This window comes from Physella acuta, unplaced genomic scaffold (genome assembly GCF_028476545.2).
Source record: "Physella acuta isolate Inbredline_101_S28 unplaced genomic scaffold, ASM2847654v3 ptg000634l, whole genome shotgun sequence".
Taxonomy (NCBI): domain Eukaryota; kingdom Metazoa; phylum Mollusca; class Gastropoda; family Physidae; genus Physella; species Physella acuta.
The window spans coordinates 99,295-160,242 of NW_026732153.1; the positions used below are offsets into that span (position 1 = coordinate 99,295).

The 60,948-nt window shown below is 33.9% G+C and overlaps 5 protein-coding genes across 8 annotated transcripts in view; all 5 read right to left on the reverse strand.

The window, feature by feature from the left end:
- LOC131948249 (ficolin-1-like) overlaps positions 1-917 on the reverse strand; it is a 12,125-nt gene extending 11,208 nt beyond the window's left edge. For both annotated transcript variants that reach the window (XM_059309781.1, XM_059309780.1), the window contains exon 1: positions 748-917. In XM_059309781.1, coding sequence (XP_059165764.1) covers positions 748-826 — 79 coding nt within the window. In that variant the 5' untranslated portion in view covers positions 827-917. The remainder of the gene's footprint in view (positions 1-747) is intronic.
- Positions 918-3,272: 2,355 nt separating this feature from the next.
- LOC131948248 (ficolin-1-like) lies at positions 3,273-10,623 on the reverse strand. The gene is made up of 5 exons (XM_059309778.1): positions 10,445-10,623; positions 8,426-8,508; positions 6,496-6,624; positions 5,023-5,142; positions 3,273-3,679 (listed from the first exon to the last, which is right to left on the reverse strand). Exons 1-5 carry the CDS (start codon positions 10,521-10,523, stop codon positions 3,308-3,310), a joined length of 783 nt encoding a protein of 260 aa, XP_059165761.1. The 5' UTR covers positions 10,524-10,623; the 3' UTR covers positions 3,273-3,307.
- A 5,468-nt stretch (positions 10,624-16,091) lies between these two features.
- Positions 16,092-22,821, reverse strand: LOC131948261 (tenascin-R-like). Of its 2 annotated transcripts, XM_059309799.1 has the most exons (5): positions 22,664-22,821; positions 21,121-21,203; positions 19,121-19,249; positions 18,109-18,228; positions 16,092-16,518 (listed from the first exon to the last, which is right to left on the reverse strand). In XM_059309799.1, exons 1-5 carry the CDS (start codon positions 22,740-22,742, stop codon positions 16,150-16,152), a joined length of 780 nt encoding a protein of 259 aa, XP_059165782.1. In that variant the 5' UTR covers positions 22,743-22,821; the 3' UTR covers positions 16,092-16,149. The 2 variants fall into 2 exon arrangements, with proteins under 2 accessions (XP_059165782.1, XP_059165783.1); XM_059309800.1 differs by lacking the exon at positions 18,109-18,228.
- A 6,258-nt stretch (positions 22,822-29,079) lies between these two features.
- Positions 29,080-41,228, reverse strand: LOC131948255 (ficolin-1-like). 2 transcript variants are annotated; one of them, XM_059309788.1, is made up of 5 exons: positions 41,059-41,228; positions 33,357-33,439; positions 31,352-31,480; positions 30,576-30,695; positions 29,080-29,517 (listed from the first exon to the last, which is right to left on the reverse strand). In XM_059309788.1, the coding sequence occupies exons 1-5, from the start codon at positions 41,135-41,137 to the stop codon at positions 29,146-29,148; spliced, it is 783 nt and encodes a 260-aa protein (XP_059165771.1). In that variant the 5' UTR covers positions 41,138-41,228; the 3' UTR covers positions 29,080-29,145. The 2 variants fall into 2 exon arrangements, with proteins under 2 accessions (XP_059165771.1, XP_059165772.1); XM_059309789.1 differs by lacking the exon at positions 31,352-31,480.
- Positions 41,229-43,584: 2,356 nt separating this feature from the next.
- LOC131948253 (ficolin-1-like) lies at positions 43,585-60,523 on the reverse strand. The gene is made up of 5 exons (XM_059309787.1): positions 60,351-60,523; positions 49,583-49,665; positions 46,811-46,939; positions 45,337-45,456; positions 43,585-43,989 (listed from the first exon to the last, which is right to left on the reverse strand). The coding sequence occupies exons 1-5, from the start codon at positions 60,427-60,429 to the stop codon at positions 43,618-43,620; spliced, it is 783 nt and encodes a 260-aa protein (XP_059165770.1). The 5' UTR covers positions 60,430-60,523; the 3' UTR covers positions 43,585-43,617.
- Positions 60,524-60,948: the final 425 nt, after the last annotated feature.

Genomic DNA, 60,948 nt, shown 5'->3' on the forward strand with positions numbered 1-60,948 from the left:
AGCCGCATGTATGATAGGCACAAAAAGATTTAAAAAATCAACACCAAGTTCTAAAATCAAGTGTTTGTTTATGAGATTGGCTTTACCTATTGTGCCTCTTTGTTTGATTAAAGTTTTACAACGTTTCAAAATTTATTTCCAAAAAAAGAAAAAGGGTATAGTACATAGTGTAAGTACCGTATATTGTATATAGCGTATAGTACATATTGTATGGTGTATACATCATGTTTAATAATCTATAGCTCTTGGTCTGTTGTGTAATGTAGACTATGTTTGGTGACGTATACTATATGATGTAATTCATATAGTGCATGGTGTATAGAACATGTTGTATCGCCCATAAAATTTAAATATGACGTATAGTATATCATTTATATATATATATATATATATATATATATATATATATATATATATATATATATATATATATATATATATATATACATATATGTATTCATATAAAGCAGGGGTCTCCAAACTACGGCCCGCGGAGATCTTTTTGTCTAAGTCAGGGGTCTCTAAACTACGGCCCGCGGGCCGGTTGCGGCCCGCGATGTCCTCTCATCCGGCCCGCGGAAATCTTTTTGTCCATTAAAAAACGTTTGTTGGTGATTGCTAAGGAACTTTGCCCAGAAAAATCAAATACATGCCTGGAAGAAACTGGCCCCCGAACTGAAATTTGATAGTTAATGCGGCCCTCGGACTGAAAAGTTTGGAGACCCCTGATATAAAGCAAAGCCTTACCTGCCGTATCATTAGCGCATGCGCCATAAAAGTGTTGAAAGAACAATATGGCAGCGATGAGCAGACTGCAGTAGTCCATTATAGCTGCAAGCCAACTATAATGGGAACCTGTTTGTAAGGCGAAGACCTCATCGGAACAGCGAGTCTGTTTCGTTGATGTGTTGATGGAGCTCAGTGTTGAAGTCAACAAATTACGTTTCTATTTAACCTTTTGGTATAAGCCAATCGTCTTGTGACAACAGGTTGTTTAGGGATTTGGATTATTTCATATGCAAGCAGAAGGGGTGGAAGAATGATTTTGATACTGGTATCAGACCATGAACTGTTGTTGTGAAATTTGAAAAGGTTGACCCAATTATACATAAAATGATAAGTTATGATATACAACAAATATTTAACAATATCTCTAGCATTCTTAAATGTTTTTCAAAATATCACTAACAACCTAGCACACCTATTTCTGGGAGATTCCATTTTCACACATGAATCGTAGAAGCCATCCAACAATGTTTTACATTACGTAACAAATTATCACCCGTATTTCTTGGATAGCCCATTGTTGGAAATGCAAAGAAGAAATTACACAATAATGTTTTAGATTAATCAACAACCTAGCGCACCTATTTCTGGAATAGTCCATTGTAAGACTAGAATAGTAAACCAACAATATGTTCGAATAAGTTAACGTTGCATTGATCAAATTTTGACTGTATAGTTAACTTCATCTTTAGGCTTGCGATCCTTTTGGTAGATGGAGTATAGCTCATGTGGTTCTTAAATTCAACAAATGAAGGGATGGTGGAGTCGTCCAGTCGTCTATAGGTTCCCCAACTAAGATACTCATCAGAGCAGTAAAGCTTCTGAAGAGTCAGATGTTAAAACAATTTGGCTGTCAGCGGATTAGAGATAAAGATAATCACGTTATTTACAAACAATTTATCTGAAATGACAGATAATTAAATGATCTGTTCAAGTCGGTCTCACTTTAATTCTTAAGTTTTACTTTATCCCCAGCTTTAATTTATGTCATTTTGTTGACCGAATAGAGAAGTTAGTCAATACACAAACACACACATACAAACATTCACTTGTTCTACAAGATGTTCGATCATCATTTGACATTTACTTGTTCTATAGGATGTTCTATCATCATTTGATATTCACATGTTCTACACGATGTTCTATCATCTTTTGATATTCACTTGTTCTACACGATGTTCTATCATCATTTGATATTCACATGTTGTGCTCGATGTTCTATCATCATTTGATATTCACTTGTTCTACACGATGTTCTATCATCTTTTGGTGTTCACATGTTGTGCTCGATTTTCTGTCATCATTTGATATTCACTGGTTCTATAGGATGTTCTATCATTATTTGATATTCACATGTTCTACCCGATGTTTTATTATCATTTGATATACATTTGTTTTACACGATGTTCTATTATAATTTGATATACATATGTTCTACAGGTAAATTTAAAATAACGTAGTAATAGAAAACTTAGATCGTCGGACGATACAACATATTTTACTTAGTGAGACAAAGACGATTATCCGACCTGGTCAGACTTAACCCGATTATTTGATTGTCTATCATCTCTCTTGGTTAAGTGTTTACACAAGATATGGGATTTGGTTAATCTCTTTCACCTAATAACTAGTGGGCCATTTGTTTTTACCTTTGATGTGGTGCTACGTCGACGCAATATTTTAAAATAGAAGTTATGATAAACGTTCTAAAACCATTGCTATATCAAATAGCAGATTTACATTCGATGCAATGTCCAATATTAGTTATGGGAAACATAATAAGCCCTTGTAATGGCAAATATCAGTTACATACGCGATACATCGTCAAATATTAATAATGGTAAACATAGTAATACATTGTAATGGCACTTATCATTTGCGATCAGCACATTATGGTATTGTAATATTAAATGTCCGCCATTATCAATTATGTGTGATGGCAATGTCTAGTATCAGTTTTGGTAAAAAAGAAATACCATTGCTATGTTAATTATCAGCTATAACAATAATTGCCGCAGTTTGTTAAATATCAGTTATGATGAACACTGAGATGTCAGGGGGGCCGGGTGATGGGGGGGGGGGGGGTAATGTTAAAAAAACCAATGCTGGAACCAACATATTTTGATATCAGATTAAACATGACAGAAACTCAAATTGATATAGAATGTAATATTGGTGTACAACTCATATTCAAATTTGGCAAACTGTCTCATCTAGAGTATTAGATTATGTATGTGGAATATACAAATCCGAAAAAATACTTGAAGTACCAGAATTAGCTACAACAAGTTCAAAGGTTGCAAGCTACTGATATAGGTTAGTCATTAACTGATGATGGAATTGTCAGTAAGTCCAGATTTTATATAGGTCTAAGGCAAAAAATATAAAGTGAAATAGTTTTTTCAACAACACCACAATTGTTGCCAAATCAAACAAGAAAAGTATAACACTTAAGTTTGTCTGAAGAGCTTTATTGATGTCAAAATTTGACATATATGCTTACATTATCTCCAGGAGACTACTAGGGATTTGGTTTTCGTACTTTCATTTCAACAAAACTGAGGGAATTGTAAACACCTGTAACGGTTGTCCAATAAATACCTAGGCCGTAACCTCTGGATCCCCAAACTCCATTTAGCATTGCAGAACCGCAATCTCTATACCACCAGCCACCTCCGAAAGCCCTAGCACAATGACTACTGACAGCTGGTCCACTGTCAAAAGTGGCGAATCCTCGATTCGGATTTTGGTCTAAGCTGTTAGAGGCATTTCCAGTGTAACTGTTAAAGTTGATGCGATAGAAAAGAGTTTCGTTTGACAGGACAAAATTTTTATACCGAGCATAGTAGTGCCGTCCTTGATATTTCATGTCAACCCTCATATCCGTGTAGCCCTGTAAAACGACATTACGCTAATGAAATTTCTTTTTAAAGAGGTAGGCGCCAGAAAAAAAACTGCTTAATTTACAAAACCTTATTTTATTTATTTGTGTGTAGGGTACTTAAAGAAAATATTTGCATGCATCAGAGTTTTTCAAAATTTTGTACAGTGAAATATCATTAACATGAATGCTAAGTTTACTAGTATTTCATCACACAAAACTTGGAAAATGTGAAGAAAAATATTTCTAGAATATTTTTTATTACAAACATTAGAAAGCGTATTCTATTAGACTTAGCAAAAGAAAGGCTCAATAATTATATTATCAATATATATTTTAGTATTTTAAACCTTAAGATTTCAATGAAACAGAGGCGTAGCGAGGAGGGGGCGGGGGGTGCGGATCGCACCGGGTGACACCATTTAGGGGGGTGACACCAAGGCAAAAAATAGTAAAATATATAAAGAAAAACTTGAGAGGGGGGGGGGGTGCAAATCGAAAGTTTGAGGAGGGGGGTGCAACTCGAAAGTTTGAGGGGGGGGGGGGTGCAAATCAAAAACTTGAAAGTTTGTCCCTGGGAAGGATCGCTACGCCTCTGGGGGGTGACACCGTTAAGTGCCGCACCGGGTGACACCCGACCTCGCTACGCCACTGCAATGAAATGTTTCTTTTTCTAGATGACCGCTGTTGCCATGGCAGCCATATGTGAAGAAGAGTCCCTGAAGCATGCAATATTTTCCCTCAAGTAGCCTAACTTAGATACACAAAAATAAATGTATAGAACTTATTAATAAAGAAACGATTTTCTCCTGTTTTTTTTTTTCAAGAGCCTAATTCTTTAAATTTGATAAAAAAATTGTAACTAGTTGCATGTACCTGAAATACTATGTAATCCTGATTAAACCATAAAAATGATTTTGGTTTATAAGTAGCAAAATGCAGGATTATAAATGTAGTTTTAGAATGTAAACAATGGCACTGCTTTAGAAACTGCTCAAAATCTGTTACATAATTGATGATTCCACCTGTTATGTCACTTCTGGTTGATTTTGAGGAAATCGACTTAAATATTTGTTGGTTAACTATTCTTATAGTTTTTAATACTATTACCTAATTGATTTTTAAAATGTATCTTTTAGGACAGAAATAAGCATACTACTTTAATTGGCACTTAATTAGGGGGGGGGGGGCTATGAGAGCAACTTGTTTTTTTTCAAAAAGTGGACTTGCAAAGTTTTGCAAGTGGCCTCTTCATATACCCCACACCACACACACACATACTCTAATCCGCTATTACACACATAAAATTAATTTCTCCCTCTGTCACAAAATTAGAAATATTTAGTTTTCTTTACTGCTGTTGTAAGTTGATGTATAAACTGATTTCCAATCCAAAAGTCTCCATCAAACGAGCCAAACCCATCTCGATATTCTGCCCAGGATTTTGTGAAGTTCACTCCCCCTTTGACACGTCGCTGAAATTTATATTTTAAAGAGCGTTTAATTTATTTCCCAATTTTTTTCTCTCCTACTATCTCAATTTCACTATGTGTTGTGATCTACTTAGGTCTGTTTATTTTTAGGTTTACACTTGTTCCCTTACCATATATGGTCTGCGGTATAAGGACCGGTTTTTTCAGCTATCTTACTAAGAGAGTCTTAGACTCAGAAATTTTCCATCAAAAGATGATTGATTGATTCAGACCATATGACCACCCCAGCCAATGACCTTCTGTGTGCCTCAGTCTATAAATAGGCCGCCCACAGGTATCTCGAGGCAGTCCATTTTGACCAAGCGTCCGTGAGAGAGCATAAGTCCTGAGTGTGCTATGTAGTATTAAGTTGTTAAGTATCCTAGTATTATATTACTTGTGGCCAAGTGATTATTTATGCTATAGCAGTGTTATTGAACTGTGGCTATTTTTATAAAGTGTTAGAATCTGTGATAGTATTTATTCTTACGCTTTGTAAGTTGGGTTTTTGTTATTTCTAAACTAAATATTTTATCTTGTTTAATCTCGTGTTCTGCCACGACTTGTTCACTTATTAAAAGTTGTATGCAGATTGAATGAGTTGTTAACTTCAATAGTTTCACTAGTTTTCCCTAGACCTCGACATCGAGCCCTAGTGAGTTGTTGAGATAGTTTTCATTCATTTAGGCTTTAGGTCATTTGCATATAACCCTTGAAACGAATCCGGGAGCGTTCACCATCTATCCGGCTGGTAGATAGGTGACCGTTACAGTGTGATAAAATCAAATCTGTGTGTTACGCTAAATATATTTTCGAAAGATTATTTTTGCTTTTTCAGTCTGTCTCTTTGTCCTGTTTGTCTTTTTATACTTCTGTCTGTGTGGTAATTCTTGTAACTCAATTTTTACCTAACTCTAACTTCTCACATACATTCGTTTTCAAAGTCAACCCAAAAATACAAAAAAATTGTAAAGTTAGCAAGCTGCACTAGGAATTTTAGAAAAACAATTTCTAGTCATTAGTGATGTTTGACGTTTTTTTTTTAAGAAAAAAAATGAATTATAAAAAAAAAACAAATGAGGAGGATATTTAACAAATTAAATATTGATTTACCTATACTTTTTTTTCAATTTACTGTTACTTAAATGAACAAAATTAAAGCACAAGTTAAAGTGCTTTATGATAATATGATGATAAATTCACCTTAAATAAAAATGTCTTTCTTTACCAAAAATATTCGTCTCTAATGAAATCTTTCAACTAGCTAGAGAGCAATGTTTTTAATAGAAATAAGGTAAATATTCACACACCCACCTACCCCCATTAGTTTAAGTGCAACATAAAAAAAACAACAACCTGGAAAATGACCCATCCACCTCCATCAGTTTTAGTGTCACAAAGAACATGTTTTGTTCCCAATGATTCAAATACCATTCTTTCTTTGTAGCATGGTTTCATGGAATTGATATCACATTTTGGTTTTGTCTGGTAATTAAATTTTTTGCCAGTTAATAATAGAACAATCACGATTTAAAAAAAACTTTATCTGATCATATCGTTGTGTATTTTTGTCTGTCCGTGTGTAACATGCTACATCCACGAAAACCACCATGATTGGATTTATATAGTTTGTTTCCACATTCGATTGTGTATTAAAATTGTATTGGCTTTTAAAACCAAATTGTCTTCAATAAATTTATTTTATTGGTTAATAGCGCTTTTCATTACACATTAAATTAAGCAATACTTTAAAAAGATACATTTTAGAAAAGTTAATAGATATGTATTTGCCAACAGTACTTTCACCCAATGCCTAAATATATACATGGCATGTAGGAATGTTAAAGTTAAGTAGATAAACTGGTTTCCAAGTGTTAACGTCATTATAATAATTTTAATAGGTACTTCAACATACTATTTCTCTTGTTTTTACTTTCTCGTATATGAAATATAGAGGAAGTATTGTAATATTGCAAAAATCCGACATCGAGGTTTTCACAAATCTCGACGTTTTACATCTCCTTGAGTCAGAAAAACATAGTTTTGCAATTGTGTCCGTATGTCGGTATGTATGTGTGGGTGTATGTGAACACGATAACATGAGCACCGTTACAGCTAGGTTGATAAAATTTTAAATGTATAAAATGTGTAGTTCTGTATCAACCTTTCGGTGATTTCCGCAAAACCGAAGTAGACTTATTCTACTTTTCTTTTTTCAAAAGCCTATAATTTGAGCACTCTTTCTTTTAAATAGACTAAATTTAAATATAAGTATAATATATTAAAATCCCTGCCTTCTATCAAATTTTGAGCATTTTGCGTTTATCGGAAGTAATAAATTACGCTATTTCCGATTTTTCAAAAAAAAAAAACCAAATTGGTGTAAAACGTATTTATATTCCGCACTATTATACACTCATTGTTTGCTGTTCACTTGGTGCCATCCTTATGTAAGTATATTCGAGAAATTTTAGGAGAGATCACTCGCGCTTTATTTCTGTCCAGATTCACACCTCCTAGCCTAAACAGCCTTCCACTAAATAGGCTATCTAACCACATAAGAAAACATATATGAAAAAAAAAACCTTTCTAAAACAAGCTTTTTAATGCACTTAAAATAAGAAAATAAAACTGCTTTCTTTCATAAAAGCTTTAGCGTTTATGAGAGGTTTTTTTTACATATTATAGCGACCAACAGGTTAAGTTTTAAATCGATTAAAAACGTTATCTTTCCCTAATAGCTTTTATTAGATCGAGCGTCTCCGCGATTGTAAACATTCGGCGTGAACCACAGCTCACAAGACTGATGGTTGATAGCGTCTAGCTAGTTTTTCCCCCTTCTGTTGTTAAATATTGTAATGTATAGAGTGATTTGATATTGTTAGTACCGAAACTGATTAATTAATTTTACTGACTAATAAAACATCTAATTAAATTAAAAATAAATAGATTTGTATTGTCATCGAAGTGAAACGTTTCTGGAAAGTTTGCATTAAAAGTAGGACAAAATTGAGTTAAAACATTTGCAACAAAACCACAAACAAATTAAAACAAACAAACAGACGTTGCGAACTAAATAAAAGATTGTAAAACACCCCCTTACAATCGTTTACATTCTTTTTAATACACATAATAAGATATACAACCCTGGGGTACCTATACATAAACACGAGGGATTTAAAATGTACTAATAGACTCACTACCCTCGAACTTTGGACTACTCTAGCATGACTTGCAAATGAACCAAAACACAAATAATAAATTAAATTAAATAAGACGGACTTACGGGACCGTCTGTGGCACGACAGTAGTGAGCTTTGTTCTTGCATCTAGGTGATCCAGCTTTTTTAGTGTATCTGTTCTCTGTTTCTAGTGAGTAAAAATTAACACGGTTAAAGGGCGTGGCCTAGCAGTAGAGTGTGTGTGTGTGTGTGTGTGTCCGTGTGTAAACACGATAACTTGAGTACCGTTTCTGCTAGGTTGATGAAAGTATTATATCAAAATCGTAGATCCGTATCAACTTTTGAGCGATTTCCGATAACCGGAAGTGGTACTTTTTCTACTTTGAATTTTTCAAAAGCCTATAACTTGAGTACTATTTCAGACAGATAAATGAAATTTCACATGTAAGTAAAAGCTCTAATTCTCTACCTTCTGTTAAATTTTGAGTAATTTCCGTTGACCGGAAGTAGTAATTTACGCTACTTCCGATTTCTCAAAAAACTAATGTAAATTTTAAAAGTACTAATAATATTGCGCACTATTATGCGCTCTTTTATTTCGCGTTCACTTGGTGTGCAATTAATTTGTCTACGAGATTTTATTCTATTTTTAAAACTTTAAGTATTTAAAATGGATTAAAAATCATGTCTATAGCCCGAGTTCCCATCCCCTGTTATTTTATATAAAAATATTCGAGAAAGTTTAGGGGAGATCACTCCCGGTTTATTTATTAAAAATTTCAATTATAAAACCGAAATCCAAAGACTGAAAAAAGTGGAGGGAGCTTTCTTTCTGTGGCAGCCCCATGTATGATAGGCACAAAAAGATTAAGAAAATCAACACCAAGTTCTAAAATCAAGTGTCTGTTTATGAGATTGGCTTTACCTATTGTGCCTCTTTGTTTGATTAAAGTTTTACAACGTTTCAAAATTTATTTCCAAAAAAAGAAAAAGGGTATAGTACATGGTGTAAGTACCGTATATTGTATATAGCGTATAGTACATATTGTATGGTGTATACATCATGTTTAATAGTCTATTGCTCTTGGTCTGTTGTGTAATGTAGACTATGTTTGGTGGCGTATACCATATGATGTAATGTATATAGTGCATGGTGTATAGAACATATTGAATCGCCCATAAATTTTGAATATGGCGTATAGTATTTCATTTATATATATATATATATATATATATATATATATATATATATATATATATATATATATATATATATATATATATATATATATATATATATATATATATATATATATATATATATATATATATATATATATATGAGCGGCTGGAGTGTATTATTATTATTTGTGACTTAAAAGGCGAATGTATCGTTTCGTTTCATGTCGTAAATTGTTCGTAGTTTTTAGTTGTGTAGTCCCGTATTATGGCGCCGCTGTCTCACTGTTTATGTCCCTGTTTATAGCTAGTTTGTATTTATTTCGTTTATATTGTTGTCATTGTTTATATTGTCTTTTTATATAATTCTGTTGCATGTTTCGTGGCGTTTGGTTTGTTATCCGTGAATTAGGGACTATTTGTTTACTTGTAGTGTGTGAGGTGTGCGAAAGTCGATTTCCGGCTGGTTCGAGTCTGTCTTTTGGTGTGTTGAAGGGATGAAGTGAGAGCAGGAAGACTCTCTGGTCATCGATTGTAAAGAACACCATCCAGCCGTATTTATTTTGTGTTTGTGTTCGTCATAGACCTGGACGAAGTCCGAAATTGGGTGTTTTGTTTGGTTTTGTTTTGTCTGTTTTGTGTCAGTAGTTTTTATCTATTCTTTTTCTGTGATTTTTCATTGGTTCCATATTTTTGATAAATAAATTTTATTAATTGTTAAAGTTTTTGTTTTATTTTGGTAGTTTTTTATTTAGACTAAGGATAAGATATAACCACCGTGGGTTTCACCACGGTTGCACTGACCCAGACAGTTAGATAGATTTTAAGGTATTCCCCCCCTAGCAGGTCTTATATATATATATATATATATATATATATATATATATATATATATATATATATATATATATATATATATATATTCATATAAAGCAAAGCCTTACCTGCCGTATCATCAGCGCATGCGCCATGAAAGTGTTGAAAGAACAATATGGCAGCGATGAGCAGACTGCTGTAGTCCATTATAGCTGCAAGCCAACTATAATGGGAACTTGTTTGTAAGGCGAAGACCTCATCGGAACAGCAAGTCTGTTTCGTTGATGTGGTGATGGAGCTCAGTGTTGAAATCAATAAATTACGTTTCTATTTAACCTTTTGGTATAAGCCAATCGTCTTGTGACAACAGGTTGTTTAGGGATTTGGATTATTTCATATGCAAGCAGAAGGGGTGGAAGAATGATTTTGATGCTGGTATAAGATGATAAAATGTGATCGTGGACATGTAAATAGTGACACAATCACAAATATAAAGATAACAATTCTAAAATGGTATAAATTTAAAATTACCCTTACATTGATACTTGTTTCCAAAATATCACTAACAACCTAGCACATCTATTTCTGGAAGAGTGCATTGTCACACATGAATAGTAGAAGCCATTCAACAATGTTTTAGATTACGTAACAACCTATGACACCTATTTCTTGGATAGCCAATTGTTGGACATGTAAAGAAGATATCACTCAATAATGTTTTAAATTAATCAACAACCTAGCGCACCTACTCATGGAATAATCCATTGTAAGACTAGAATAGTAAACCAAATATATATTTGATTAAGTTGACGTGGCATTGATCAAATTTTGACTGTTTACTTAACTTCATCTTTAGACTTGCGATCCTTTTGGTAGATGGAGTATATCAAGTGGTTCTTAAACTCAACATATGAAGGGATGGTGGAGTCGTCCAGTCGTCTATAGGTTCCCAAACTAAGATACTCATCAGAGCAGTAAAACTTCTGAAGAGTCAAATGTTAAAACAATTTGGCTGTCAGCGGATTAGAGATAAAGATAATCACGTTATTTACAAATAATTTATCTGAAATGACAGATAATTTAATGATCTTGTTAAGTCGGTGGTAGTTTAAATCTTTAGTTTTACTTTATCCCCAGCTTTAAATTAAATATGTTGTATTTTGTTGACCGAATAGAGAAGTTAGTCAATACACAAACAGACACTTACAAACGCATATATATATATATATATATATATATATATATATATATATATATATATATATATATATATATATATATATATATATATATATATATATATATATATATATATATGTATATATATATATATATATATATATATATATATATATATATATATATATATATGAATATATATATATATATATATATATATATATATATATATATATATATATATATATATATATATATATATATATATATATATATATTATATATATATATATATACATATATATATATATATATATATATATATATATATATATATATATATATATATATATATATATATATAAGTGTTCTGGTTGTCACGGTCTTATCCTATTCAAATACTGTGTGGATGTGCTTCCATAGTTCTTGTTGATCAGAAATTCGCAAGAAATATCTATTAAGATCAAGTATTCTTCCCTAGGTGCATTGCTGCCCTTTGCAACCGTTGGGGTTTTCTCTCTTAAGCGGGTTTCTGCCCTTCGGTAGTTGAGAGGAGTGTAGTTGAATGTGTCGAAAGGTGTCGAAGTAAAAGAAACAGGTAACCCTGTTTTTTCATCCTTATAACACTCTAACTTTGAAGCTACTGTTAAGTATTGGAGTAAGCTAACGTTCGAGTATTTCTTTGCTTATTTTTAACAGAATTAGTAATTTTTTTTTTAAATGTCTTAATAATAGGATGGTAATGGAGATAGAATCAATAAATGTTTGCGTAAAAACCTACAACCCAGGTCTGAAAACAATCGTTCTATCATCATTTGATATTCACATGTTCTACACGATGTTCGATCATCATTTGACATTCACTTGTTCTTTAGGATGTTCTTTCATCATTTGATATTCACTTGTTCTACACGATGTTCGATCATCTTTTGACATTCACTTGTTCTACACGATGTTCGATCATCATTTGACATTCACTTGTTCTACACGATGTTCGATCATCATTTAATATTCACTTGTTCTATAGGATGTTCTATCATAATTTGATATTCACTTGTTCTACACGATGTTCTATTATCATTTGATATTCACATGTTGTGCTCGATTTTCTGTCATCATTTAATATTCACATGTTGTGCTCGAAGTTCTGTCATCATTTGATATTCACTGGTTCTATAGGATGTTCTATCATCATTTCATACTCACTTGTTCTACCCGATGTTCTATCATCATTTGATATTCACTTGTTCTACACGATGTTCTATCATCATTTGATATTCACTTGTTCTACACGATGTTCTATCATCATTTGATATTCACTTGTTCTACACGATGTTCTATCATAACTTGATATTCACTTGTTCTATAGGATGTTCTATCATCATTTTATACTCACTTGTTCTACACGATGTTCGATCATCATTTGACATTTACTTTTTCTATAGAATGTTCTATCATCATTTGACATTTACTTGTTTAATGTAATATACAAGTTATGATAAACGTACTGAACCATTGTTATATCAAATATTAGATTTACATTCGATACAATGTGCAATATTAGTTATGGTAAACATAATAAGCCATTGTAAAGGCACTTATCATTAATGATCAACACATTATACCATTGTCATTTTAAATGTCAGTTATTATCAACACTGTATGATGGTATTTCTAATATCAGTTTGGGTAAAAAAAATATACAATTGTAATGTTAAATATCAGCTATGGTAAAATGTCAGTTATAACTTTTCAACACGCTTTCCCCACTGTAAATTGAATGATTACTTATCAACACGCTATAGCACTGTAAAGATAGTTATCATTTATCAACACGTTATCACAGTGCAAGTTCAATTATCCCTTTTCAACGCACTTAACTAAACAAGGTCACCCCTTTAAGACTGCATAATGCTTGGAATTAAATTACAGCATTTGTTGTTTTTTTTCAATTTATTTTAACAAACCAGTTTATGCGAACATTTCAAGACCTGAGGAGATTAGTCAGATGCGTTGGGCTCGTTTGACGAAGACCTATGGATTGCACATAATTTTATACATCGTCTCACGTCAGCAGTGATGATCAAGATTCACTTATACTTGCAGAAGCGTAGAGAAAGAGAGGGGAATGCTATGCGTGTGTGTGTCTAACATCAAGGAGTTTATGCTTGTGTTGTGTGTAGCAACTAGCAAGCATAAAAGATAGAGTGAGAGAGAGCGAGAGAGAGAGAGAAAGAGATAGAGAGAGACTGTTGCTTTTGTATCATTATTTACTACTGTTTACTCCTTCACATTACAGAAAGTATCCAGTATTTTGCTACTTCGGGAACAAAGACACTACAGTTTTAATTAGGATTACTCATTAAAACTTACGCATCAGCACATACTAATGTAACTTATTACAATATGTTTGCAAATTAAGACTTAATTTACCAATCAAGGTCCTTTGGTTATGCATACACATTTCACAGTGCTATACTGATTTGAGGACAGAAACGTGTTAGATTAAGTGTTAACCTAGCACACTTTTTTTCTGGAAGAGTCAATTGTCGGACAAGAATAGTAGATGTAATCGAGCAATGTGTTAGATTACGCTGACGTGGCATTGAACAAGGGATAGTTAAATTCCTGTTTAGACCAAGAAATCCTTTTGGCAGATGAAGCATAGTTCATATGTTTCTGTTAGCCCAGCTTTTGAAGGGATTGTGTAGTCAGCACTTTGCCCTGCCGCTTAAACTATCCTGTACGTAAGTCAGGTACCCATCAGAGCTGTGCGGACTTAAGGACATCATTTAGTCATGAGTCCGAACCAAGATCCGAATTCGAGAACTTCTAGTTAGATAACTGTGGGTTTCGGTGTTCATCCATAAATGACATCACGTCAGTCACTTATCTTCACAAAATAATCATACCCCACATTCAAAAAGACGTTTTTTTTTATCTTTTTAAAGCACCGAATTTTGTGTCTGAAAACAAAGATTGTTCTCCACCTACATACTATTTTACAGCTCTACACATAGTGCAGATTCTTTCCTGTATCCAAGTGGAGAAACAAAAAAACAAAAAAAACAAAGAATATTCAAACACGTAAACAAACTTGAGTTTTAGTAGTAAACTAGACTACCCATCATTCCTTGGATAGCTACGTGTTTCGGGGGTCATACATAAAAACATCACGTCTGTCACTTATCGTCACAAAAACCAGACCCCACATTAAAAAAAGACGGTTTTTTTTTTTAATTTTTTAAAAACACCAATTTCGGCTGAGCATGGGTCTGATCACAATATCCTTTCATACACCGACGTCACAGTTTACCTTCTCAACTCTACTTCACCTGCCCAGTGTCCCGCCTAGTCTCAGACAACATGTTTTTATCGTTTAAAAAACAATTCCGGCCGAGCATGTATCCGACCACCCTATCGTTTTATATGCTGAGGACAAAGAAACAAGTGAACTCTACTTTATCTACCCTGTATCCAGCCAAGTTCCAATAGGCAACTTTATCCTTCACATAAAAAAAAGAATTTTTTTGTGTCTAGAACCCGTGTCACTTGCATGGAAGCCTATTACACTAAAACCTTAGCTATCTATACTCGTGACGTCGTTGACGTTTTTTTTTTTGGAGCTATATAATACTTTGAGTCTCCTTATGAAACTTGATTTACGCGCATATGCTCTAGATTTAGATCTAGATCTAGTAGCTTTCAAATTAAATTTTATCTTAAATTAGCCAATTCCATAGCTTAAGAAACAAAGATTTATATAAAATAATGAAGGTCTGATATTGTTTACTATAGAAACTTATTATTATCTAGATCTAAATAGAATTATCTAGATTCTACGACTGCTTTGCTTAAGTCTAGTTTTTGCCATAACTCTTGCTAGATTTCTAGATTTAGATTAGAGCTATTCTAGATCTAGATAGATAAAACTAAATTAAAAAGTTGAAAATTGATGCAAGTGTTGGAACGTTTTAAAAAAACAGCAATCGGACGTATTGTTAAAGTTATAGATGACAGAAAATTAGCTTTAGAACGCGTTAAACATTAAAATGGGAATACAATCTTCGATAGAAACCGCCATTGTTGATGTAAAAACTAAATAAATCATGTGACATCACTATTCACTCAAAGTAAAGCCATTGTTTTAAACTTTTATAATTAATGTGGTTAATCTGCCAATAAATTAATCAATAAATTAATTAACGTTTGACAGCTTACGTTTACTCTCATTTTCATATTTTGTATTGAATTTAAGCCGTTGAAAAGTCGCCTAGAATTATTTTATCCATTGAAATATTTTTTAAAAAAAACAGCCCTCGACCCCTCTTGAAGTCAACCGGAGAGGCAAGCGAAAGTATAATAATGAAAGTCACAAAAATTGTTTTTCACGATAAAATTACACAACTTGATATAGCCAAGTAGTTTATTTAAATTAAATAACATAAGGTTAGTCTTTACATAAGGTTGAATCGACCGTCAGTCCAGATTTTATACAGGTCTCGTGCTAAAAAGTAAAGTGAAATATTTTCTTCCACACCTCCACAACCATTATACTACACATACAAGAAAAATATAACACTTTGATTTGTCTGAAGGGCTTTATTGAAGTCAAGACGTGACCAGTCAACTTACATTTTCACCGGAAAGCCTACTAGCGATTTGGTTTTCGCAGTTTCATCTCTATAAAACTGAGGGACGCGTGGAAGCCAGTGATGCTGTACCAGTTAATACCTGCGCCGAATTGCGTGTTTCCCCATTCTCCATTTGGGTTTGTTTGATGGCATTCATTATACCACCAGCCGTTCTTGAAAATCCCTGCACAATTTATATAGCTAAATTTACGGTCCATAGTCGCGAACCTTCGACCTTTTTGGTATGTCATGTTATCAGTTGTATTGCCTGAGTAGCCGTCAAATGTCATCCGATAGGAAGCAGCTTCGTTTTCCAACACAAAGTTGTGGCACACGGCATAATAGCTCTGTCCGTTATATTTCATGTCAAACCTCAAATCAGTATAGCCCTGTGAAATGATAATAAATCTTATTTATGTATTTGTGTATATCTAAGTTAGTGTACTTTAAGGAAAAAAAATGTATACACCAGGGACTACAATTTTCAAAATATTGCGAAACGGGAGCCGGACGTTTTCCCGAAAGACACTTTCGGCCTTCGGGCAAACGGGATTCTGGTAAATATGAACCCTATAGAAAATATACATTACACTAACCTTAATCACAACCACAAACCCTATCAGGTTCTAAATCCCATTTTATTTTCCCTGAACTGTATACACTTCCCAATCAAACTTCTATTCGACTTCATTTTCCTTATTGCTATTTCTATCTCTAACCTATTCATTTAGCTTTCCTTATTCTTTTTCTTATTACTATTGCTATGCGTATTTTAAACCCATTCGTCTCCTTATTTCTGTACATATCCAATTTAATGTTCAATACCATTATACTTTATCAATTGACCTATATAATTACGTATCCGATTTTCTTTTCCCCTATCTTTATTTATACCCCTTACCAATTCATGTAATTATACCTATACCAACACCTGTAGTTACCTCCCTATAATTCATAGACCGAAACACATCGTATTTTTAAAATTAAAAACAATAGAAAATATGCTTTTGGTCAGATCTAGTGGACCAAAGATTATATAGCGAACATGACAGGTAAATTTTGACAGCTTTGCCAAATTTTCCCAAATATTACACGTTTTTTCCTTGTATTCATTGGGATTGGTCTACAACCTTACGAAATATCAGTGAGGAGGGGGTTGTTCGGCACAACTTTTTTTTCGATATAAAAATCTCAAATAACTTGAAATAATGATACAATTACTCGCGGTCAGTTTTTAACCCCGTCTTGTGGGTAGAGGCTTATTGAAAGTTTATCAATATGGCTCATTTATTTACCGAAGTCAAAGGGGGGAGGGAAGACAGATGTCGAGGGCCAAGGTACCTTAAAATTGTTTTGAAAATAGTCATCGTTTTTCAACCAAAGTTTTAAAAATAGAATGTATGGGAATACGGACTGTTCAATTCTAAATGCCTTCCGAAGTTTTCGCAAAGATAACGCCTATTTTTTGTTACTCACGATGGTAATTCTACTACATCAGAAGTTATACTAGGGTTCCTACGTTGGAATTTTTTTCAATATATAACTCAAATAAGGCGCAGGTCAGTCGAAGTCAGTTTCGAGGTCAGTGACGAGCACCTGCCAAATTTAAAGCGACCGCGGTCCCGGCAAAATACCTAACCGGTAACCGACCATTTTGTATATATATATATATATATATATATATATATATATATATATATATATATATATATATATATATATATATATATATATATATATATATATACACATATATATATATATATATATAAATTAAATAAATGAATATATATATATATATATATATATATATATATATATATATATATATATATATATATATATATATATATATATATATGATTTTTTTGTAAAGTTTCAGAGCTCCACCGCATTTCTTTTTACAATCTGTAACTAACAGTATATTCGTATCACATGAATTAATAAATAATAAAACATAATAAAATTGTTCTCTTTACTGCAGACGTGAGTCGATAAATAAAATCATTTCCAATCCAAAAGTCCCCATCAAGCGAGCCAAAGCCATCACGATAGTCATTCCAGTATTTTGAAAAGTTCACGTCCATTCTGATACGGCGCTGATAATAGATTTATGTTAAATGTTGCATTTATTTCACATGCTCTGTTTGTCTTTACCCAAAGTCTAAGTAAAATCTTTTGTATTACGCTAAAGATATTTTTGAAAGTTTTTCTTTTGTTCATTCGGTCTGTCTGTATATCCTTTTATCTGTCTGTTGGTGGCAAATCTCGTAAATCAAGTTTTAACTAACTCTAACTTAAAACAAAGACGGGTTTTCTTTTTTTTAGTGAGAGCAATACTATCTTGTTTAAAAATCACATTAGATGTTATTTAAAATTTGCTAAATTCAATAACAATTGAGCAGACAAGAGGATTAATCTCAAGCAAGTACTCAATCAGCCAGGTGAACTATTGTCAACTGATGATCACTGGTTAGTGGTTTCACACATCAGAGACAACAACGGACATAAAAAGAGAAAACACAAGGATAATTTATCAAGCTTCACTGGTATTTTTAAACAAATAGTGGTGTTTTAAGAATGAACAAAATTCATCAAATAAATTATAAATAGATGAAACTACTTAAATATTTATGTGTTTAGTTCATTGACACCAAAAACAACAAAAATAAACATATGTTAAAAATCTTTATTAAAATAAAATGTTCAGTTCACCTAAAATAAAAACATTAAAAAAAATATTTCTTTAAATCTGTAAAATTACAGAAGTGTGTGTTCAAAATGGTACGTTGCCATATGGTTACAGTATGCAATTTTAGGGTTAATTAGTCCGAAAATTGGAAGCTCAGAAAATTATTACACTGGATGGAGAATAACGATTTTAATACGATAAAATGATCCATCTATTATTATTAGTTTCAATGTCAAATTAAACAAACCTGGATAACAATCCACCCACCCACAACAGTTTTAGTGTCAAATTGAACAAACCTGGATAATGACCCATACACCTCCATCAGTTTTTGTGTCACAAAGAACATGTTTTGTTCCCAATGATTCAAATACCATTCTTTCTTTGTAGCATGGTTTCATGGAATTTATATCACATTTTGGTTTTGTCTGGTAATTAAATTTTTTGCCAGTTAATAATAGAACAATCACGATTTAAAAAAAAACTTTATCTGATCATATCGTTGTGTATTTTTGTCTGTCCGTGTGTAACACGCTACATCCACGAAAACCACCATGATTGGATTTATATAGTTTGTTTCCACATTCGATTGTGTATTAAAATTGTATTGGCTTTTTAAACCAAATTGTCTTCAATACATTTATTTTATTAGTTAATAGCACTATCCATTACACATTAAATTAAGCAATACTTTAAAAAGATACATTTTAGAAAAGTTAATATGTATTTGCCAACAGTACTTTCACCCAATGCCTAAATATATACATGGCAAGTAGGAATGTTAAAGTCAAGTATATAAACTGGTTTCCAATTGTTAACGTCATTGTAATAATTTTAATAGAGACTACAACATACTATTTCTCTTGTTTTTACTTTCTCGTATATGAAATATAGAGGAAGTATTGTAATCTTGCAAAAATCCGACATCGAGGTTTTCACAAATCTCGAATGTTTTACACCTCCTTGAGTAAGAAAAACATAATTTTGCAATTGTGTAAGTATGTCGGTATGTATGTGTAGGTGTATGTTAACACGATAACTTGAGCACCGTTACAGCTAGGTTGATAAAATTTTAAATGTATAAAATGTGTAGTTCTGTATCAACCTTTCGGTGATTTCCGCAAAAACCGAATAGACTTATTCTACTTTTCTTTTTTCAAAAGCCTATAACTTGAGTATTCTTTCTTTTAAATAGACTAAATTTCACATATAAGTATAATATATATAATTTTCTGCCTTTTATCAAATTTTGAGAATTTTGCGTTTAACGTAAGTAATAAATTACGCTATTTCCGATTTCTCAAAAAAACACGCAAATGGATGTAAAACTTATTTATATTCCGCACTATTATACACTCATTGTTTGCTGTTCACTTGGTGCGCAATTTGCTTTTCTGAGCGATTCTATTCATTTTTTTTAAATTTTAAGTATTAAAAAATGGATTAAAAACAATATCTATATCCATATATATTAGAGAAATTTTAGGGGAGATCACTCGCGCTTTATTTCTGTCCAGATTCACACCTCCTAGCCTAAACAGCCTTCCACCAAATAGGTTACCTAACCACATAATAAAACATATATGAAAAAAATCTTTCTAAAACAAGCTTTTTAATGCACTGAAAATAAGAAAATAAAACTGCTTTCTTTCATAAAAGCTTTTGTCGTTTATGAGAGGGTTTTTTTTTTACATATTATAGCGACCAACACGTTAAGTTTTAAATCAATTAAAAACGTTATCTTTCCCTAATAGCTTTTATTAGATCGAGCGTCTCCGCGATTGTAAACATTCGGCGTGAACCACAGCTCACAAGACTGATGGTTGATAGCGTCTAGCTAGTTTTTCCCCCTTATGTTGTTAAATATTGTTATGTATAGAGTGATTTGATATTGTTAGTACCGAAACTGATTACTTAATTTTAATGACTAATAAAACATCTAATTAAATTAAAAATAAATAGATTTGTATTGTCATCGAAGTGAAACGTTTCTGGAAAGTTTGCATTAAAAGTAGGACAAAATTGAGTTAAAACATTTGCAACAAAACCACAAACAAATTAAAACAAACAAACAGACGTTGCGAACTAAATAAAAGATTGTAAAACGCCCCCTTACAATCGTTTACATTCTTTTTAATACACATAATAAAATATACAACCCTGGGGTACCTATACATAAACACGAGGGATTTAAAATGCACGAACAGACTCATTACCCTCGAACTTTATACTGCTCTAGCATGACTTGCAAATGAACCAAAACACAAATAATAAAATAATTTAAATAAGACGGACTTACGGGACCGTCTGTGGCACGACAGTAGTGAGGTTTGTTCTTGCATCGAGGTGATCCAGCTTTTTTAGTGTATCTGTTCTCTGTTTCTAGTGAGTAAAAATTAACACGGTTAAAGGGCGTGGCCTAGCAGTAGAGCGCTAGACTGCAAAGCCGTAAGTATGGAGTTCGATAGCCAGTTTAAGTCAAAGGAACGTCAATGAGTCCACCAATCGCTAAAGTGTACATGACTCGCGTCTGGGAAAGTAAGTCTTCTAGGCATACTGCTGACAATATTACCCCTTTAAACTGCAGTAGTCTAGAACCATATGAACTTTACTTCGTCTGCCTAATAGATCACTTTGTCTCAATAGAAATTTTTAATGCTAAACACATTTAAATAGCTGCAAGTATGTTAAGTGTGTAGTCGTGATATTTGTATACACCTTTGTTATGCGTCTTTTTGATAATAGAATATTGTTGAGTATTTTAATTATTTTTTTAACAAAATTATTAAAGAAATGTCTTCATTTTATGAATAGATTTCACATAGCTCAAATATGTTTTTAAAACATGTTTGTGCATTCATATATTTCAAATTACATTATTATATAAACAGGTTGATGCATTTATTCACACTTACACAGAGTTTTACACGCATACACACACAGTGAAACACACACTCGGTAGCACATGTCTGACCACAAATGTAAGTTATTATAAAACCGAAATCCAAAGATGACAAAAGTGGACGGAGCTTTCTTTCTGTGGCAGCCCCATGTATGATAGGCACAAAAAGATTAAGCAAATCAACACCAAGTTCTAAAATCAAGTGTCTATTTATGAGATTGCTTAGCCTATTGTGCCTCTTTATTTGATTAAAGTTTTACAACGTTTCAAAATTTATTTCCAAAAAAAGAAAAGGGTATAGTACATAGTGTAAGTACCGTATATTGTATATAGCGTATAGTACATATTGTATGGTGTATACATCATGTTTAATAATCTATAGCTCTTGGTCTGTTGTGTAACGTAGACTATGTTTGGTGACGTATACCATATGATGTAATGTATATAGTGCATGGTGTATAGAACATGTTGTATCGCCCATAAAATTTGAATATGACGTATAGTATATCATTTATATAAATATAAATATATATATATATATATATATATATATATATTTACATATATGTATTCATATAAAGCAGGGGTCTCTAAACTACGGCCCGCGATGTCCTCTCATCCGGCCCGCAGAGAACATTTTGTCCAATGAAAAATCGTTCGTTGGTGAGTGCTAAGGAACTTTGCCCAGAAAAATCAAAGACATGCCTGGAAGAAACTGGCCCCCGAACTGAAATTTTAGAGTTAATGCGGCCTTCGGACTGAAAAGTTTGGAGACCCCTGGTCTAAGAAAAAATCGTTTGTTGGTGATTGCTGAGGAAGTTTGCCCAGAAAAAATCATAGAAATGCCTGGAAGAAACTGGCCCCCGAACTGAAATTTGATAGTTAATGCGGCCCTCGGACTGAAAAGTTTGGAGACCCCTGATATAAAGCAAAGCCTTACCTGCCGTATCATCAGCGCATGCGCCATGAAAGTGTTGAAAGAACAATATGGCAGCGATGAGCAGACTGCAGTAGTCCATTATAGCTGCAAGCCAACTATAATGGGAACCTGTTTGTAAGGCGAACACCTCATCGGCACAGCGAGTCTGTTACGTTGATGTGGTGATGGAGCTCAGTGTTGAAGTCAATAAATTACGTTTCTATTTAACCTTTTGGTATAAGCCAATCGTCTTGTGACAACAGGTTGTTTAGGGATTTGGATTATTTCATATGCAAGCAGAAGGGGTGGAAGAATTATTATGATACTGGTATAAGATGATAAAATGTGGTCGTGGACATGTAAATAGTGACACAATCACAAATATAAAGACAACAATTCTATAATGGTAAGAAATTTAACAATTACTCTTACATTGGTATTTGTTTTCAAAATATCACTAACAACCTAGCACACCTATTTCTGGAAGAGTTCATTGTCGGTCATGTATGGTACAAATCATTCAACAAATGTATTAGATTTAGCTGACGTGGCAGTGAATAAGTGTTGGCAGTATGTTGGTTGTTAATACAGTAAACTTCTTTTTTAGACCTAGCAATCAGAGCAGACGTAAAGATTAAGATAATCACGTTATTTACAAATAGTTTATCTCAAATGATGAAAAGCTAAATAATCTTGTAAAATCGGCATTAATTTTAAGTCGTACTATATCCACAGGTTAATCACTTATCACATTAAATATGTTGTATTTTGTTGACCAAACAGATGAGTTAGTCAATGTTCATTGTTAGACACGAACAGTAGACGTAAACTAACAATGTGTTTGATTAAGCTGACGTGGCACTGAACAAGAGATTACCTAACGTTGGTTGATTGGATAGTTTAGTTCCTCTTTAGACCAAGCAATGCTTTTGGCAGATGAAGTAAAGTTCATATGTTTCTTGATCTTGGTATATGAATGGACGGTGCGGTCAGCATTATGTTCAGCCGCCTTAACTTTCCCTATCAGAGTTGGGTAGACTCTGGGACAGCCATCATTCTCATCTCCAAACCAAGATCCGAATTCGAGACCTTAGCTGCAGATAATCGTTTTGATTGGGATAACACATTTGAGTTTCTAAAGAGTCAACAAAACATTGTCTCGAGCTATGTTTTGATCTATTTGGGATGGTAATTTACTTTTTATGAAATCTCTGTGCAACCCCGTCTCCAAAACACAATACCAATGTAGTAATCGTTTCGTTTGTATAAAAGGTTAATGCTTCACAAGCACAACCAAACATTCACTGCAGGAGTATTATTTCGTGGCGCCACGTCATATGTTAAAACAAATTGTTTGTCGTCAGACTTAGAGATTACAATAGTCAAGTTATTTACAAAGGATTTATCTGTAGTGATAGACAACTAAATGGTCGGTCCTGGTTTTAAGTCATACTTTATCTTCAGCTTTAAATTATCTCATTAAAGATGTTGTATTTTGTTGACCCGAACGCCGAACGGAGAGGTTTTTCAATGTATATATATACAAACACACTTACTCATATATATATATATATATATATATATATATATATATATATATATATATATATATATATATATATATATATATATATATATATATTAATACATGCCTTATTATTATCTGCATAACATTATACATAAGCATTCTTTTTGTATCGGTGTCTTTATTTTTCTATTCAAAATCCAAATATATATGGGTGGGTTTCCACGTTCATCAGAACATCTCCATAGCAAAAGTTCTATTATAATGAAGTATTCTCCACTTGGTGGGTTACTGCCCCTAGCTAACTTTGGGGATTTCTCTCTTATGTGACTGGCAGCCCCTTGACAAATTCTATAATCGAATGAAATTAAACAATTACATAAACGTTGATAACTATTTTTTAAAAATATCAACAATAGCTTAGCATACCTGTTTCTGGAAGAGTCCATTATCGGACGAGAACAGTACAGGTAATCAAACAATGTGTTAGATTAAGCTGACGTTGCATTTAACAATGGATGTATATTTAAAGTCCTCTTTAGACCTACCGATTCTTTTGGCGGATGATGTATAGTTCATATGTTTGTATATCTCGGCATATGAAGGGATGGTGTGGTAAGCGTTATTCCCAGTCGCCTTTAGTTTACCCAATGTTAGTCAGATACCCATCAGATCAGTGTGGACTCAGGGACATCCTTCAGTCATGTGTATTTAGTTGACCGAACGGATAAGTTAGTCAATGTATATACACACAAACACACGCACACACACAAACATATATATATATATATATATATATATATATATATATATATATATATATATATATATATATATATATATATATATATATATATATATATATATATATATATATATATATATATATATATATATAATTTAAAGCTGGGGATGAAGTAAAACTTATGAATTAAACTGAGACCGACTTGACCAGATCATTTAATTATCTGTCATTTCAGATAAATTATTTGTAAATAACGTGATTATCTTTATCTCTAATCCGCTGACAGCCAAATTGTTTTAACTTTTGACTCTTCAGAAACTTTACTGCTCTGATGGGTATCTTAGTTGGGGAATCTATAGACAGCTGGGCATTGTTCTTTCACCACCATTCCTTCATATGTTGAGTTTAAGAAGCATATGAACTATACTTCATCTACCAAAAAGGATTGCAAGTCTAAACATGAACTTCACTATACAGTCAAAATTTGATCAATGCCACGTCAGCTTAAGCTAACATATTGTTGGTTTACTATTCTAGTGTTATAATGGACTATTCCAGAAATAGGTGCGATAGGTTGTTAATTAATTTAAAACATTATTGGGTGATATCTTGTTTACATGTCCAACAATGGGCTATCCAAGAAATACGGGTGATAGTTTGTTACATAATGTAAAACATTGTTGGATGGCTTCTACTATTCATGTATGACAATGGAATCTCCCAGAAATAGGTGTGCTAGGTTGTTAGTGATATTTTGAAAAACATTTAAGAATGTTAGAGATATTGTTAAATTTTGTTGTATATCATAACTCATGGGCGAATATCAGAACTCTTGGGAGGGGGTGCGGATCACACCGGGTGACGCTATTTAGGGGGTGACACCAAGGCAAAAAATATCTAAATATATACAGAAAAATGATTATTTCACATAATTAAATGATTAGATAGAGTGAATTAAATAGTTTTTTAAGAGCAAAGTGGATAATCCCGACACGAATGGATAGGGTGGGGGTTGACACTATGACGTAAACCTACTAATGATAAAGAAAACATGCAACATCCAGCTGAATTTATCACCAAATAAAGATTGAGATCGTTAGTATTATCCGAGCACAGTTTAAAGCAATCACCGTGGGCGATACCGGGGGGGGGGGGGGGGTTACATCAACTCAACGTTGCAATATATGTCTGAGAAAAACAGGTTGGTTGAGAATCGTAGTATCCTTATACACATACACTTGTATATGGATTATATATATATTTATATATATATATATATATATATATATATATATATATATATATATATATATATATATATATATATATATATATATATATATATATATATATATATATATATATATATATATATATATATATATAAACGCTTTGTTTGGATCGATCTTGATCTTATCATATTGAAATACAATCTGGAAGTGCTTTGAAAGATCGTGTGCATCAGAACATCTCCAATGATTTTTTTTTATATTGAAGTATTCTCCCCTAGGTGGGTTGCTGCCCCTAGCTGATTTTTCGGATTTCTCTCTAACGTTGGTTGCTGCCCTTTGGTGGTAGAGCGAATTATACTTGAATGTGCTCATAGGAGTTGGAGTTATAGAAATAGGTAAACTCTTCTAATATATAAAGCTCAGTTCTGTATGTAAAAATACATATGTTTGTCGTTGACATACTTCCATGGATTAAAGTGTTAGACAATTATCGTGCGCATTTGTCTAAATTTATGAGTTGAAAAATTACTATTGAAAGTGTTCGGAAATAATTTTCATTTTTCAAACTGATAGTAATAATTGTCGGCATGTTCATTAAACACAAGTTTTTTTTAAAATCATCTTTTACAAAAATTCTAATTATATCTTTATTTAGTCCTATAGCACTTATCATCCCTTTGGTAAATTAGGAAAACACAATTACTTCCCTTTATAAAACCATTGCATTAGTGGAAAAGAATTTACTTTTTATTACTTTGTTTTGGTGTTGGGAAAAAAAATAATTACATAATTAGCGGGGATTGATGAAGTGCAAATGTTGTATGTAGGTATTTTACGGATAAGCTTGGAGTATTAAAATTGTTCATTAAATTGAAACAGGCGCGTTCGTTTAAGTGAGTGCAAAAGACTATGAATAAGTTGGGGTACTATAGTCGTTCATTAAGCTAAAACAGATGATTCCGCCCCGGGCGTTTATGTTCGCGTTAGTGTTTTCTTTGTGTTTAGGTGGGTTTGCGTTAGTGGTTGCGTTTTGATTTGGTTCGTTTTTGTTCTTTGTTTTTTCGTTTTCGTTTGTGTTTTTTTCTTTGGGTTTGTACTTGTATTTTTGGGTGGTTTTGCGTTTGGATTTGGTTTGTTTTCGTTTGCTTTTTCGTTGTTTTTTTGTGTTGGTATTGGTGTTTGTGGTTGGGTTTGTTGTTAGGTTTTTGTTTTCGTTTGCTTTTTTGTTTGTTTTTTCTTTGTGTTTGTATTGATGTTTGTGGTTGTGGTTGGGTTTGTTGTTAGGTTTTTGTTTTCGTTTGTATTTGTAATTGAGTTAGCGTTATGTTTGCGTTTTGTTGTTTTGGTTTTGGTTGGTTGTGGTTTGGGTGGGCAATGGCGGGTTTATGATGATTACTAAACACACAGGTGATGGTCTTTAACAGAAAGGTTTTTCACAGAAGCCAGAGCAGGGCCTGGCCGGGACGGCTAGTTATTTATAATCTGTATAATGCTCCAACTTTGAAGCTGTTGTTGAAGATGGCAGTAAGCTAGCGTTTAATATTGTAGTAATTACTTTCACCAACACGTGTGACTGTAGATAATACTTAAGCTTTGGAAGATGTCTTTGCCAATTTTGAGCACAATAAGTGATGTAAAATATGATGTCTTTATAATAGCACGGTAGTTGATCTAGGCTCAGTTAATGTTAATACTTTTAATACAGGCATGAAAATACATTTTCTATAATCATTTGAAATTCATATTTCCTACAAAATGTTCTATCATCATTTGATATTCACATTTTCTGCAAGATGTTATATCATCTTTTGATATTCACATGTTCTACCCGATGTTTAATTATCATTTGATATACATTTGTTTTACACGAGTTTCTATTATAATTTGATATACATATGTTCTACAGGTAAATTTAAAATAACGTTGTAATAGCAAATGTGGCTCGTCGGACAATACAACATATTTTACTTAGTGAGACAAAGACGATTATCCGACCTGGTCAGACTTAACCCGATTATTTGATTGTCTATCATCTCTCTTGGTTAAGTGTTTACACGAGATATGGGATTCGGTTAATCTCTTTCACCTAATGACGAGTGGGCCATTTGTTTTTACCTCTGATGTGGTGCCACGTCGACGCAATAATGTAATGTAAAATACAAGTTATGATAAACGTTCTAAAACCATTGCTATATCAAATAGCAGATTTACATTCGATGGAATGTCCAATATTAGTTATGGGAAACATAATAAGCCATTGTAATGGCAAATATCAGTTACATAAGCGATATATCGACAAATATTAGTTATGGTAAACATAGTAATACATTGTAATGGCACTTATCATTTACGATCAGCACATTATGGTATTGTAATATTAAATGTCCGCCATTATCAATAATGTTCGATGGCAATGTCTAATATCAGTTATAGTAAAAAAAAAAAGAAATACCATTGCTATGTTAATTATCAGCTATAACAAAAATTGCCGCAGTTATGTTAAATATTAGTTATGATGAACACTGAGATGTCAGGGGGGGTGATGTGGGGGCGGGGGGGGGGGGGTAATGTTAAAAAAAACAATGCTGGAACCAACATATTTTGATATCAGATTCAACATGACAGAAACTCAAATTGATATAGAATTTAATGATAGTGTACAGCTCATATTCAAGTTTGGCAAACTGTCCCATCTAGAATATTAGATTATGTATGTGGAATATACAAATCCGAAAAAATACTTGAAGAACCTGAATTAGCTACAACAAGTTCAAAGGTTGCAAGCTACTGATATAGGTTAGTCATTAACTGATGATGGAATTGTCTGTAAGTTCAGATTTTATATAGGTCTAAGGCAAAAAATATAAAGTGAAATAGTTTTTTCAACAACACCACAATTTTTGCCAAATCAAACAAGAAAAGTATAACACTTAAGTTTGTCTGAAGAGCTTTATTGATGTCAAAATTTGACCTATAAGCTTACATTATCACCAGGAGACTACTAGGGATTTGGTTTTCGTACTTTCATTTCAACAAAACTGAGGGAATTGTAAACACCTGTAACGGTTGTCCAATAAATACCTAGGCCGTAACCTCTGGATCCCCAAACTCCATTTAGCATTGCAGAACCGCAATCTCTATACCACCAGCAACCTCCGAAAGCCCTAGCACAATGACTACTGACAGCTGGTCCACTGTCAAAAGTGGCGAATCCTCGATTCGGATTTTGGTCTAAGCTGTTAGAGGCATTTCCAGTGTAACTGTTAAAGTTGATGCGATAGAAAAGAGTTTCGTTTGACAGGACAAAATTTTTATACCGAGCATAGTAGTGCCGTCCTTGATATTTCATGTCAACCCTCATATCCGTGTAGCCCTGTAAAACGACATTACGCTAATGAAATTTCTTTTTAAAGAGGTAGGCGCCAGAAAAAAAAAACTGCTTAATTTACAAAACCTTATTTTATTTATTTGTGTGTAGGGTACTTAAAGAAAATATTTGCATGCATCAGAGTTTTTCAAAATTTTGTACAGTGAAATATCATTAACATGAATGCTAAGTTTACTAGTATTTCATCACACAAAACTTGGAAAATGTGAAGAAAAATATTTCTAGAATATTTTTTATTACAAACATTAGAAAGCGTATTCTATTAGAGTTAGCAAAAGAAAGGCTCAATAATTATATTATCAATCTATATTATAGTATTTTAAACCTTAAGATTTCAATGAAATGTTTCTTTTTCTAGATGACAGCTGTTGCCATGTCAGCCATAAGTTAAGAAGAGTTCTTGAAGCATGCAATATTTCCCCTCAAGTAGCCTAACTTAGATACACAAAAATAATTATATAGAACTTATTAATAAAGAAACGATTTTCTCCTGTTTTGTTTCAAGATCCTAATTCTTTAAATTTGATTAAAAATTGTAACTAGCTGCATGTACATAGCACCTGAACTACTAAGTAATCCTGATTAAACCATAAAAATGATTTTGGTTTATAAGTAGCAAAATGCAGGATTATAAATGTAGTTTTAGAATGTAAACAATGGCACTGCTTTAGAAACTGCTCAAAATCTGTTACATAATTGATGATTCCACCTGTTATGTCACTTCTGGTTGATTTTGAGGAAATCAACTTAAATATTTTTTGGTTAACTATTCTTAAAATTTTCAATACTATTACCTAATTGATTTTAAAATGTATCATTTAGGACAGAAATAAGCTTCTACTTTAATTGGCACTTAATAATGGGGGGGGGGGGGGGGGGCTATAAGAGCAACTTGTTTTTTTCCAAAAAGTGGACTTACAAAGTTTTGCAAGTGGCCTCTTCATATACCCCACACCACACACACACATTCATAATGCGCTATTACACACATAAAATTAATTTCTCCCTCTGTCACAAAATTAGAAATATTTAGTTTTCTTTACTGCTGTTGTAAGTTGATGTATAAACTGATTTCCAATCCAAAAGTCTCCATCAAACGAGCCAAACCCATCTCGATATTCTGCCCAGGATTTTGTGAAGTTCACTCCCCCTTTGACACGTCGCTGAAATTTATATTTTAAAGAGCGTTTAATTTATTTCCAAAAAAAATTCTCTCCTACTATCTCAATGTCACTTTGTGTGATAAAATCAAATCGGGGTGTTACGCTAAATATGTTTTCGAAAGATTATTTTTGCTTTTTCAGTCTGTCTCTTTGTCCTGTTTGTCTTTCTATACTTCTGTCTGTGTGGTAATTCTTGTAACTCAACTTTTACTTAACTCTAACTTCTCACATACATTCGTTTTCAAAGTCAACCCAAAAAATACAAAAAATTGTAAAGTTAGCAAGCTGCACTAGGAATTTTAGAAAAACAATTTCTAGTCATTAGTGATGTTTGACGTGTTTTTTTCAAGAAAAAAAAGAATTACAAAAAAATAAATGAGGAGGATATTTAACAAATTAAATATTGATTTACCTATAATTTTTTTCAATTTACTGTTACTTAAATGAACAAAATTAAAGCACATGTTAAAGTGCTTTATGATAATATGATGATAAATTCACCTTAAATAAAAATGTCTTTCTTTACCAAAAATATTCGTCTCTAATGAAATCTTTCAACTAGCTAGAGAGCAATGTTTTTAATAGAAATAAGGTAAATGTAAATATTCACACCCCCCTACCCCCATTAGTTTAAGTGCAACATAAAAAAAAACAACCTGGAAAATGACCCATCCACCTCCATCAGTTTTTGTGTCACAAAGAACATGTTTTGTTCCCAATGATTCAAATACCATTCTTTCTTTGTAGGAGGGTTTCATGAAACTTTTTTCACATTTTGGTTTTGTCTGGTAATTAAATTTTTTGCCAGTTAATAATAGAACAATCACGATTTAAAAAAAAAAACTTTATCTGATCATATCGTTGTGTATTTTTGTCCGTCCGTGTGTAACACGCTACATCCACGAAAACCACCATGATTGGATTTATATATATTGTTTCCACATTCGATTGTGTATTAAAATTGTATTGGCTTTTAAAACCAAATTGTCTTCAATAAATTTATTTTATTGGTTAATAGCGCTTTTCATTACACATTAAATTAAGCAATACTTTAAAAAGATACATTTTAGAAAAGTTAATAGATATGTATTTGCCAACAGTACTTTCACCCAATTCGTAAATATATATATTGCATGTAGGAATGTTAAAGTGAAGTAGATAAACTGGTTTCCAAGTGTTAACGTCATTATAATAATTTTAATAGGTACTTCAACATACTATTTCTCTTGTTTTTACTTTCTCGTATATGAGATATAGAGGAAGTATTGTAATCTTGCAAAAATCCTACATCGAGGTTTTCACAAATCTCGACGTTTTACATCTCCTTGAGTCAGAAAAACATAATTTTGCAATTGTGTCCGTATGTCGGTATGTATGTGTGGGTGTATGTGAACACGATAACATGAGCACCGTTACAGCTAGGTTGATAAAATTTTAAATGTATAAAATGTGTAGTTCTGTATCAACCTTTCGGTGATTTCCGCAAAACCGAAGTAGACTTATTCTACTTTTCTTTTTTCAAAAGCCTATAACTTGAGTACTCTTTCTTTTAAATAGACTAAATTTCACATATAAGTATAATATATATAATTTTCTGCCTTTTATCAAATTTTGAGAATTTTGCGTTTAACGGAAGTAATAAATTACGCTATTTCCGATTTCTCAAAAAAACACGCAAATGGATGTAAAACTTATTTATATTCCGCACTATTATACACTCATAGTTTGCTGTTCACTTGGTGCGCAATTCGCTTTTCTGAGCGATTCTATTCAATTTTTAAAATTTTAAGTATTAAAAAATGGATTAAAAACAATATCTATATCCATATATATTAGAGAAATTTTAGGGGAGATCACTCGCGCTTTATTTATGTCCAGATTCACACCTCCTAGCCTAAACAGCCTTCCACCAAATAGGCAACCTAACCACATAATAAAACATATATGAAAAAAATCTTTCTAAAACAAGCTTTTTAATGCACTGAAAATAAGAAAATAAAACTGCTTTCTTTCATAAAAGCTTTTGTCGTTTATGAGAGGGTTTTTTTTTTTACATATTATAGCGACCAACACGTTAAGTTTTAAATCAATTAAAAACGTTATCTTTCCTTAATAGCTTTTATTAGATCGAGCGTCTCCGCGATTGTAAACATTCGGCGTGAACCACAGCTCACAAGACTGATGGTTGATAGCGTCTAGCTAGTTTTTCCCCCTTATGTTGTTAAATATTGTAATGTATAGAGTGATTTGATATTGTTAGTACCGAAACTGATTAATTAATTTTAATGACTAATAAAACATCTAATTAAATTAAAAATAAATAGATTTGTATTGTCATCGAAGTGAAACGTTTCTGGAAAGTTTGCATTAAAAGTAGGACAAAATTGAGTTAAAACATTTGCAACAAAACCACAAACAAATTAAAACAAACAAACAGACGTTGCGAACTAAATAAAAGATTGTAAAACGCCCCCTTACAATCGTTTACATTCTTTTTAATACACATAATAAAATATACAACCCTGGGGTACCTATACATAAACACGAGGGATTTAAAATGTACCAATAGACTCACTACCCTCGAACTTTGGACTACTCTAGCATGACTTGCAAATGAACCAAAACACAAATAATAAAATAATTTAAATAAGACGGACTTACGGGACCGTCTGTGGCACGACAGTAGTGAGGTTTGTTCTTGCATCGAGGTGATCCAGCTTTTTTAGTGTATCTGTTCTCTGTTTCTAGTGAGTAAAAATTAACACGGTTAAAGGGCGTGGCCTAGCAGTAGAGCGCAAGACTACAAAGCCGAAAGTATTGAGTTCGAATCCCGGTTTAAGTTAAAGGAACGTCAATGAGTCCACCAAGCGCTAAAGTGTACATGACTCGCGTCTGGGAAAGTAAGTCTTCTAGGCATTACTGCTGACAATATTACCCCTTAAACTACAGTACTCTAGAACCATACGAACTTTACTTCATCTGCCTAATAGATCATTTTGTCTCAATAGAAATTTTTAATGCTTAACACATTTAAATAACTGTAAGTATGTTAAGTTCGTAGTCGTGAAATTTGTATACACCTTTGTTATGCGTCGTTTTGATAATAGAATACTGTTGAGTATTTTAATTGTTTTTTTTTTAATTGTTAAAGAAATGTCTTCATTTTATGAATAGATTTCACATAGCTCAAATATGTTTTTAAAACGACGCTAGTATGAACTCCCCCCCCCCCCCAACCAATTCCTTAAAATGGATGTAACAACTTTGAAAGCTGCCTCGGTGAAAACTTCACCGACCCTAGTATAAACTCTACCCCATCAAATCCCAAAACATGCATGTACTAACTTTGTAACCTGCCTCGGTGTTAACAAAACACCTCCGACTCTAGTATGAACTCTGCCCCCCTCTCAATTCCAAAACATCCGTGTACCAACTTTATAACCTGCCTCGGTGAAAACTTCACCGACCCTGGTATGAACACGGCTTCCACCAATTCCTGAACATGTATGTACCAACTTTGAAACCTGCCTCGGTGAAAACTTCACCGACCCTAGTATGAACGCTGCCCCCATCCAACTCCAAAACATACATGTACCAACTTCGAAACCAGCCTCGACGAAACCAAAACACCTCCGACCCTGGTATAAACTCTCCCCTATCAATTCCACAACATGCATGTACCAACTTCGAAACCACCCTCGGTGAAATCAAAACTCCTCCGACTCTAGTATACATTCTCTCCCAACCAAATCCAAAACCTTCCCTAGGCACCCGAATAAAAATAACTCACACAGCCCCTTAATCAATCAAAATTATTGATTTGTACTTTAGAGTGATTTGATTGAATGATATGTATGCTAACGTCATATCATATTTAGTTTTTACGTCATTATTTTGGTGAAATTTAAATGTAGACATTTTAAACGTCGTCTCATTTGACACGACGTACTCTAACGTTGTGGTTTTTTAAAACTTGAAGTTTATAATCTTAAGCAAATTTTTACTAAGGTGATCAAAAATTAAGATGACAATGCAAGATATTGAAAAACAAAATACATTGAGTGGTAAAAATAAAAATTGTAATTAGACGTAATGTATTATGTATAAGTAAACCTTCTTAAATTAAAGAAGTTCAAGTCAAAAAGAAGTTTGATGAAAACTGTAATACTAAAGCGAACATGGTCAGCTAATCTGCTGCAAGACTAAGATATATATTCCTCTTCCTTCTAGTTTCATTGCCTTTTTTGGTTGAGGTCTGTAAGCATAGGTAAACATCGCCATGTTTTCAAATATCGCGATGCAAACCACGTTTTTTCTATAATTTGAACGATTATGCAGGTGGCCGTAAGATTGGCTGGTGCTTTAGTTGCTACAAATGACAAAAGGTCTTCACTTTTTTGTTTGCTGAATTAGGCAGTTTTTTTGTGTAATATAAAATGAATCTCATTTAAAGTTTGAGATGATTTTTTAAAAAAAGATGTGTTAAGTTCAAGTGAATTGTCTGAAAACATGGAATCTTTTAATACTCGTTTAATAGTAGTGGATCATATCAAACACCCAGTAGCGAAGGAAGGCTTTCAGTGGGAAAATGATGGCCGAGAAAGAAGTGTTACTCCCAATGCTGTCCAAGCGGCCATGCGTAGTCTTGGTGATGAATTTGAGGAACGATTTAGAAATAGATTCAATGATTTGATTTAACAGCTTAATATTACTGATAACAACGCTTATGATACTTTTAAAACAATAGTTGATGAAACCTTCTCTGATGGTTTTAACTGGGGCATGATTGTGGCGCTTTTAGGCTTCGCTGGATGCTTTGTGGTATATTGTTTCGTACATAATAAAAGCCATTTGGTGGATAATGTTGTTGAATGGGTTACTTCATATATCGACACTAACTTGCAAGAATGGTTGACGTCTAATGATACATGGGTAAGAATAGTTTCCATATGCCTACATCATAATATCAAGTTTATATCACCTGTTAAGAAGAATCTAAATCGGTATATTGACTTGTTTTAACTGATACATTTGAACAACAGAATATTGATTAATTCAAATTTATGAGCTGTGTTTTCATTAGAATACATATTGTGTTTAGGATAATTGTTATGTATGCTACAGCTATATTTTATCTCTATCATCTTTTATCACCCCTCTCCCCATGACTTTTAAGTATACTGATTACCCATCTTCAAGATAGAGATATCAAGAAATCGAGTCTCTCTTATTTTTATCTTCTACAGCAAGGTCTGGTTGAGTTTTATTCACGCACTGAAAGTCACAGAGATTGGCCATATTTTAAAACATTACTTAAATGGTCTGTGGCAGGACTTGGTGCAATCACACTGAGAGCATTTCTTGCACAAAAAATCATAAATTTTAATCATTTGTCATGGTGACTGTTACAATGAAGACATACATAAAATTATAGCACATTTTTACTCTTAAGCCGTTGAATAAAGCCAAACATTTGTAACGTTAAACATTTTATGGTGTTTTTCTCTTCTCCTCCGCCTTCCCCGTACCCATCCCAACCCTTATGTCGGATGTTGCAGGGATGTAAATCTCACTAAATCTGTTTTTGTCCTGTGTTCTATGCATTAAATATTAAACACGTATACATCTATACTCAATACAAGTTATACCCCCACATATATTGGTAGGTTACGAAGTGTGTTAAAATGACAATATTTGTTAATAATAGATCTGATTAAAAACTCTATCTTGAGATCAGTGTATGAAACAATAATATTTTAAAATTTTAGCGTATTAATAATATTTAAAACAAGTTTCGCCGATAACGCTCAAGTAGAAATATTGTCTTTATGGTTGAGCTCTGTAAGCATAGCTAAACGTCGCCATGTTCTCAAATATCATGATTCTAGCCGCCTTCTCTCCCCTCTTACTTAGTAATCTCTTCCTCTAACCTTTTGTTTACAACACGGCTACAGAGAAAAAAATATCCCGTCACCTGCTTGCGATATAAAATACAAAATCTAGTGTCTTTATTTCGCGTACGTTGCACTTGGAAAAGATATGGTCTAGCTCACTGTAAAAGATGAATCGTCTCCCCTGCTAATGACGTCACAAGGAAGACACGAGTAGACGCTATCTCGCTACTAAAACGTACCAAATACGCGTTTAAAAAAAATAATTAAAAAATGACTCAACGTGAAGTTAAAAAATAAATTGTCTTCGAGGGAGAAGTGTGTTGTATGGAAGTATTTTTCCGACACAGTCTGTTTGGTTCATTGTCCTATGCTCAGATACCCGTACAATGGGTATTGTGCTCACGGCACACAATGGAAGGTAGCCGCGTGCCTTCGTAGCACTTAAAAAATGCGTAGAGTGAATGACGGCGTATGTTTTGTAAGCTTGAAAAGATTACACCAGCGGGACATTAGTAAATATTTTTTAGGGTTTTCTCCCTTTAATTAATTTCAACAGAGTACTAAAAGCTTGTCTTGTGTAACTTTACCATATTTGATATGTCTTTTTAAATGACGCACGACTCGCTCCACGGAAACTAATCGTCTCCCCTGCTAATGACGTCACAAGGAAGACACGAGTAGACGATATCTCGCTACTAAAACGTACCGAATACGCGTTTGAAAAAATTAAAAAAGAATAACTCAACGTGAAGTTAAAAATAAATTTCTTCGAGCTAAAATAAAACCAGCTGCGAAAGTGACAATGGGATGGTGACACGGTTTTTTTTTAAATCTTTTATGCAAAGAAAATGACAGACGCCTTAATAGGTGGCATGCTAATTTATGCCTTGCGTTCTCTCCCTTTACCGAACAAGTATGAATTTCTGATCAAATATTTCCAAAGGTTATTTTTTTTTATGTTGGTGAAAGAAAGTTGGATAAGTCGCTGCGTAAACTAATTAATACCCTTTACATGTACGCGTCGCTAATGTTGTGAGCTGTGATTTAGTAAATGCTTGAAGGGTAGCTCAAAGCGAATCGTCTCCCCTGTTATTGCCGTCACAAGGAAGAAACGAGTAGACGATGTCTCGCTACTAAAACGTAACAAATACACATTTAAAATTTTGTTTGTCTTCACGGAACACAAGAGTAGGAGGGTAGGTCATTGGTCTTTCTCCTCCTCCTTTTGTTTACAACACGGATAAAAAAGAAAAAAAATATCGCGCCACCCTGATTGAAAAATAAAATACAAAATCGAATCCTTTATGTCGACTGTTTCACGGTTCGCTCCGCGGAAAAGATACCTCGCTTATTATCCAACCATCGATGTGCGTTGGCATATAGCTATTGTCCTAGGCTCAGCTACCCATACAATGGGTATCGTGCTCACGGCATACAATGGAATTTGGGCGCGCGCTATTGTGACACTTAAAAATGCTAGAGTGAATGATGCGGGTATGTTTTGCAAGCTTGTAAAGATTACACCAGCGGCACATTAGTAAATATTTTTAGGGTTTTCTCCCTTGAATTAATTTCAACAAAGTTCTAAAAGCTCGCCTTGTGTTAGATTAGCCTATTTGATGTCTATACATGACGGATAAAAATAACTCAGTCCTCAGTAAACCATTGGGATCCTAAATTTATGTGAAGCTATTTGTGAATGTAAACAAGACTGTTCTAATTATAGAACATCGGATTCTACCTTCGTTGCTCTATTAGGGAAGACGCGAGCAGCACACGCGTCGAACATTTTAAATGTAAACAATAAACGCACGGGGCTACACCGATCCATTGTCGCTATGATAATGTATGTCGCTGAGTTCTCGTACTTGAGAATGTTTAAAGGGTAACAATTAAAAACTATAAAAAGAATGAAAGAACCATCGTTGTGGTCGTGGATTAGTTTAGGGGTGAACCACCCCACTCCCTCCCCACTCTCACAGAAGTCCCATTCTATAGACAGGAATAGTAGAATTCGGGTCCTTCTTCTTCCTCTTCTTCTTCGTTCTTAATTATTAGTGAAGAAGGGGATCGAGATGTATCTGCCAGTTGGGTTTGAACTCGAGATTTTGTTCGAATTTATCAATTCGGGTCCAAATCAATAGAAGTTCTCTGAGTACTGATGGGTTCCTAACTCACGTTAGGGACAGTAAAGCCGGGTGGGTATAGTGATGAACACACTATCTCTTCATATGCCGAGGTCACAGAAACAAAATTTTATTTGTTTATCTTTTATATTAATATTTATTTTAGAAAATTATAAAAATATAAACAAGTGGAAGTCAATATGGTAGAATTATAGAACCTTAAAATTAAAAAGTGATGGAAAAAAATAAATAAATAAATAAATAAATAAATAAATAAAACAATGAAAACGAAGTGATTACCAACATAGTCTCAAAAGAAATTTACAAAACTTGAGCTTTGAAACATAATCGACTTTGGAACTAAAACAAAAACATAATCAAGGGTATTTAGTTTAATTTCTGTTAAACCATTGGTATCCTAAATTACTTTATAAATTGTTAACAATAATTGATGAATATACTCTTTGATGTCTGACCCTGGTCACTATTTTAGAAAAAAATATCAATGTTTTTAAAGACACTAACAACTGGGGTAAGACTAGACCAGCCCTATTCAATAAAGCTAGCCTTACAATAGACCATAACGAATGGTTCGGGGTAGACAAAGCGCGCGAGCGCGCGAGTCGCGTTATACACAAAAGACAAGCTCTTACAGACGTCAGACAAAGGGAGAATGAGATTGCAACACACAAAGGGAAGGGGCACCACCTGCTACCACCTCCCATACCCGCCCCCGGGTTTCACCCGCATCATATTTTACTATATACTGTTAAAGCCGGACTGTCGTCCAGGTCAATAAAACAACCAACAACCGGTCAAGTGGTCAACAACCGGTAAACTGATCATCTGGTCAACAAGAACCGGTCAGTTGGTCAACTGGTCAACAAATGTATAACATTATTATTTTAACCGTTAATGAAACAATAGGTCAGTTGGTCAAGTGGTCAACAACCGGATAACAAATAGAAAAACAATGCTCTCCTCCTCCTCCATGATAACCGTTAATAAAAACAATGTAAAACAACATCTGAGCAACAACTGGTCAGTTGGTCAAGTGGTCAACCTACCGATCAATTGATCAAAACAATGCCCTCCTCCTCCTCTATGATAATCGTTAATAAGACAAAGTAAAACAACATATGATGAACAAGTGGTCAAGTGGTCAACATACCGATCAAAACAATAACCTACTAGTCAAAATAATCAACAGTTGGTTAATGAACAATCAACAACGGGCTAAAAAAATCAATAGTTGGTCAAAAAAGAGGGACAAAAATCAACAGGTGGTCGAAAATCAATCAATAACGGGTTAAATAATCAACAGGTGGTTAAAAACCAATCAATAACGGTCAAAATATGCAACAGGTGGGCAAAAAATCAATCAATAACGGGTTAAATAATCAACAGTTGTCCCTCCTCCTCCTCCCTCCTCTCCTCCTCCTCCTCCTCAATACGCATCAAATGTGACCTACTATACTACTTGTCTGACCACAAAAGTAAGTTATTTTTTATTAAAAATTTCAATTATAAATCCGAAATCCAAAGACTGACAAAAGTGGAGGGAGCTTTCTTTCTGTGGCAGCCGCATGTATGATAGGCACAAAAAGATTTAAAAAATCAACACCAAGTTCTAAAATCAAGTGTTTGTTTATGAGATTGGCTTTACCTATTGTGCCTCTTTGTTTGATTAAAGTTTTACAACGTTTCAAAATTTATTTCCAAAAAAAGAAAAAGGGTATAGTACATAGTGTAAGTACCGTATATTGTATATAGCGTATAGTACATATTGTATGGTGTATACATCATGTTTAATAATCTATAGCTCTTGGTCTGTTGTGTAATGTAGACTATGTTTGGTGACGTATACTATATGATGTAATTCATATAGTGCATGGTGTATAGAACATGTTGTATCGCCCATAAAATTTAAATATGACGTATAGTATATCATTTATATATATATATATATATATATATATATATATATATATATATATATATATATATATATATATATATATATATATATATATATATATATACATATATGTATTCATATAAAGCAGGGGTCTCCAAACTACGGCCCGCGGAGATCTTTTTGTCTAAGTCAGGGGTCTCTAAACTACGGCCCGCGGGCCGGTTGCGGCCCGCGATGTCCTCTCATCCGGCCCGCGGAAATCTTTTTGTCCATTAAAAAACGTTTGTTGGTGATTGCTAAGGAACTTTGCCCAGAAAAATCAAATACATGCCTGGAAGAAACTGGCCCCCGAACTGAAATTTGATAGTTAATGCGGCCCTCGGACTGAAAAGTTTGGAGACCCCTGATATAAAGCAAAGCCTTACCTGCCGTATCATTAGCGCATGCGCCATAAAAGTGTTGAAAGAACAATATGGCAGCGATGAGCAGACTGCAGTAGTCCATTATAGCTGCAAGCCAACTATAATGGGAACCTGTTTGTAAGGCGAAGACCTCATCGGAACAGCGAGTCTGTTTCGTTGATGTGTTGATGGAGCTCAGTGTTGAAGTCAACAAATTACGTTTCTATTTAACCTTTTGGTATAAGCCAATCGTCTTGTGACAACAGGTTGTTTAGGGATTTGGATTATTTCATATGCAAGCAGAAGGGGTGGAAGAATGATTTTGATACTGGTATCAGACCATGAACTGTTGTTGTGAAATTTGAAAAGGTTGACCCAATTATACATAAAATGATAAGTTATGATATACAACAAATATTTAACAATATCTCTAGCATTCTTAAATGTTTTTCAAAATATCACTAACAACCTAGCACACCTATTTCTGGGAGATTCCATTTTCACCCATGAATCGTAGAAGCCATCCAACAATGTTTTACATTACGTAACAAATTATCACCCGTATTTCTTGGATAGCCCATTGTTGGAAATGCAAAGAAGAAATTACACAATAATGTTTTAGATTAATCAACAACCTAGCGCACCTATTTCTGGAATAGTCCATTGTAAGACTAGAATAGTAAACCAACAATATGTTCGAATAAGTTAACGTTGCATTGATCAAATTTTGACTGTATAGTTAACTTCATCTTTAGGCTTGCGATCCTTTTGGTAGATGGAGTATAGCTCATGTGGTTCTTAAATTCAACAAATGAAGGGATGGTGGAGTCGTCCAGTCGTCTATAGGTTCCCCAACTAAGATACTCATCAGAGCAGTAAAGCTTCTGAAGAGTCAGATGTTAAAACAATTTGGCTGTCAGCGGATTAGAGATAAAGATAATCACGTTATTTACAAACAATTTATCTGAAATGACAGATAATTAAATGATCTGTTCAAGTCGGTCTCACTTTAATTCTTAAGTTTTACTTTATCCCCAGCTTTAATTTATGTCATTTTGTTGACCGAATAGAGAAGTTAGTCAATACACAAACACACACATACAAACATTCACTTGTTCTACAAGATGTTCGATCATCATTTGACATTTACTTGTTCTATAGGATGTTCTATCATCATTTGATATTCACATGTTCTACACGATGTTCTATCATCTTTTGATATTCACTTGTTCTACACGATGTTCTATCATCATTTGATATTCACATGTTGTGCTCGATGTTCTATCATCATTTGATATTCACTTGTTCTACACGATGTTCTATCATCTTTTGGTGTTCACATGTTGTGCTCGATTTTCTGTCATCATTTGATATTCACTGGTTCTATAGGATGTTCTATCATTATTTGATATTCACATGTTCTACCCGATGTTTTATTATCATTTGATATACATTTGTTTTACACGATGTTCTATTATAATTTGATATACATATGTTCTACAGGTAAATTTAAAATAACGTAGTAATAGAAAACTTAGATCGTCGGACGATACAACATATTTTACTTAGTGAGACAAAGACGATTATCCGACCTGGTCAGACTTAACCCGATTATTTGATTGTCTATCATCTCTCTTGGTTAAGTGTTTACACAAGATATGGGATTTGGTTAATCTCTTTCACCTAATAACTAGTGGGCCATTTGTTTTTACCTTTGATGTGGTGCTACGTCGACGCAATATTTTAAAATAGAAGTTATGATAAACGTTCTAAAACCATTGCTATATCAAATAGCAGATTTACATTCGATGCAATGTCCAATATTAGTTATGGGAAACATAATAAGCCCTTGTAATGGCAAATATCAGTTACATACGCGATACATCGTCAAATATTAATAATGGTAAACATAGTAATACATTGTAATGGCACTTATCATTTGCGATCAGCACATTATGGTATTGTAATATTAAATGTCCGCCATTATCAATTATGTGTGATGGCAATGTCTAGTATCAGTTTTGGTAAAAAAGAAATACCATTGCTATGTTAATTATCAGCTATAACAATAATTGCCGCAGTTTGTTAAATATCAGTTATGATGAACACTGAGATGTCAGGGGGGCCGGGTGATGGGGGGGGGGGGGTAATGTTAAAAAAACCAATGCTGGAACCAACATATTTTGATATCAGATTAAACATGACAGAAACTCAAATTGATATAGAATGTAATATTGGTGTACAACTCATATTCAAATTTGGCAAACTGTCTCATCTAGAGTATTAGATTATGTATGTGGAATATACAAATCCGAAAAAATACTTGAAGTACCAGAATTAGCTACAACAAGTTCAAAGGTTGCAAGCTACTGATATAGGTTAGTCATTAACTGATGATGGAATTGTCAGTAAGTCCAGATTTTATATAGGTCTAAGGCAAAAAATATAAAGTGAAATAGTTTTTTCAACAACACCACAATTGTTGCCAAATCAAACAAGAAAAGTATAACACTTAAGTTTGTCTGAAGAGCTTTATTGATGTCAAAATTTGACATATATGCTTACATTATCTCCAGGAGACTACTAGGGATTTGGTTTTCGTACTTTCATTTCAACAAAACTGAGGGAATTGTAAACACCTGTAACGGTTGTCCAATAAATACCTAGGCCGTAACCTCTGGATCCCCAAACTCCATTTAGCATTGCAGAACCGCAATCTCTATACCACCAGCCACCTCCGAAAGCCCTAGCACAATGACTACTGACAGCTGGTCCACTGTCAAAAGTGGCGAATCCTCGATTCGGATTTTGGTCTAAGCTGTTAGAGGCATTTCCAGTGTAACTGTTAAAGTTGATGCGATAGAAAAGAGTTTCGTTTGACAGGACAAAATTTTTATACCGAGCATAGTAGTGCCGTCCTTGATATTTCATGTCAACCCTCATATCCGTGTAGCCCTGTAAAACGACATTACGCTAATGAAATTTCTTTTTAAAGAGGTAGGCGCCAGAAAAAAAACTGCTTAATTTACAAAACCTTATTTTATTTATTTGTGTGTAGGGTACTTAAAGAAAATATTTGCATGCATCAGAGTTTTTCAAAATTTTGTACAGTGAAATATCATTAACATGAATGCTAAGTTTACTAGTATTTCATCACACAAAACTTGGAAAATGTGAAGAAAAATATTTCTAGAATATTTTTTATTACAAACATTAGAAAGCGTATTCTATTAGACTTAGCAAAAGAAAGGCTCAATAATTATATTATCAATATATATTTTAGTATTTTAAACCTTAAGATTTCAATGAAACAGAGGCGTAGCGAGGAGGGGGCGGGGGGTGCGGATCGCACCGGGTGACACCATTTAGGGGGGTGACACCAAGGCAAAAAATAGTAAAATATATAAAGAAAAACTTGAGAGGGGGGGGGGGGTGCAAATCGAAAGTTTGAGGAGGGGGGTGCAACTCGAAAGTTTGAGGGGGGGGGGGGGGGTGCAAATCAAAAACTTGAAAGTTTGTCCCTGGGAAGGATCGCTACGCCTCTGGGGGGTGACACCGTTAAGTGCCGCACCGGGTGACACCCGACCTCGCTACGCCACTGCAATGAAATGTTTCTTTTTCTAGATGACCGCTGTTGCCATGGCAGCCATATGTGAAGAAGAGTCCCTGAAGCATGCAATATTTTCCCTCAAGTAGCCTAACTTAGATACACAAAAATAAATGTATAGAACTTATTAATAAAGAAACGATTTTCTCCTGTTTTTTTTTTTCAAGAGCCTAATTCTTTAAATTTGATAAAAAAATTGTAACTAGTTGCATGTACCTGAAATACTATGTAATCCTGATTAAACCATAAAAATGATTTTGGTTTATAAGTAGCAAAATGCAGGATTATAAATGTAGTTTTAGAATGTAAACAATGGCACTGCTTTAGAAACTGCTCAAAATCTGTTACATAATTGATGATTCCACCTGTTATGTCACTTCTGGTTGATTTTGAGGAAATCGACTTAAATATTTGTTGGTTAACTATTCTTATAGTTTTTAATACTATTACCTAATTGATTTTTAAAATGTATCTTTTAGGACAGAAATAAGCATACTACTTTAATTGGCACTTAATTAGGGGGGGGGGGGCTATGAGAGCAACTTGTTTTTTTTCAAAAAGTGGACTTGCAAAGTTTTGCAAGTGGCCTCTTCATATACCCCACACCACACACACACATACTCTAATCCGCTATTACACACATAAAATTAATTTCTCCCTCTGTCACAAAATTAGAAATATTTAGTTTTCTTTACTGCTGTTGTAAGTTGATGTATAAACTGATTTCCAATCCAAAAGTCTCCATCAAACGAGCCAAACCCATCTCGATATTCTGCCCAGGATTTTGTGAAGTTCACTCCCCCTTTGACACGTCGCTGAAATTTATATTTTAAAGAGCGTTTAATTTATTTCCCAATTTTTTTCTCTCCTACTATCTCAATTTCACTATGTGTTGTGATCTACTTAGGTCTGTTTATTTTTAGGTTTACACTTGTTCCCTTACCATATATGGTCTGCGGTATAAGGACCGGTTTTTTCAGCTATCTTACTAAGAGAGTCTTAGACTCAGAAATTTTCCATCAAAAGATGATTGATTGATTCAGACCATATGACCACCCCAGCCAATGACCTTCTGTGTGCCTCAGTCTATAAATAGGCCGCCCACAGGTATCTCGAGGCAGTCCATTTTGACCAAGCGTCCGTGAGAGAGCATAAGTCCTGAGTGTGCTATGTAGTATTAAGTTGTTAAGTATCCTAGTATTATATTACTTGTGGCCAAGTGATTATTTATGCTATAGCAGTGTTATTGAACTGTGGCTATTTTTATAAAGTGTTAGAATCTGTGATAGTATTTATTCTTACGCTTTGTAAGTTGGGTTTTTGTTATTTCTAAACTAAATATTTTATCTTGTTTAATCTCGTGTTCTGCCACGACTTGTTCACTTATTAAAAGTTGTATGCAGATTGAATGAGTTGTTAACTTCAATAGTTTCACTAGTTTTCCCTAGACCTCGACATCGAGCCCTAGTGAGTTGTTGAGATAGTTTTCATTCATTTAGGCTTTAGGTCATTTGCATATAACCCTTGAAACGAATCCGGGAGCGTTCACCATCTATCTGGCTGGTAGATAGGTGACCGTTACAGTGTGATAAAATCAAATCTGTGTGTTACGCTAAATATATTTTCGAAAGATTATTTTTGCTTTTTCAGTCTGTCTCTTTGTCCTGTTTGTCTTTTTATACTTCTGTCTGTGTGGTAATTCTTGTAACTCAATTTTTACCTAACTCTAACTTCTCACATACATTCGTTTTCAAAGTCAACCCAAAAATACAAAAAAATTGTAAAGTTAGCAAGCTGCACTAGGAATTTTAGAAAAACAATTTCTAGTCATTAGTGATGTTTGACGTTTTTTTTTTAAGAAAAAAAATGAATTATAAAAAAAAAACAAATGAGGAGGATATTTAACAAATTAAATATTGATTTACCTATACTTTTTTTTCAATTTACTGTTACTTAAATGAACAAAATTAAAGCACAAGTTAAAGTGCTTTATGATAATATGATGATAAATTCACCTTAAATAAAAATGTCTTTCTTTACCAAAAATATTCGTCTCTAATGAAATCTTTCAACTAGCTAGAGAGCAATGTTTTTAATAGAAATAAGGTAAATATTCACACACCCACCTACCCCCATTAGTTTAAGTGCAACATAAAAAAAAACAACAACCTGGAAAATGACCCATCCACCTCCATCAGTTTTAGTGTCACAAAGAACATGTTTTGTTCCCAATGATTCAAATACCATTCTTTCTTTGTAGCATGGTTTCATGGAATTGATATCACATTTTGGTTTTGTCTGGTAATTAAATTTTTTGCCAGTTAATAATAGAACAATCACGATTTAAAAAAAACTTTATCTGATCATATCGTTGTGTATTTTTGTCTGTCCGTGTGTAACATGCTACATCCACGAAAACCACCATGATTGGATTTATATAGTTTGTTTCCACATTCGATTGTGTATTAAAATTGTATTGGCTTTTAAAACCAAATTGTCTTCAATAAATTTATTTTATTGGTTAATAGCGCTTTTCATTACACATTAAATTAAGCAATACTTTAAAAAGATACATTTTAGAAAAGTTAATAGATATGTATTTGCCAACAGTACTTTCACCCAATGCCTAAATATATACATGGCATGTAGGAATGTTAAAGTTAAGTAGATAAACTGGTTTCCAAGTGTTAACGTCATTATAATAATTTTAATAGATACTTCAACATACTATTTCTCTTGTTTTTACTTTCGCGTATATGAAATATAGAGGAAGTATTGTAATCTTGCAAAAATCCGACATCGAGGTTTTCACAAATCTCGACGTTTTACTTCTCCTTGAGTCAGAAAAACATAATTTTGCAATTGTGTCCGTATGTCGGTATGTATGTGTGGGTGTATGTGAACACGATAACATGAGCACCGTTACAGCTAGGTTGATAAAATTTTAAATGTATAAAATGTGTAGTTCTGTATCAACCTTTCGGTGATTTCCGCAAAACCGAAGTAGACTTATTCTACTTTTCTTTTTTCAAAAGCCTATAACTTGAGTACTCTTTCTTTTAAATAGACTAAATTTCACATATAAGTATAATATATATAATTTTCTGCCTTTTATCAAATTTTGAGAATTTTGCGTTTAACGGAAGTAATAAATTACGCTATTTCCGATTTCTCAAAAAAACACGCAAATGGATGTAAAACTTATTTATATTCCGCACTATTATACACTCATAGTTTGCTGTTTGTGACCTACTTAGGTCCAGTAATGTTTTATTTTGACATTGTGTTAATACCATATATGGGTTGATGGTGCAACTACCGGGGTTTTTCCACTGTCTTACTAAGAGTGTCTAAGACGTGGAAATTTTCCATCAAGATCTGATTGATTAATTCAGACCAGATGACCACCCCAACCAATGGCCACATGAGTTGAAAGTAATCTCCCCTGTCGCCTAAGTCTTTAACTAGATCGCCCACAGACGACACGAGGCAGTCCACCTTGATCAAGCAGTCCATCTTGACCAGGCCGTCCATTTTGTCCGGCAGTAGATTCTGACTATTTGAACGTGAGAGAGCTTAAGTCCTGAGTGTGCTATGCATTCTTAAGTTGTTAAAGTGTTCTAATATTATATTACTTGTCGCCAAGTGATTTCTTGATGCTATAGCAGTGTTATGTGACCTGTGGCTATTTTTATACAGTGTTAGAATCTGTGATAGTATTTTTTCTTACGCTTTGTAAGTTGGGTTTTGTTATTTTCTAAACTAAATATTTTATCTTGTTTAACCTTGTGATCTGCCACAACTGTGTTCGCTTATTAAAGGTTGTATGCAGATTGAATGAGTTGTTAACTTCAATAGTTTCACTAGTTTTCCCTAGACATCGAAATCGAGCCCTAGTGTGTTGTTGAGTTAATGTCCATTCATTTAGGCTTTAAGTCATTTGCATATAACCCCAAAAAAGAATCCGGGGGCGTTCACCTTCTATCTGGCTGGTAGATAGGTGTCCGTTACATGTTCACTTGGTGCGCAATTCGCTTTTCTGAGCGATTCTATTCAATTTTTAAAATTTTAAGTATTAAAAAATGGATTAAAAACAATATCTATATCCATATATATTAGAGAAATTTTAGGGGAGATCACTCGCGCTTTATTTCTGTCCAGATTCACACCTCCTAGCCTAAACAGCCTTCCACCAAATAGGCAACCTAACCACATAATAAAACATATATGAAAAAAATCTTTCTAAAACAAGCTTTTTAATGCACTGAAAATAAGAAAATAAAACTGCTTTCTTTCATAAAAGCTTTTGTCGTTTATGAGAGGGTTTTTTTTACATGTTATAGCGACCAACACGTTAAGTTTTAAATCAATTAAAAACGTTATCTTTCCCTAATAGCTTTTATTAGATCGAGCGTCTCCGCGATTGTAAACATTCGGCGTGAACCACAGCTCACAAGACTGATGGTTGATAGCGTCTAGCTAGTTTTTCCCCCTTATGTTGTTAAATATTGTAATGTATAGAGTGATTTGATATTGTTGGTACCGAAACTGATTAATTAATTTTAATGACTAATAAAACATCTAATTAAATTAAAAATAAATAGATTTGTATTGTCATCGAAGTGAAACGTTTCTGGAAAGTTTGCATTAAAAGTAGGACAAAATTGAGTTAAAACATTTGCAACAAAACCACAAACAAATTAAAACAAACAAACAGACGTTGCGAACTAAATAAAAGATTGTAAAACGCCCCCTTACAATCGTTTACATTCTTTTTAATACACATAATAAAATATACAACCCTGGGGTACCTATACATAAACACGAGGGATTTAAAATGTACCAATAGACTCACTACCCTCGAACTTTGGACTACTCTAGGATGACTTGCAAATGAACCAAAACACAAATAATAAAATAATTTAAATAAGACGGACTTACGGGACCGTCTGTGGCACGACAGTAGTGAGGTTTGTTCTTGCATCGAGGTGATCCAGCTTTTTTAGTGTATCTGTTCTCTGTTTCTAGTGAGTAAAAATTAACACGGTTAAAGGGCGTGGCCTAGCAGTAGAGCGCAAGACTACAAAGCCGAAAGTATTGAGTTCGAATCCCGGTTTAAGTTAAAGGAACGTCAATGAGTCCACCAAGCGCTAAAGTGTACATGACTCGCGTCTGGGAAAGTAAGTCTTCTAGGCATTACTGCTGACAATATTACCCCTTAAACTACAGTACTCTAGAACCATACGAACTTTACTTCATCTGCCTAATAGATCATTTTGTCTCAATAGAAATTTTTAATGCTTAACACATTTAAATAACTGTAAGTATGTTAAGTTCGTAGTCGTGAAATTTGTATACACCTTTGTTATGCGTCGTTTTGATAATAGAATACTGTTGAGTATTTTAATTGTTTTTTTTTTTAAATTGTTAAAGAAATGTCTTCATTTTATGAATAGATTTCACATAGCTCAAATATGTTTTTAAAACGACGCTAGTATGAACTCTACCCCAACCAATTCCTTAAAATGGATGTAACAACTTTGAAAGCTGCCTCGGTGAAAACTTCACCGACCCTAGTATAAACTCTACCCCATCAAATCCCAAAACATGCATGTACTAACTTTGTAACCTGCCTCGGTGTTAACAAAACACCTCCGACTCTAGTATGAACTCTACACCAACCGATTCCAAAACACGCATGTACCAACGTTGTAACCTGCCTCGGTGTTAACAAAACTCCTCCGACTCTAGTGTGAACTCTGCCCCCCTCTTAATTCCAAAACATCCGTGTACCAACTTTATAACCTGCCTCGGTGAAAACTTCACCGACCCTGGTATGAACACGGCTTCCACCAATTCCTGAACATGCATGTACAAACTTTGAAACCTGCCTCGGTGAAAACTTCACCGACCCTAGTATGAACGCTGCCCCCATCCAACTCCAAAACATACATGTACCAACTTCGAAACCAGCCTCGACGAAACCAAAACACCTCCGACCCTGGTATAAACTCTCCCCCTATCAATTCCAAAACATGCATGTACCAACTTCGAAACCACCCTCGGTGAAATCAAAACTCCTCCGACTCTAGTATACATTCTCTCCCAACCAAATCCAAAACCTTCCCTAGGCACCCGAATAAAAATAACTCACCCAGCCCCTTAATCAATCAAAATTATTGATTTGTACTTTAGAGTGATTTGATTGAATGATATGTATGCTAACGTCATATCATATTTAGTTTTTACGTCATTATTTTGGTGAAATTTAAATGTAGACATTTTAAACGTCGTGTCATTTGACACGACGTACTCTAACGTTGTGGTTTTTTAAAACTTGAAGTTTATAATCTTAAGCAAATTTTTACTAAGGTGATCAAAAATTAAGATGACAATGCAAGATATAGAAAAACAAAATACATTGAGTGGTAAAAATAAAAATTGTAATTAGACGTAATGTATTATGTATAAGTAAACCTTCTTAAATTAAAGAAGTTCAAGTCAAAAAGAAGTTTGATGAAAACTGTAATACTAAAGCGAACATGGTCAGCTAATCTGCTGCAAGACTAAGATATATATTCCTCTTCCTTCTAGTTTCATTGCCTTTTTTGGTTGAGGTCTGTAAGCATAGGTAAACATCGCCATGTTTTCAAATATCGCGATGCAAACCACGTTTTTTCTATAATTTGAACGATTTTGCAGGTGGCCGTAAGATTGGCTGGTGCTTTAGTTGCTACAAATGACAAAAGGTCTTCACTTTTTTGTTTGCTGAATTAGGCAGTTTTTTGTGTAATATAAAATGAATCTCATTTAAAGTTTGAGATGATTTTTTAAAAAAGATGTGTTAAGTTCAAGTGAATTGTCTGAAAACATGGAATCTTTTAATACTCGTTTAATAGTAGTGGATCATATCAAACACCGAGTAGCGAAGGAAGGCTTTCAGTGGGAAAATGATGGCCGAGAAAGAAGTGTTACTCCCAATGCTGTCCAAGCGGCCATGCGTAGTCTTGGTGATGAATTTGAGGAACGATTTAGAAATAGATTCAATGATTTGATTGAACAGCTTAATATTACTGATAACAACGCTTATGATACTTTTAAAACAATAGTTGATGAAACCTTCTCTGATGGTATTAACTGGGGCAGGATTGTGGCGCTTTTAGGCTTCGCTGGATGCTTTGTGGTATATTGTTTCGTACATAATAAAAGCCATTTGGTGGATAATGTTGTTGAATGGGTTACTTCATATATCGACACTAACTTACAAGAATGGTTGACGTCTAATGATAAATGGGTAAGAATAGTTTCCATATGCATACATCATAATATCAAATTTATATCACCTGTTAAGAAGAATCTAAATCAGTATATTGACTTGTTTTAACTGATACATTTGAACAACAGAATATTGATTAATTCAAATTTATGAGCTGTGTTTTCATTAGAATACATATTGTGTTTAGGATAATTGTTATGTATGCTACAGCTATATTTTATCTCTATCATCTTTTATCACCCCTCTCCCCATGACTTTTAAGTATACTGATTACCCATCTTCAAGATAGAGAAATCAAGAAATTGAGTCTCTCTTATTTTTATCTTCTACAGCAAGGTCTGGTTGAGTTTTATTCACGCACTGAAAGTCACAGAGATCGGCCATATTTTAAAACATTACTTAAATGGTCTGTGGCAGGACTTGGTGCAATCACACTGGGAGCATTTCTTGCACAAAAAATCATAAATTTTAATCATTTGTCATGGTGACTGTTACAATGAAGACGGGTCTGCAACAAATTCCCGAAAGACACTTGCCCGAATGCCGTTTGCCCGAAGGCCGATTTCCCGAATGGACACTTGCCCGAATGCGACAAATGCCCGAATGGACACTTGCCCGAATGCGACAAACGCCCGAATGGACACTTGCCCGAATGCGACAAATGCCCGAATGGACACTTGCCCAAATGGGACAAATGCCCGAATGGACGCTTGCCCGAATGCGACAAATGCCCGAATGCCACTTGCCCGAAGGCCGTTTGCCCGAAAAATGTTAACATTATATATTACTAAATAATCATTCGTAATCAATTTAAATTTAAAATGTTGGTAAACAAAACACATCTACGCAAAAAGAAAGTGAAAAAATAATATTATATATTACCACGCAGACATTTTAAATTAATTTGTATTTGATATTTAAAAAGTGTAGAAACATACTTTCTCTTCCATATATCAAATTAGACAAAAATACAATTTTTATTCATCTCCGGATTTTAAAATGAGTTTTGCTTTCTTTATTAAGTAATCACTTCAACACATTGTCTTAACAAGGTGCATTAAATGTCGATCAAACATATTTGACTACGTTTAGTTTTTAAATTTGCCACCTAGACCTCACCTCATTCTTTTGTTAAATGATCACCAAACAAACGCGCCTCTGTTCAATGTTGCGAGACGCCGCGCCGCCTACGCCGTGTCATAAAAGCTATATAACCACCGCAACACGTCGGCTAAACAAGGTGTTCAAAACATTCATCAAAAGAATGTTAGAACACCGCCGCCAACATCACCTTACATTTGTTAAAGAATAAAGTTTTTCTTACTGTACTTTCTCAGTTTTGAAAAAAATAAATAAAAGCTAAATTTAAAAATATAAACAACTTTGTTTTATGCTTAGAATTGTGTTAATAATCAAAATTTCAAACTTAAATTGATTAAAGAATGTCTATTTGGAAATATTATTTATTATCTAATATTTACATTTTTCGGGCAAACGGCCTTCGGGCAAGTGGCATTCGGGCATTTGTCGCATTCGGGCAAGTGTCTATTCGGTCATTTGTCGCATTCGGGCAAGTGTCCATTCGGGCATTTGTCGCATTCGGGCAAGTGTCCATTCGGGCGTTTGTCGCATTCGGGCAAGCGTCCATTCGGGCATTTGTCGCATTCGGGAAAGTGTCCATTCGGGAAATTGGCCTTCGGGCAAACGGCATTCGGGCAAGTGTCTTTCGGGAAAACGTCCGGCTCCCAATGAAGACATACATAAAATTATAGCACATTTCTACTCTTAAGCCGTTGAATAAAGCCAAACATTTGTAACGTTAAACATTTTTAAACATTTTATGTCGGATGTTGCAGGGATGTAAATCTCACTAAATCTGTTTTTGTCCTGTGTTCTATGCATTAAATGTTAAACACGTATACATCTATACTCAATACAAGTTATACCCCCACATATATTGGTAGGTTACGAAAAGTGTTAAAATGACAATATTTGTTAATAATAGATCTGATTAAAAACTCTATCTTGAGATCAGTGTATGAAACAAAAATATTTTAAAATTTTAGCGTATTAATAATATTTAAAACAAGTTTCGCCGATAACGCTCAAGTAGAAATATTGTCTTTATGGTTGAGCTCTGTAAGCATAGCTAAACGTCGCCATTTTCTCAAATATCATGATTCTAGCCGCCTTCTCTCCCCTCTTACTTAGTAATCTCCTCCTCTAACCTTTTGTTTACAACACGGCTACAGAGAAAAAAAAATATCCCGTCACCTGCTTGCGATATAAAATACAAAAGCTAGTGTCTTTATTTTGCGTACGTTGCACTTGGAAAAGATATGGTCTAGCTCACTGTAAAAGATGAATCGTCTCCCCTGCTAATGACGTTACAAGGAAGACACGAGTAGATGCTATCTCGCTACTAAAACGCACCAAATACGCGTTTAAAAAAAAATAATTAAAAAATGACTCAACGTGAAGTTAAAAAATAAATTGTCCTCGAGGGAGAAGTGTGTTGTATGGAAGTATTTTTCCGACACAGTCTGTTTGGTTCATTGTCCTATGCTCAGATACCCGTACAATGGGTATTGTGCTCACGGCACACAATGGAAGGTAGCCGCGTGCCTTCGTAGCACTTAAAAAATGCGTAGAGTGAATGACGGCGTATGTTTTGTAAGCTTGAAAAGATTACACCAGCGGGACATTAGTAAATATTTTTTAGGGTTTTCTCCCTTTAATTAATTTCAACAGAGTACTAAAAGCTTGTCTTGTGTAACTTTACCATATTTGATATGTCTTTTTAAATGACGCACGACTCGCTCCACGGAAACTAATCGTCTCCCCTGCTAATGACGTCACAAGGAAGACACGAGTAGACGATATCTCGCTACTAAAACGTACCGAATACGCGTTTGAAAAAATTAAAAAAGAATAACTCAACGTGAAGTTAAAAATAAATTTCTTCGAGCTAAAATAAAACCAGCTGCGAAAGTGACAATGGGATGGTGACACGGTTTTTTTTTAAATCTTTTATGCAAAGAAAATGACAGACGCCTTAATAGGTGGCATGCTAATTTATGCCTTGCGTTCTCTCCCTTTACCGAACAAGTATGAATTTCTGATCAAATATTTCCAAAGGTTATTTTTTTTTATGTTGGTGAAAGAAAGTTGGATAAGTCGCTGCGTAAACTAATTAATACCCTTTACATGTACGCGTCGCTAATGTTGTGAGCTGTGATTTAGTAAATGCTTGAAGGGTAGCTCAAAACGAATCGTCTCCCCTGTTAATGCCGTCGCAAGGAAGAAACGAGTAGACGATGTCTCGCTACTAAAACGTAACAAATACACATTTAAAATTTTGTTTGTCTTCACGGAACACAAGAGTAGGAGGGTAGGTCATTGGTCTTTCTCCTCCTCCTTTTGTTTACAACACGGATAAAAAAGAAAAAAAATATCGCGCCATCCTGATTGAAAAATAAAATACAAAAGCGAATCCTTTATGTCGACTGTTTCACGGTTCGCTCCGTGGAAAAGATACCTCGCTTATTATCCAACCATCCATGTATAGCTATTGTCCTAGGCTCAGCTACCCATACAATGGGTATTGTGCTCACGGCATACAATGGAATTTGGGCGCGCGCTATTGTGACACTTAAAAATGCTAGAGTGAATAATGCGGATATGTTTTGCAAGCTTGTAAAGATTACACCAGTGGCACATTAGTAAATATTTTTAGGGTTTTCTCCCTTGAATTAATTTCAACAAAGTTCTAAAAGCTCGCCTTGTGTTAGATTAGCCTATTTGATGTCTGTAAATGACGGATAAAAATAACTCGCCCGTATCAGTCCTCAGTAAACCATTGGGATCCTAAATTTATGTGAAGCTATTTGTGAATGTAAACAAGACTCAGAGGCGTATCCAGGTTTTCGTTGTAGGGGGAGCGAAAAGAGCAAAAAAGGCGCCGAATTTTTAACACGTTCTATATACGTGTATTATATATATATATATATATATATATATATATATATATATATATATATATATATATATATATATATATATATATAATTACCAGCTGTATGTCATTACTTCGCTATGATGTAAAATAAATTGAAAGTAGCACTCTGAAGAATAAGAAAAAACACACAATGTAGGCCGAAAAAAACAAAAATCGTATCAATCTAAACAAAAAAAAATATACGCACACTACAACCAAAAACAATGAACGTAACACAATCTGTTTTGTAATTCTTGTAAACAAAAATTCTTACATAATAATTCATGAAATTTTTTTTTAAGACAAGTGAAATAGGGGAAATAATCACTCTCTTAATATAAATATGTATATATCTACACATTTAATTATAAATGTCAAAACAAATAAATAATTACTTTAGAATATAATCAAATTGTTTAACACTATTCGTGTCTACAAAATGTTTTGTCTATAATCAGAATTAAATATATCGTTATCATAAATGCTAAAGTATTACAGCATAATGAAAGTTTTTAAAATCAGAGTTGGTATAAAACCACGCTTTTCGATATATGAGAATACATTCTGAAAAACAGCCTTCATTTAACTGAATATCGGTCTTTTTAGTTCAGATCATATATTTTTAATTAACTACTGCTTCTTTGTGTTCTTTAAAGATAATTTTTTATCATAGTGATAGTTATGGGTTAGATCACTATATTGATCACACACCTTTTTACTGGTAATTCCAAAAACAATATTCACAGAGTTTTACGTTTAAAAAGGTAATTTTCTGGCGGCATGGTACTTTGGTACATCATTACGCGTTTTTCTACATGTACTTAACAGATCAGTTCGTGGTGGATTGGGGTGGAGGGTGGGCTCAATTTCATTCACCACTGTCCGGTCACTTTAGGTCAATTATCCAACCCAGTGTATACCTAGGTGTGACATTAATGTCGCTCTACACAATTGTGGTGGTGAGGTGAGGTGTGTGTGTGGGGGGGGGGGTAGATAACCAAGTCAGAGCGTCAGTTTTTAGATGACTGTTCTAAACATACATATATATTACACAAATATGTATTACACTAAGAGATTTAAATAAGTAGCAGTGGTATTATGACAATATTTTTTTTTACAGAGGGGTCCATGGGGGAGGGGGGTTGTAACTGTTTCATATAATTTGTAATCGTAATCACAATCGCCCAAACTGTAAGAATACTACTACTTCATCGTGATGACGTTGTTGACCTTGTCAAAATGTCCCCACCACTACGCAGTTTGCTCATAAGTAAATTTAAATAGAGGTGCCACATCAGTTGTATTTGTTTCTGTATTGTAATTTTTAAAAAAAATAATCACACGATTCAAACTGTATATATAAAGTAATTATGTGTGAAGTTTTATGTATAACATTTTCTAATTCAATTATTTGTAAGCAAATACATTATACAGTTGCCTTAAACTTAACACTCCTCTTGCAAAGTGGTTCTACCCGTAGAGGTTTTTTAAACATTGCAATGCATCGTAATGGTTATTTTTAGAAGGGCAAACTGATGCAGCTGTTAATACGTGTTGTAAACGTAGACACTACTAGACTAGTACAATAATGCTTAATTGCTGCATGAAAAGAAATCTTGTGATTTACATACATGTGCCGACCAAAAATATGTTTTTAACAAATATCATTGTTTAAAACTTTGAGTTTAAAACGTTTCCAAAAAGGCGCCACTTTGCTGAAAATGGCCAGAGGGGGAGCGGCCGCTTCCCCTGCTCCCCCCCCCCCTGCGTACGCTACTGACAAGACTGTTCTAATTATAGAACATCGGATTCTACCTTCGTTGCTCTATTAGGGAAGACGCGAGCAGCACACGCGTCAAACATTTTTAAATGTAAACAATAAACGCACGGGGCTACACCGTTCCATTGTCGCTATTATAATGTATGTCGCTGAGTTCTCGTACATGAGAATGTTTAAAGGGTAACAATTAAAAACTATAAAAAGAATGAAAGAACCATCGTTGTGGTCGTGGATTAGTTTAGGGGTGAACCACCCCACTCCCTCCCCACTCTCACAGAAGTCCCATTCTATAGACAGGGAAGAGTAGAATTCGGGTCCAAATCAATAGAATTTCTCTGAGTACTGATGGGTTCCTAACTCACGTTAGGGACAGTAAAGCCTGGTGGGTATAGTGATGAACACACTATCTCTTCATATGCCGAGGTTACAGAAACAAAATAGTATTTGTTTATCTTCTATATTAATATTTATTTTAGAAAATTATAAAAAGATAAACAAGTGGAAGTCAATATGGTAGAATTATAGAACCTTAAAATTAAAAAGTGGTGGAAAAAAAAAAAAATAAATAAATAAATAAAACAATGAAAACGAAGTGATTACCAACATAGTCTCAAAAGAAATTTACAAAACTTGAGCTTTGAAACATAATCGACTTTGAAACTAAAACAAAAACATAATCAAGGGTATTTAGTTTAATTTCTGTTAAACCATTTGGTATCCTAAATTACTTTTTAAATTTTTAACAATAATTGATGAATATACTCTTTGATGTCTGACCCTGGTCACTATTTTAGAAAAAATATCAATGTTTTTAAAGACACTAACAACTGGGGTAAGACTAGACCAGCCCTATTCAATACAGCTAGCCTTACAATAGACCATAACGAATGGTTCGGGGTAGACAAAGCGCGCGAGCGCGCGAGTCGCGTTATACACAAAAGACAAGCTCACACAGACGTCAGACAAAGGGAGAATGAGATTGCAACACACAAAGGGAAGAGGCACCACCTGCTACCACCTCCCATACCCACCCCCGGGTTTCACCCGCATCATATTTTACTATATACTGTTAAAGCCGGACTGTCGTCCAGGTCAATAAAACAACCAACAACTGGTCGAGTGGTCAACAACCGGTAAACTGATCATCTGGTCAACAAGAACCGGTTAGTTGGTCAACTGGTCAACAAATGTATAACATTATTATTTTAACCGTTAATGAAACAATAGGTCAGTTGGTCAAGTGGTCAACAACTGGATAACAAATAGAAAAACAATGCCCTCCTCCTCCTCCATGATAACCGTTAATAAAAACAATGTAAAACAACATCTGAGCAACAACTGGTCAGTTGGTCAAGTGGTCAACATACCGATCATTGATCAAAACAATGCCCTCCTCCTCCTCTATGATAATCGTTAATAAGACAATGTAAAACAACATATGATGAACAAGTGGTCAAGTGGTCAACATACCGATCAAAACAATAACCTACTAGTCAAAATAATCAACAGTTGATTAATGAACAATTAACAACAGGCTAAAAAAATCAATAGTTGGTCAAAAAACAGGGACAAAAATCAACAGGTGGTCGAAAATCAATCAATAACGGGTTAAATAATCAACAGGTGGTTAAAAACTAATCAATAACGGTCAAAATATGCAACAGGTGGGCAAAAAATCAATCAATAACGGGTTAAATAATCAACAGTTGTCCCTCCTCCTCCTCCCTCCTCTCCTCCTCCTCCTCAATACGCATCAAATGTGACCTACTATACTACTTGTCTGAAAACAAAAGTAAGTTATTTTTTATTAAAAATTTCAATTATAAAACCGAAATCCAAAGACTGACAAAAGTGGAGGGAGCTTTCTTTCTGTGGCAGCCCCATGTATGATAGGCACAAAAAAGATTAAGAAAATCAACACCAAGTTCTAAAATCAAGTGTCTATTTATGAGATTGCTTAGCCTATTGTGCCTCTTTATTTGATTAAAGTTTTACAATGTTTCAAAATTTATTTCCAAAAAAAGAAAAAGGGTATAGTACATAGTGTAAGTACCGTATATTGTATATAGCGTATAGTACATATTGTATGGTGTATACATCATGTTTAATAATCTATTGCTCTTGGTCTGTTGTGTAATGTAGACTATGTTTGGTGACGTATACCATATGATGTAATGTATATAGTGCATGGTGTATAGAACATGTTGTATCGCCCATAACATTTAATTTGAATATGACGTATAGTATATCATTTATATATATATATATATATATATATATATATATATATATATATATATATATATATATATATATATATATATATATATATATATATATATATATATATATATTTACATATATGTATTCATATAGAGCAGGGGTCTCCAAACTACGGCCCGCGGAGATCTTTTTGTCTAAGGCAGGGGTCTCTAAACTGCGGCCCGCGGGCGTTGCGGCCCGCGATGTCCTCTCATCCGGCCCTCGGAGATCTTTTTGTCCAATAAAAATCGTTTGTTGGTGATAGCTAAGGAACTTTGCCCAGAAAAATCAAACACATGCCTGGAATAAACTGGCCCGCGAACTGAAATTTGATAGTTAATGCGGCCCTCGGACTGAAAAGTTTGGAGACCCCTGATATAAAGCAAAGCCTTACCTGCCGTATCATCAGCGCATGCGCCATGAAAGTGTTGAAAGAACAATATGGCAGCGATGAGCAGACTGCAGTAGTCCATTATAGCTGCAAGCCAACTATAATGGGAACCTGTTTGTAAGTCGAAGACCTCATTGGAACAGCAAGTCTGTTTCGTTGATGTGCTGATGGAGCTCAGTGTTGAAATCAACAAATTACGTTTCTATTTAACCTTTTGGTATAAGCCAATCGTCTTGTGACAACAGGTTGTTTAGGGATTTGGATTATTTCATATGCAAGCAGAAGGGGTGGAAGAATGATTATGATACTGGTATAAGATGATAAAATGTGGTCGTGGACATGTAAATAGTGACACAATCACAAATATAAAAACAACAATTCTATAATGGTAAGAAATTTAACAATTACTCTTACATTGGTACTTGTTTTCAAAATATCACTAACAACCTAGCACACCTATTTCTGGAAGAGTTCATTGTCGGTCATGTATGGTACAAATCATCCAACAAATGTATTAGATTTAGCTGACGTGGCAGTGAATAAGTGTTGGCAGTATGTTGGTTGTTAATACAGTAAACTTCTTTTTTAGACCTAGCAATCA

Coding starts and splice junctions, on each gene's coding strand:
- LOC131948253 (XM_059309787.1), bottom strand. CDS start 60,429: ATGGACTACTGCAGTCTGCTCATCGCTGCCATATTGTTCTTTCAACAC. Junction 49,666..60,350: donor ATGCGCTGATGATACGGCAG/GTAAGGCTTTGC, acceptor TTTACTCACTAG/AAACAGAGAACAGATACACT. Junction 45,457..46,810: donor GTGGATGGGTCATTTTCCAG/GTTGTTGTTTTT, acceptor TATAAATTTCAG/CGACGTGTCAAAGGGGGAGT.
- LOC131948255 (XM_059309788.1), bottom strand. CDS start 41,137: ATGGACTACTGCAGTCTGCTCATCGCTGCCATATTGTTCTTTCAACAC. Junction 30,696..31,351: donor GTGGATGGGTCATTTTCCAG/GTTGTTTTTTTT, acceptor TATAAATTTCAG/CGACGTGTCAAAGGGGGAGT. Junction 29,518..30,575: donor TACATCAACTTACAACAGCA/GTAAAGAAAACT, acceptor GTCGTTTTACAG/GGCTACACGGATATGAGGGT.
- LOC131948261 (XM_059309799.1), bottom strand. CDS start 22,742: ATGGACTACTGCAGTCTGCTCATCGCTGCCATATTGTTCTTTCAACAC. Junction 21,204..22,663: donor ATGCGCTGATGATACGGCAG/GTAAGGCTTTGC, acceptor TTTACTCACTAG/AAACAGAGAACAGATACACT. Junction 16,519..18,108: donor TTTATCGACTCACGTCTGCA/GTAAAGAGAACA, acceptor ATCATTTCACAG/GGCTATACTGATTTGAGGTT.
- LOC131948248 (XM_059309778.1), bottom strand. CDS start 10,523: ATGGACTACAGCAGTCTGCTCATCGCTGCCATATTGTTCTTTCAACAC. Junction 6,625..8,425: donor GTCGTGCCACAGACGGTCCC/GTAAGTCCGTCT, acceptor TTTAATTACCAG/ACAAAACCAAAATGTGATAT. Junction 3,680..5,022: donor TACATCAACTTACAACAGCA/GTAAAGAAAACT, acceptor GTCGTTTTACAG/GGCTACACGGATATGAGGGT.